This window comes from Triticum urartu, chromosome 2 (assembly GCF_003073215.2).
Source record: "Triticum urartu cultivar G1812 chromosome 2, Tu2.1, whole genome shotgun sequence".
Lineage (NCBI taxonomy): Eukaryota > Viridiplantae > Streptophyta > Magnoliopsida > Poales > Poaceae > Triticum > Triticum urartu.
In genome coordinates, this window is record NC_053023.1 from 378,937,999 (window position 1) to 379,004,410 (window position 66,412).

At 45.0% G+C, this 66,412-nt stretch overlaps 2 protein-coding genes across 2 annotated transcripts; both read left to right on the forward strand.

Moving 5' to 3' along the window:
- The first annotated feature begins 41,773 nt into the window (after positions 1–41,773).
- Positions 41,774–44,186, forward strand: LOC125537396. The gene is made up of 5 exons (XM_048700702.1): positions 41,774–42,557; positions 42,657–42,809; positions 43,451–43,601; positions 43,799–43,861; positions 43,949–44,186. The coding sequence occupies exons 2-5, from the start codon at positions 42,730–42,732 to the stop codon at positions 44,135–44,137; spliced, it is 483 nt and encodes a 160-aa protein (XP_048556659.1). The 5' UTR covers positions 41,774–42,557; positions 42,657–42,729; the 3' UTR covers positions 44,138–44,186.
- Positions 43,951–47,788, forward strand: LOC125537395. Its single transcript, XM_048700701.1, has 6 exons — positions 43,951–44,047; positions 44,193–44,285; positions 44,893–45,009; positions 45,390–45,482; positions 46,927–47,007; positions 47,438–47,788. Exons 3-6 carry the CDS (start codon positions 44,907–44,909, stop codon positions 47,671–47,673), a joined length of 513 nt encoding a protein of 170 aa, XP_048556658.1. The 5' UTR covers positions 43,951–44,047; positions 44,193–44,285; positions 44,893–44,906; the 3' UTR covers positions 47,674–47,788.
- Positions 47,789–66,412: the final 18,624 nt, after the last annotated feature.

Below are 66,412 nucleotides of genomic sequence, written 5' to 3' on the forward strand. Positions count from 1 at the left end.
TTGGTGATGACGATGGCGATGATTTCCCCCTCCCGGAGGGAAGTTTCCCCGGCAGAACAGCTCTGCCGGAGCCCTAGATTGGTTCCGCCAAGGTTCCGCCTCGTGGCGGCGGAGTTTCGTCCGAGAAGATGGCTTGGTATTTTTTTCCCATCGAAAGACTTCATATAGCAGAAGATGGCCACCGGAGGGTCACCAGGGGGCCCACAAGGTAGGGGGCGCGCCCAGGGGGTAGGGCGCGCCCCCACCCTCGTGGGCAGGGTGTGGCCCCCCTGGTGAAATTCTTCCGTTGAGTATTTTTTATATATTCTGAAAACGTCTTCTGTGAAGTTTCAGGACTTTTGGAGCTGTGCAGAATAGGTCTCTAATATTTGCTCCTTTTCCAGCCCAGAATCACAGTTGCCGGCATTCTCCCTCTTTATGTAAACCTTGTAAAATAAGAGAGAATAGGCATAAGTATTGTGACATAATGTGTAATAACATCCCATAATGCAATAAATATCGATATAAAAGCATGATGCAAAATGGACGTATCAAATCCCCCAAGCTTAGGCCTCGCTTTTCCTCAAGCGAAAGCCGAAATCGAAAAATATGTCCACATGTTTAGAGATAGAGGTGTCGATAAAAATAAAATACGGACATGAGGGCATCATGATCATTCTTAGAACAGCAACTTATATAATTCTTGTCATATGATCTCTTATGCTAGAGTAATAATTCAATCACAATTTCAAGTATGAATCGTAAACTTCATTGAAAACTAACAAACTATAATCTCGGTCATTGGAGCAATTGCAATTTATCATAACATAGGAAAGAGTTAATATATAAGAGCTTTTCAGCAAGTCCACATACTCAACTATCATATAATCTTTCACCATTGCTGACACTCACGCAATACTTATGGGTATGGAGTTTTAATCGGACACAGAGAAAGATAGGGGCTTATAGTTTTTCCTCCCAACGTTTTACCTCAAGGGTAAAGTCAACAATAATAGTTCATGAAAAATCACATCCAATTAGCCATATATACCAGGAACTCTCCAACACACCGTGCTTGCCAAAAGATAAAATGTAAAAAAGGAAGGGTGAAGATCACCATGACTCTTATGCAAGGTAGCAAATAAAAGTAAAAGATAGGCCCTTCACAAAGGGAAGCAGAGGTTGTCATGCGCTTTTATGGTTGGATGCACAAAATCTTAATGCGAAAGAACGTCACTTTATATTGCTACTTGTGATATGGACCTTTATTATGCAGTCTATCACTTTTATTTCTTCCATATCACACGATCGTATAAAGCTTATTTTCTCCCACACTAATAAGTCATACATATTTAGAGGGCAATTTTTATTTCTTGCACCAATGACAACTTACTTGGAGGATCTTACTCAATCCATAGGTAGGTATGGTGGACTCTTATGGCAAAACTGGTTTAAGGGTATTTGGAAGCACAAGTAGTATCTCTACTTGGTGCAGTGAAGTTGGCTAGCATGAGGGGGAAAGGCAAGCTCAACATGTTGGAGGATCCAAGAAAATATAATTTATCTCAGATGTAAGAAAACATAACCCATTACATTGTCTTCCTTGTCCAACGTCAACTCTTTAGCATGTCATATTTTAATGAGTGCTCACAATCATAAAAGATGTCCAAGATAGTATATTTATATGTGAAGACCTCTCTTTCTTTATTACTTCCTATTAATTGCAACGATGACCAAAACTATGTTTGTCAACTCTCAACAACTTTTATTCATCATACTTTTTCTATGTGAGCTCATTACTCTCCATAAGATCCACATGATCTCTTTGTTTCTTTTTATTCTTTCTCTTTTCTTTTATTCACTTAGGATCATGGCAAAATAATCAAGCCCTTGACTCAACACTAATATTTATTATATAGCTCACGGACTCGATTACATAGAAGGATAATAAAGCCAAACTCACAAATAGATCATACTAAGAACTTTTATTCTACTAGATCAAGATATTACCAAAAGGATCGAACTAAGAAAAACAGTAAAGATAAAAGTGATGGTGATACGATATTGGGGCACTCCCCCAAGCTTGGCAGTTTCCAAGGGGAGTGCCCATACCCATGTGATTATGTCTCTCTTTTCGGGGATGGTGATGTGATGTTCTTGGCGATGATGCCCCTCAAGATACGATTCTCCTCCTCAAGCTTGTTGACTTGTTGCTTGAGGTCCATTATTTCCTTTCGGAGTTTTCCTGTAACAGCCAAAGCTCCCTGCACCCAAGGGTGCTGCATAGCTGCGGGAGAACCAGTGACACTCTTTTTCATATTTTCATAAGAAAGAAATCTAACATTGGAAGGGATAGCCGAGTTTGGAATAGCCGAGCTCTGCAGTTCTCCCATTGTGAATCCAGCTTGGAGGTGTGAAGTGACTTCTTGATCCTCTTCCTTGGCATCCATCCTCTTCAAATCAGCCTCCATCTCTTCCTCCATTGCTGGCCTGAAGGGGTCAACATGGTTGTTTGTCGTCGATCTCGGTGCCGGATGAGACACCCGACTCTCCCCGATTGACTCTTGCGAAGACATCCTGCTCTAATCTGCAGCAACAACAGCTCGAAACACAAACATGGGATAATTGCATGATACGGGAGTCAAAACCCCCGGTAGATTATATAATGAATTTTTACCGACCAAAATACATGTCGTGTACGAAAACGGAGTCCGGAGAGCACACGAGGTGCCCACGAGGTAGGGGGCGGGCCCTCCACCCTCGTGGTCTTCCCGGACTGCTTCTTATTTTTCTATTTTTCTAAATATTCCAAAACGGAGAAATATTGCCTTAAAAACTGTTTTGTAGTCGGTTTACTTAGCGTACCACATACCTATTCCTTTTCGGAATCTAAAACGTTCTGGAAAGTGTCCCTTATGTACTCCTCCGGGGTTATGGTTTCAATAACATTGGTTTCAACATTTATGGGATTACCTGAGATATAATGTTTGATTCTTTGACCGTTCACCACCTTCGGATTTGTGCCTTCGAAGTTGTTGATTTTTATGGCACCGGAACGATAGACCTCCTCGATAATGTAAGGACCTTCCCATTTAGAGAGAAGTTTTCCTGCAAAAATCTTAAACGAAAGTTGTATAGCAATACATAATCACCTACATTAAACTCATGCTTGTGTATCCTTTTATCATGCCATCTTTTAACTTTTTCTTTAAACAACTTGGCATTTTCGTAGGCTTGGGTTCTCCATTCATCGAGTGAGCTAATATCAAATAACCTCTTCTCACCGGCAAGTTTAAAATCATAGTTGAGTTCTATAATAGCCCAATATGCCTTGTGTTCTAACTCGAGAGGTAAGTGACATGCTTTTCCATAAACCATTTTATACGGGGACATACCCATAGGATTTTTATATGTAGTTCTATAGGCCCATAATGCATCATCAAGTTTCTTGGACCAATTCTTTCTAGATCTATTAACAGTCTTTTGCAAAATTAATTTGAGTTCTCTATTACTCAATTGTACTTACCACTAGACTGTGGGTGATAAGGAGATGCAATTCTATGATTAACATCATATTTAGCAAGCATTTTACGGAAAGCACCATAAATAAAATGTGAACCACCATCGGTCATTAAATATCTAGGGACTCCAAACCTTGGAAAAATAACTTCTTTAAGCATTTTAATAGAAGTGTTATGATCAGCACTACTAGTTGGAATAGCTTCTACCCACTTAGTAACTTAATCATCAGCAACTAAAATATGTGTATATCCATTAGAGGAGGGAAAGGGTCCCATATAGTCAAAGCCCCAAACATCAAATGGTTCAATAACGAGTGAATAGTTCATAGGCTTTTCTTGACGTCTACTAATATTACCAATTCTTTGACATTCATCACAAGATAAGACAAACTTACAGGCATCCTTGAAGAGAGTAGGCCAATAAAAACCAAATTGCAATACCTTATGTGCAGTCCTATCTCCAGCATGCTGTCCTCCATAAGCTTCGGAGTGACACTTGCGTAGGATCTGTTCTTGTTCATGCTCAGGTACACAACATCTAATAATACCATCTACTCCTTCTTTATAAAGATGTGGGTCATCCCAAAAGTAATGCCTCAAATCATAGAAGAACTTTTTCTTTTGTTGGTATGTGAAACTAGGTGGTATAAACTTAGCAACAATGTAATTAGCATAATCAGCATACAATGGAGCAGTATGAGAAGCATTTATAACATTTAATTGCTCATCAGGAAAGCTATTATCAATAGGTAGTGGGTCATCAAGCACATTTTCTAACCTGGACAAGTTGTCTGCAACGGGGTTCTCAGCTCCCTTTCTATCAACAATATGTAAGTCAAATTCTTGTAGCAATAGAACCCATCTAATAAGTCTAGGTTTAGCATCTTTCTTTTCCATAAGATATTTAATAGCAGCATGATCAGTGTGAATAGTTACTTTAGAATCAACAATATAAGGTCTGAACTTATCACAAGCAAATACAATTGCTAAGAATTCCTTTTTAGTAGTAGCATAATTTCTCTGAGCGTTGTCTAGAGTTTTACTAGCATATTGAATAACATTTAGTTTCTTATCAACTCTTTGCCCTAGAATAGCACCTACAGCATAATCACTAGCATCACACATAATTTCAAAGGGTAAATTACAATCAGGTGGCTGGACAATAGGTGCAGAGATCAATGCTTTCTTAAGTATTTCAAATGCTTCTACACAATCATCATCAAAGACAAATGGTGTATCTTTTTGTAATAAATTAGTAAGAGGGCAAGAAATTTTGGAGAAGTCCTTAATGAACCTCCTATAAAAACCGGCGTGACCAAGGAAACTTCTTATACCTTTGATGTCCTTGGGACATGGCATCTTTTCAATAGCATCAACCTCGGCTTTATCAACTTCAATACCTCTTTCAGAAACTTTATGCCCCAAGACAATACCTTCATTAACCATAAAGTGGAACTTTTCCCAATTCAAGACAAGATTAGTTTCTTCACATCTCTGCAAAACTCGATCAAGGTTGCTTAAGCAATCATCAAAAGAAGATCCATAGACAGAGAAATCGTCCATGAAAACCTCACAAATCTTTTCACAAAAGTCAGAGAATATAGCCATCATGCATCTTTGAAAGGTAGCAAGTGCATTACATAAACCAAAAGGCATACGTCTATAAGCAAAAGTACCAAAAGGGCAATTGAAAGTAGTCTTTGATTGATCCTTAGCTGACACGGGTATTTGAGAGAAACTAGAATAACCATCTAGAAAGCAAAAATGTGTATGTTTAGATAATCTTTCTAGCATTTGATCGATAAAAGGTAAGGGGTAATGATCCTTTTTAGTAGCCTTATTTAATTTGCGGAAATCAATTACCATCCTATAACCTGTAATAATTCTTTGAGGAATCAATTCATCTTTATCATTAGGAACGACAGTAATACCTCCCTTCTTAGGGACACAATGGACAGGACTTACCCACTGACTATCTGCAACGGGATAGATTATACCTGCCTCAAGGAGCTTTAGTATTTCCTTTCTTACCACTTCTTTCATTTTAGGATTCAGCCGTCGTTGATGATCACGAACTAGTTTAGCATCTTCTTCCAAGTTAATTTTATGTTGACATAGAGTGGGACTAATGCCCTTAAGATCATCAAGAGTATACCCAATAGCAGCACGGTGCTTCTTCAGAGTTTTCAATAATCTCTCTTCTTCATGTTCTGAAAGGTTAGCACTAATAATAACAGGATATATCTTTTTCTCATCAAGATAAGCATATTTAAGAGTATCAGGTAACGGTTTAAGCTCAAACATGGGATCTCCCTTGGGTGGAGGAGGATCTCCTAGGATTTAAACAAGCAAATTGTGTTTCAGAATAGGTTCCTGTTTAAAGAATACTTCATCTATTTCCCTTCTTTCATTCATAAACATATCATTTTCATGGTCTAGCAAATATTGTTCTAAGGGATCACTAGGAGGTACGGCAATAGAAGCACGACCAATAATTTCATCCTTACTAGGTAATTCTTCTTCATGGTGTTGTCTACTAAATTTAGAGAAATTAAATTCATGAGTCATATCATCTAAACCGATAGTAACAACATCCCTTTGCAATCTATGGTAGCATTAACAGTATTTAAGAAGGGTCTACCAAAAATAATGGGACAAAAGCTATCTTGTGGGGAACCAAGAACAAGAAAATCAGCAGGATATTTAGTTTTCCCACACAAGACTTCAACATCTCTAACAATTCCCATTGGTGAAATAGTATCTCTATTAGCAAGTTTAATTGTGACATCAATATATTCTAACTCAACAGGTGCAATATCATGCATGATTTCTTTATAAAGGCTAATAGGTATTGAACTAGCACTAGCACCCATATCACATAAGCCATTATAACAATGATCTCCTATTTTAACAGAAATAACAGGCATTCCTACCATAGGTCTAGGTTTATCTTTAGCACAAGGTTTAGCAATTCTAGCAGTTTCATCATAGAAATAAATAACATGCCCATCAATATTATCAGCCAAGAGATCTTTAACAATAGCAGTATTAGGTTCAACTTTAATTTGCTCATGAGGTGTATAAGTTTTAATATTGCTTTTACGAACCACGGTTGAAGCTTTAGCATGATCCTTTATCCTAACAGGAAAAGGTGGTTTCTCAACATAAGCAGTAGGAACAATAGGATCATTATAAGTGATAGTCTTTTCTTCAACTTTAATAGGTGCAACTACTTTTACTTCTATGGGAGGATGATATTTAAACCACTTCTCCTCGGGGAGATCAACATGAGTAGCAAAAGATTCACAGAAAGAAGCTACTATCTCAGAGTCAAGTCCATATTTAGTGTTAAATTTACGGAAAATATCAGTATCCATAAAAGATTTAACACAATCAAACCTAGGTGTCATACCTGACTCCTTACCTTTGTCGAGGTCCCAATCTTCAGATTTGCGTTTAATTCTTTCCAATAAATCCCATTTGAATTCAATAGTCTTCATCATAAAAGAGCCAGCACAAGAAGTATCAAGCATGGTGCGATTGTTGTCAGAAAGCCGAGCATACATTTTTTGAATAATCATTTCTCTTGAGAGCTCATGATTGGGGCATGAATATAACATTGATTTAAGCCTCCCCCAGGCTTGAACGATGCTTTCTCCTTCGCGAGGCCAAAAATTATATATATAATTGTGATCACGATGAACAAGATGCATAGGATAAAACTTCTGATGAAATTCCAATTTCAATCGTTTGTAATTCCAAGACCCCATATCATCACATAGCCTATACCATGTCGATGCATCTCCCCTCAAAGATAAAGGGAAGACCTTCTTCTAAACAACATCTCCGGGTACACCTGCAAGCATAAATAATCCACAAACTTCATCCACATATATCAGATGCTCATCAGGATGTTTTGTTCCATCTCCTAAAAAAGGATTAGCTAGCAGTTTTTCTATCATACCCGAAGGAATTTCAAAGCAGACATTTTCATTTTCATATTCATTTTCAGTAGGTTGAGTAGGTTGAGGAGCAACTCTTTGCTCTGCTGGTCGGGGTGAAGATACCCCAAACAAGCCCCTCAGAGGATTACTTTCCATAATAACAAGTGACAGTAAATTTCAGCATACTATATAAACTTTTCCTTACCAAATTCCACCTACCAAAGGCGCTTCACTCCCCGACAACGGTGCCAGAAAAGAGTCTTGATGACCCACAACTATAGGGGATCTATCGTAGTCCTTTCGATAAGTAAGAGTGTCGAACCCAATGAGGAGCAGAAGGAAATGATAAGCGGTTTCCAGCAAGGTATTCTCTGCAAGTACTGAAATAAGTGGTAACATATAGTTTTGTGATAGGATAATTTGTAACGAGTAACGAGTAACAAAATTAAATAAAGTGCAGCAAGGTGGCCCAATCATTTTTGTAGCAAAGGACAAGCCTGGAGAAACTCTTATATAGAGAAAAGCGCTCCCGAGGACACATGGGAATATCGTCAAGCTAGTTTTCATCACGCGCATATGATTCGCGTTCGGTACTTTGATAATTTGGTATGTGGGTGGACCAGTGCTTGGGTGCTGCCCTTACTTGGACAAACATCCCACTTATGATTAACCTCTATTGCAAGCGTCCGCAACTACAACAAAAGTATTAAGGTAAACCTAAACATAGCGTGAAACATATGGATCCAAATTAGCCCCTTACGAAGCAACACATAAGCTAGGGTTTAAGCTTCTGTCACTGTAGCAACCCATCATCTACCTATTACTTCCCAATGCCTTCCTCTAGGCCCAAATAATGGTGAAGTGTCATGTAGTCGACATTCACATAACACCACTAGAGGAGAGACAACATACATATCATCAAAATATCGAACGAATACCAAATTCACATGACTACTAATAGCAACACTTCTCCCATGTCCTCAGGAACAAACGTAACTACTCACAAAGCATAAACATGTTCATAATCAGAGGGATATTAATATGCATATAGGATCTGAACATATTATCTTCCACCAATTAAACCAACTAGCATCAACTACAAGGAGTAATTAACACTACTAGCAACCTACTAGCACCAATCCCGGACTTGAAGACAAGAATTGGATACAAGAGATGAACTAGGGTTTTGAGAGGAGATGGTGTTGATGAAGATGTTGATGGAGAATGCCCTCTCCCGATGAGAGGAGCGTTGTTGATGACGATGGCGATGATTTCCCCCTCCCAGAGGGATGTTTCCCCGGCAGAACAGCTCTGCCGGAGCCCTAGATTGGTTCCGCCAAGGTTCCGCCTCGTGGTGGCGGAGTTTCGTCCGAGAAGATGGCTTGGTATTTTTCCCCCATCGAAAGACTTCATATAGCAGAAGATGACCACCAGAGGGCCACCACGGGGCCCACGAGGTAGGGGGGCGTGCCCAGGGGGTAGGGCGCGCCCCCCACCCTCGTGGGCAGGGTGTGGCCCCCCTGGTGAACTTCTTCCACTGAGTATTTTTTATATATTCTAAAAACGTCTTCCGTGAAGTTTCAGGACTTTTGGAGCTGTGCAGAATAGGTCTCTAATATTTGCTCCTTTTCCAGCCCAGAATCCTAGTTGCCGGCATTCTCCCTCTTTATGTAAACCTTGTATAATAAGAGAGAATAGGCATAAGTATTGTGACATAATGTGTAATAACAGCCCATAATGCAATAAATATCGATATAAAAGCATGATACAAAATGGACGTATCATGCAACTCCCCATCCAGGCGAGGATGGTGGGCTGCGCGTCTGCATCGACATCCCAGGGCTCAACATGGACGCATCTCAGGAGCGCTTATGGCCTTCACGCGTTGGGCAGTGTGAGGGTCCACCTCACAGCTATGTTCGCATGCCGTTTGGCCTGCCGAGCGTGGCAGCCGCCCTCCAGTGCAACCTTGGAGCATCCTGGCAACTCAGGAGGCCAGGCATCACGCGGTCCTGGCGGAGATGGAGACAGTCCTTAAGGAACCACCTGAGCCCCCAGAGCCTCCCGAGGCTCAGGGTCTTGGCATCTCATGAGGAGCGACTTCTTCAGCGCGTGCCTTCAGCTACCCCAACACTCCTTTGACAACAAAACCAGGTGACATTTTCCAAGCTTATTCAGCTGGGAGCGCCCCTCGAGCTGCATTATTCCCAGGTCGCATGGGCCTGTCCCTGTGGCATGTATCCTTCCACATTTTTATCTTACCCTACTAGGGGCGCCCCTCGGTCTGCATCATCCCCAGGCTGCTCGGGTCCATCCCAGTGGCGTGTATCATTCTCGCATCCATCTAAGCTAGCTGGTTCCCATGCATGAGTTATTTATAGTCATCACCTGCTTGATTGTCTCCCACCATGGGAGCCGCGCGCCGATCGTTTTTCTTTAGGATCCTTCGCATGAGAAGACTAGGCACGGCACCTGAGCTCGGGTTCGTCCCTGCAGCATCGATAAACCCAATGGTTGAGCTCTGTCTGGCGGGCCGGCCCCGTTCACATCACCTCCTGGGGTCATTGGTGCTTGGCCTTGTCATGCGATAGCCTCAGGAGATCCGCTCGGCGTAGGTTGCCTAACCATCTCGCAAGACCACCACAGTCATCAAGAGCCAAGACCAGGCGCAACCCGCCTTGAGGTAGGGCCTCGTGAGTCCCGCGCTGGCTCACGAGTGCCCAGACACACCTCGTCCAGCCCTGCCATGCAAGCCACGTGTCAGGGCGGGGCTGTACACGCCCCGGGTGCTCCACTCAAAGGGATCCCTCACCCACGCACTAGTGGAAGCACCATGCTCCGCACTGGCAGTCGATACTGCCGAGGAGCGGCTATGCCCGTGCAAGTGCGGAAGCGCTATGCTCCGCACTGGTGATAAACAACTGAGGGCGGCCTCATGGCCGTATCAACCTCAGGGAGCCTCCGGGCTCAATGTCATGCCTCATCGCAACACCTCCCGTCGGGAGAGTCACGCGAGGGGGCTGGGCGTCGCGCGCCCTCCCAAGCAGAGCCAAGGTATGAAGGTCATTTGGACATCAAGGGGGACTCCTGAGCATCGCGACTCAGGTGCCTAACTGGCCACGTAGCCCCTCACTCCTTGGTCCGTCCTGGTGATCCGGGCGTTCCAATGGTGGCTGAGGTATGCGCGGGGTCGGGCCCTGCTGACGTTGAACACTAGGCCTACTCCTGCATTTCCTTTCTGTGACCTGTTTGCGCATCAAGGGGGACTCCTGAGCATCGCGACTCAGGAGCCTAACTGGCCACGTAGCCTCTCAATCATTGGTCCGTCCTGGTGATCCGGACGGTCCAATGGTGGCTGAGGTATGCGCGGGGTCTGGCCCTACCGATGCAGAACACCAAAGCAAACGAAAAGGAAATCTCGGAATTTCAAACAAGTATTACAAGACATATTGTTTCCGAATACCAAATGCAAGTTTAAATGCCTCCACGAGGCATAGTTCATGTTGCAGAAGCAAAGCAGGAAAAGGAGCCGCCAGCAAGCCATCTCCTCATTCCTGGACGTCGCCGTCACTCGCAAGCCATCTCCTCCAAGCCCTTCTCGTGGAGTGCCTGCAGCGCCACGCGGGACCTCTCCTCAAGGGACTTGAAGGCCACGCGGTCCTCAGCCAAGCCCTTAGCCTTGACTTCCAGCACGGCCTTCTCCGCCATCATCTTCTGCTCTAGCTTCTCCAGCCGGCTACGCTCCGCGGCCTGTGCCTTCGCCAGCTGCTCCAGCTCGGCATCGCGACCCCAGACAGCGTCCTCCCAGGCCTTCATCTTCTCCTCCTCCACCTTGCGGTCTCGAGCTTCAGTCACACGCTCGTTGTGCATGGTCTCCAGCTCGCCCTCCAGCGACCGACAGCGATCCTGGGCGGCCCCTACGTCCTTCAGCGCCACCTCACGAGCAGCCGCGGCATGGGCGACGGCCTGCTTGTCCTTCTCGGAGGCCGCTGTCGGTGTCAAAATCGGCGGATCTCGGGTAGGGGGTCCCGAACTGTGCGTCTAAGGCCGATGGTAACAGGAGGTAGGGGACACGATGTTTACCTAGGTTCGGGCCCTCTTGATGGAGGTAAAACCCTATGTCCTGCTCGATTGTTCTTGATGATATGAGTATTACAAGAGTAGATCTACCACGAGATCAGAGAGGCTAAACCCTAGAAGCTAGCCTATGGTATGATTGTATGTTTTCCTACGGACTAAAACCCTCCGGTTTATATAGACACCGGAAGGGGCTAGGGTTACACAAGGTCGGTTACAAAGGAGGAGATATACATATCCGTATTGCCTAGCTTGCCTTCCACGCCAAGTAAAGTCCCATCCGGACACGAGACAAAGTCTTCAATCTTGTATCTTCATAGTCCAACAGTCCGGCCAAAGGATATAGTCCGGCTGTCCGGAGACCCCCTAATCCAGGACTCCCTCAGTAGCCCCCGAACCAGGCTTCAATGACGTCGAGTCCGGCGCACAATATTGTCCTCGGCATTATAAGGCGGGTTCTTCAAATTTTGCATGTCCATTAAGTAGTGTCTGGCCCCATAAGTGTTGGACTTCTTGGCTTCCGTGCTCAATAAGGGCTATCTTCCACGCATCGAACGAATACGAGGAGCCAGGGCATTTTTACATTTGCCCCCCTAGCTAGATAAATAAATTGTCTATTAAAGGGATGGTGATTCTTAGATCCAATCCATACCATCCTCCCACAACGAGAATCCATCGGAGCGCGCTTCGGAAAAATCCACTCCAATATGGCCGACCACCGCAACTCCTCCTCCCGCCCCCGTAGCCCTAAGCCCGATGATTGGGAGAGGTGTTCCGTCCCACACAATCGATTAGTAGAGCTGCAGACTCAGGGATTTCTCCCTCCAGCGTATATGGTCCCCGTCCGAGCCAGGCTCGCCACCTATAATGGCGGGGAACAAGCAGAGAGCTTCCCCAGCCCCTCTAAGGGGGAGCGGGTGTGCCTTATTCCTTACTTACTAAGGGGACTCGGATTTCCAATTCATCTCTTCCTCCGCGGGCTCCTGGAGTTTTACGGCCTCCAACTGCATAATTTCACCCCTGCTTCCATATTACATATCACCGGCTACGTTGCCCTTTGCGAGCTATTCCTGGGCTGCGAGGCTCATTTTGAGCTGTGGAAAAGGTTATTTTGGCATGTGCCCCGCACACAGAAGGGGTCACTTTATCAAGTGGGCGGAGCCGAAATATGGCGCATCGCCGAAACCGGATACCTGTCTGGTACTCCGAAGAATACGTCCAAGGACTGGCCTTCGGAGTGGTTTTATATGGAGGACGTCCCCCTTCCAGTCCCTGTTCGGCGGGGTCTTCCTAAGTTCGACAATGTTCCTCTGAAGAAACGCCGAAGCTGGCGCCCACGGAGCCCCCAGGAGGAAGACAACGGAGAAGTCCTTTACCTGATGAACCGGATTAAAGCGCTGGCTCAATCAGGATTGACAATAATCAAGGTTATGTCAATATGCATAATGCGGGGAGTGCAGCCACTTCAATATCGAGGGCACCCCTTGTGGTGTTTTAACGGGGAAGATGATGCCACCCGTTGTGGGCATAAGGGACCGGACTCTGCTGCCGCTTTAGCAAAAATTCTGTCCGAGTTGTTCAAGGGAGAGGAAGAGGAGTTCATCCGTATCCGGCCACGAGATGGATTCTCTATGTACAACCCTCCAAGCTGGGTGAGTGATACCTCTTTACTCCCATTCTTCCCGCATTCTTCGTCGTAGGTACTCACCTTGCCACTGTACGGCAAGAACTGCGAAAAGCTGTAAGGGAGGTCAACAGCCCGTCTCCACAACCAGAGGATCCTGGCCAGGCCCTCGGTCCCGGACTCAAAGAGGGCCCGGACATATTCGTGGAGCTGGTAGACAGGCAATTCTATTAATTGAGCTGCGATGACGCCATGGTGGCCATAACGGCCGACTATCCCGGACTGCTCCCTGCGTCGCACGTAAGAAAAACCAAAATCCAAACTCCAAAACTAGGATCCCCTTTTAGACACTTCACCTACCGTACACGTATGGTGTTTTACAGGGAAGGCATTCGGGACGCCATGCCAAACCCACAGCAACTCACCAACAAGAGGCACCGAAGCCGGGTAGGCCAAAAAGGAAGGCGGTCAGGACGGAGACGCCGACGCAGAGGTATGACACAAAACCCCGCTCCGTGGTTGTCGTCTTTCTCAAAATGTAATGACATCCATGCTTCTTCAATAGAAAAAGCGCTCGCCGGAGTATATCCGGAGAGGCTGTCGATCACGCCTCCACCAGTCGGGCTCCAGGGCCGGACATAGAGGCGGAAGCCAACATGGGGCGGACGTTGGATGCTCCTCCTGCAGAGGATGCGGATAGACTATCCGCTACAAATTCAGAAGTGGAGAGCGCCATGAATCATAGGCATCGCCGAGCCGTACTCCATGACGCTTGCTTCTCTCCAGAGGCATTTGATGCCTTCAATTCTGGAGACGCATACCTCTGTGCTGCTCAAAATGGTCTAGCCAGAGCCACGGATCAGTATGTAAGGGATGTACGGGTAAACAAATCTGACGATTACATATGCATCAGTAGCCCCTGAGACTTGAAACAGTTGACGCAACTGATTTAAGGATCATTATTTGTGCAGGTTCTTACGGAGAAGAATTCCCAACTGTCTCAAGAGTTGGACAAGTGCAAGGCCCGGCTCGAAGCCACTGTTGCCGCGTTGAAGGAGTCCAAAAAGGGTCCCCCTGGTAACTCTTTTGTCTATTGCAAAAAATATCGGTACCAGGTAGTATGCGGCATGTATGCACACCTAACAATAGATGTTGCAGGTGGCCCCGGAGTGAATCTGGAGGCCGTGGAGGTGGATACGGCACGTGATGATCGACAGTGAAATGCTGGCGAGCGCGTGCTGACGTGAGTCAGGCAGGAGAAAAATGATCTCCAAGATGCCAATATCCGCCTGGGCGTGGAACTGAAGGATGTCCAGGCCCAGCTTGCAGACTCCGTGAAAGAGAATAAATGGCTTTAGCGCGGCATTTTTAGTAAGTGCTTGAATGAAATCTTTAAAGGAGTTCCGCGAAGAAGCATGCTAACAGCGTTATGTCTGCAGGTATGCTGACGGGTCGTCCCGCGGAGGAGATGCCCGGTTCGTTGGGTGATCTTCTACCAGAGCTCTCGCAACTGCACGAACAAGTTCGGCAGGTGATGCAGAGTATTGCCCAAGCCTTGTGGCCCTCCGTGTCCCCGCCAGGAGGCATGGGGGAGCTTATAGAGAAGCTCAAGGGAGCACGGCGGTGCTTCCGATTATGGAAGATATCAGCCTGCCGACAAGGTGCAAGGGAAGCCTGGGCTATGGTGAAGACACGCTATACCAAGGCTGACCCAAACCATATGGCCGAGGTCGGACCTGTGGGGCCCGATGGGAAAGAGATCCCTGTCAGTTTAGTGTATGATCAAGTAGAATTAGCCGCAAAGTATTCCCAACAGGATTGTAGGCTAGACAGCCTGTTGGATGGTATAGAAGAAGAATTTCATCAGTCTTAGTGACTGTGTACTTCAAGTGACATATGTAATGTCCCTAGCCGGATTGTAAATCATTTGTCATGGCGGACCTTTTCGCTTCAACCTTCGGACCCGATAGTCCGGAGTGTATCCGAATACCCACTCAGTTATATAAAAACCGGGGTATGCATGGAAACCAGGCATAGGGGTCATAAGTGCTTGAACAGACAAGTACCCAACTAGCTATGTTATATTACATGGATAGTAAGAAACATCTTCCAGGGAGAATAGTTCCGTTAAGGGTTCCTTTCCCTGGTTACGCATGCCCTAATGTGCATGTCCAAACTGCGAGACGCATGTTAAAAACGTCTGGGGCGTGTAGTAATTTAAATGAAAGTCATCTTTTATTCGCCGATCGAATATTCCCTTAAGAACGCTAGCTTTCGGCTTCACCCAGTCTGAGGTACACATCCGGCTGACCCGGCAGTAACAATTGCAGAGGTGCTCCCCTTATGCCCTAGCTGAATTAACGGGAATGTAGGGTATAAATACAAGAGCCAGGCAACCCAGATTGGCCAAAACTTAAGTCATATCGATGCATATAATGGCGAAAAAAGGTACATGCGGAAGAATAACACATGTGCGGGGCATAAAGCCCGGAAAGGTAATTATATTAAGCTTCTGTATAGGAAGCCCCCGGGTATACTAAGCGCGGTTAGCGTGTCAAGATTGTGTGACCAAGACACAAGTGTAGCCCTTTAGGGCCTTGAAGAGAAAAGAGAGAAAGAAAGAGAGAAAAAAATATGTGCAAAAAATTCACGGAGGTAAGGGGATGAACATAGAGTCCGGCGCTAGGCGTAGAATCTTTGGAGTCTGGATGTGTTCCATGGGTTTGGCTTGAGTCGATTATTCGATGCATCCCGCAGACGGTACGCTCCACCGGTCAGAACCTGGTCGATAATGAAGGGACCTTCCCATTTGGGCTTGAGCTTGTTCTTTTTCTTCTCTGGCAGGCGGAGAACTAGTTCGCCAATGTTATAGGTTTTGGCCCGCACTTCTCTGCATTGATACCTTCGAGCCTGTTGCTAATAGAATGCGGAACGGGCTTTTGCCACGTCGCGCTCCTCCTCCAGGGCATCCAAACCGTCCTGCCGATCGAGCTCGGCCTCTCTTTCTTCGTACATGCGCACTCGAGGTGAGTCATGAATTATGTCACAAGGCAGCACCGCCTCGGCGCCGTACACCATAAAAACGGTGTGTATCCGGTAGTGCGATTCGGCGTGGTCTGCAGCCCCCAAAGTACGGAGTCGAGCTCCTCTACCCAATGAGTGTCTGATTCCTTTAAAGATCGGACTAATCTGGGTTTAATGCCGCTCATGATAAGACCATTCGCTCGTTCGACTTGACCGTTAGTTTGCGGATGATAGATGAAAGCATAATCGAGCTTGATGCCCATGTTGCTGCACCAAAGTTTCACCTTGTCGGCTGTAAAGTTCGTGCCGTTGTCAGTGATGATGCTGTGGGGGACGCCATAACGGTGTACAACCCCGGATATGAAGTCTATCACCGGTCCGGATTCAGCCGTTTTGACAAGTTTGGCTTCTATCCATTTGGTGAATTTATCCACCATGACCAGTAAGTATTTTCTCTTATGGGTTCCCCTTTGAGGGGTCCAACCATATCGAGCCCCCAGACAACAAAGGGCCAAGTAATGGGGATTGTGTGGAGGGCGGCAGGTGGCATGTGGCTTTGGTTTGCAAAAAGCTGGCAACCGACATAATGTTGTACCAGATGCTGTCCATCTGCCCGGGCCATCGGCCAATAAAAACATGTACGGAAGGCCTTGCTTACAAGGGCCCGGGCTGCAGCGTGGTGGCCACCGAGTCCGGCATGGATTTCTACCAAAAGCTTCCGCCCTTCCTCTTCGGAGATGCACCTTTGAAGGACTCTGGTTGTGCTTTTATTGTAAAGCTCTCCCTCGTGGACCTTGTAGGCTTTAGATCGCCGCACTATGTAGCGGGCCTCATTTTGGTCCTCGGGTAATTCATGTCTGGTTAGGTAGGCCAGGAATGGTTCTGTCCACGGGGCGATGACGGCCATTATCACGTGGGCTGAAGGTGTTATTTCAGTGGCAGAGCCTCTGATTGTGTCAGAGTGTTCGGCATCTGGGGTTGCGGCCGGGTCCAGACTATTTTTGCTGGTGTCCCCATCCCATACTACGGATGGTTTGAACAATCTTTCCAAGAAGATGTTCGGTGGGACAGGGTCATGTTTAGCGCCGACATGGGCTAGGATGTCCGCCGCCTAGTTGTTTTCCCGAGCCACACGGTGGAATTCAAGCCCCTCGAACCGAGCTGACATTTTGAGGACGGTGTTGCGATATGCCGCCATTTTCAGATCCTTGGCATCGAAGTCTCCATTTATTTGGGATATTGCGAGGTTCGAGTCCCCACGCACCTCTAGGCGTTGGATGCCCATGGAGACTGCCATCCGGAGGCCGTGTAATAGGGCCTCGTATTCGGCTGCGTTACTGGAGTCTGTATATAGTATTTGGAGCACGTATTGCACCATGTCTCCGGCGGGGGACGTCAAGACGACGCCAGCCCCCAGACCAGCCAGCATTTTAGAGCCATCTAAGTGCATGATCCAATTGGAGTATGTGCCGTACTCTTGAGGGAGTTCGGCTTCTGTCCATTCGGCTACGAAATCGGCCAGTACTTGCGACTTAATGGCCTCGTCGTGGCTTATATGTTATGTCGAACGGGAGGAGCTCGATGCCCATTTGGCAATCCGGCCCGTGGCATCGTGGTTGTTTATTATGTCATTGAGTGGTACTTCGGAGGCCACCGTAATCGAACACTCTTGAAAGTAGTGTCGTAATTTCCGGGATGCCATAAATACCGCATATGCTATCTTCTGGTAATGTGGGTACCATGATTTGCATGGAGTGAGGATGGTGGATACATAATATACTGGCTTTTGAAGTGGGAATTTATGTCTGTCCATCTCTCGTTCGACGACGAGCACTGCGCTAACAACTTGGTGAGTTGCCGCTATATATAATAGCATTGGTTCGCCAATAGTTTGTGCGGCCAGGATTGGGTTGGTGGCCAGGATGGCGTTTATTTCTTCCAGTCCGGCCGTGGCTGCGTCCGTCCACTCGAAGTGCTCGGTGCGCCGAAGAAGGCGGTAAAGGGGAAGTGCCTTTTCTCCTAATCAAGAGATAAAGCGGCTTAAAGCCGCCAAGCATCCAGTCAATTTCTGGATTTGCTTGAGGTCAACTGGGATAGCCAGCTGCGACAGAGCTTGGATTTTAGCCGGATTTGCTTCAATTCCTCTACTGGAGACGATGAAGCCTAGGAGCTTTTCGGGGGGAACACCGAAAACGCATTTTTTCGGATTGAGCTTAATGTCGTATGTTCGGAGATTGGTGAACGTGAGCCTCAAGTCGTCTATTAAAGAGTCGAGGTGTCTGGTTTTAATGACCACATCGTCTACATATGCCTCCACAGTCTTACCAATCTGCTTTTTGAGACATGTCTGGATCATGCGCTGATATGTTGCACCGGCGTTTTTGAGCCCGAAGGGCATTGTGTTAAAACAGAAGGGGCCGTATGGCGTTATAAATGCCGTTGCGGCCTAATCAGACTCCGCCATCTTAATCTGGTGGAAACCGGAGTATGCGTCGAGGAAGCACAATGATTCGTGTCCTGCGGTAGCGTCGATGATTTGATCGATGCGAGGGAGTGGGAAGGGATCCTTTGGGCAAGCCTTATTAAGGTCTTTGAAGTCGACACATAGGCGCCAGGATTTGTCCTTCTTTGGTACCATCACCAGGTTTGCTAGCCAATCCGGATGTTTTATTTCTTTGATGAATCCGGCTTCCAGTAGCTTGGCCAGCTCCTCTCCCATGGCTTGTCGCTTAGGTTCAGAGAAACGCCGAAGAGTTTGCTTGACCGGCTTGAATCCTTTTAGAATATTAAGGCTATGCTCGGCCAATCTGTGTGGGATGCCTGGCATGTCTGAAGGATGCCAGGCGAATATGTCCCAATTCTCGCGTAGAAACTCCCGTAGTGCGGCGTCTACAGCGGGGTCTAACTGTGCCCCAATGGATGCTGTTTTTGTAGGGTCCGTTGGATGGACTTGGAATTTAACTATTTCGTCCGCTGGTTTGAAGGAGGTGGACTTGGATCTTTTGTCTAGTATCAAGTCATCCCTGTCCACCGTGGAGCGCAGCGTGGTTAACTCCTCCGCCACAAGGGCTTCGGATAATGCCTCGAGGGCTAGTGCAGCTGTTTTGTTCTCGGTGCAGAGTGCTATGTCCGGATCACTAGCTAGAGTGATAATTCCCTTGGGTCCGAGCATTTTGAGCTTCATGCACCCGTAATGGGGTATGGCTTGAAAAATCATGAATGCCTCCCGCCCTAGAAGGGCGTGGTATTCTCTACTGAACGGGGCCACTTGGAATGTTATTTCTTCGGACCTGTAATTCTCCGGAGTGCCGAATACCACATCAAGTGTGATTTTCCCAGCGCAACGTGCCTCCCAACTAGGGATGATTCCTCAGAAGGTCGTACTGCTTTGCTCAATACGGTTGCTGTGTATTTCCATTTTCTGGAGAGTTCCCTCATAAATGAGGTTTAATCCGCTGCCGCCATCCATGAGCACCTTAGTGAGCCGAAAGCCGTCCACAATTGGACCGAGGACCAAAGCGGCTGGTGCTCGGGCTGTTCGGAATTTAGGTTCGTCACTTGCATTGAAGGTAATGGACGTGTCGCTCCATGGATTTATTGCTGCCACGTGGCAGACTCGGCAAGGCTGCGGAGTGCTCGTTTACGCCTATTATATGAGGCGAAGGTCTCGAAGACCGTTAATACTGTGTTGTCATCTGTGGGAAGGTGCTCTGAGGTATTTTGGGTGAGAAGGTCCTCACCGCTTTTGGCCACCTACCGGAGTACCCAACATGCTCTAAGGCTGTGTGTTGATATGGTATCCGCTGTACTATGGATTTTGCAGGGCCCGTTGAGCCATCCCTCCAATACGGTTCCACGCCCTGTGGTGGGCTTATGCTTCTTTGTAATTGAGTCGCGCGACTTATGAGAGTGCACCCTTTTAGTTCGGACTGGGGGTTTTGTCAGAGCCGGATTATCCCAAAATTGTGTTTGGGTTTTCCAGGCACTTTCCATCGCACAGTATTTTCGTACTATGGCCGTCAAGTCAGCGAAGTGTGCTACGTCACGGCGACTTATGGCGTTGAGGACTCCCTTATCCGTGCAATTGTTGCAAAAGAACGAAATTGCATCTTCCTCGCGATAGTCCTTGACCTTGTTCATTACAAGGAGGAATCTGGCCCAATAGTGATGTACTGTCTCTTGGGGCGCTTGCCTAATGTGGGAAAGATCGTTTATGTCTGGGTGGGTGGGTGGAATTAAGTCCAGACCCTGATCCAATCTGTGATCCCAGGGCAGGGGAGTTTTCGATCTTGGAAGTTCGGGTTCCGGGATGTTGCCCTATGGGTTCGGTATGCGGCCTGATTCTGGATTCAGGGTTAGGGTAGTGTCCTCCCGTGAGCGAGTATCCTGTTCGGAGAGCTCGGAAATCCGGACATAGTTCGTCCTCAGGATAGAGGGAGAATCACTGCATTGCTCCTCCACCACCGCTATCTGATGGGTGACCGGCGGAGAGTTAATCTCCATTTGGTTGGGTTTAAGCCCGATCCGATCGTAGTCCGTCGTGACTCCTAGAGAGGCAATGCGATCCAAGAGCTCGTTCAAAGAGGAGAGCTCCATTGGATCCATCTGCTCGGCAAATTTTGAGCCGATGTGGAGGCTATTTTCGATGACCCGAGAGGTTATCGTCGGCGCAGCGGCCGAGCAGGCGGTCATGACGAAGCCGCCTAGTCGGAGAGTTTGGCCTACAGCCAGGGCTCCCCCAGAGGTGATGTTGTCCTTGATAACGAGGAGAGCCATCTTCCTTATGATGACGACACAGTGGAACTCTCAATGAAAGCACCAATGTCGGTGTCAAAATCGGCGGATCTCGGGTAGGGGGTCCCGAACTGTGCGTCTAAGGCCGATGGTAACAGGAGGCAGGGGACACGATGTTTACCTAGGTTCGGGCCCTCTTGATGGAGGTAAAACCCTATGTCCTGCTCGATTGTTCTTGATGATATGAGTATTACAAGAGTAGATCTACCAAGAGATCAGAGAGGCTAAACCCTAGAAGCTAGCCTATGGTATGATTGTATGTTTTCCTACGGACTAAAACCCTCCGGTTTATATAGACACCAGAAGGGGCTAGGGTTACACAAGGTCGGTTACAAAGGAGGAGATATACATATCCGTATTGCCTAGCTTGCCTTCCACGCCAAGTAAAGTCCCATCCGGACACGAGACGAAGTCTTCAATCTTGTATCTTCATAGTCCAACAGTCCGGCCAAAGGATATAGTCCGGCTGTCCGGAGACCCCCTAATCCAGGACTCCCTCAGCCGCCGCAACCTAGCTCAATGCCGCCCGGACGGACGCATCGGAGTGAAGCCAGCTAGAAATCAGCTCCAGGCGCCCGGCCGCCAGGTGACGGTTGGTGCCTTGAAGATCCTCTCGCGGCAGGGTCAGCGCAGAGAGAGCGCGCTCCAGGATGTCAGGGGAGGCGAAAGGCCGGGACAGCAGTGCGGCAGAAGGAGGAGGATACAACACCGTCACCATAGCCTGAGAGGCTAGGAGCTCCTGAACTTGGGGGACCCCAGCAACCGAGCCGGATGCCGGCACATCCGAAGCCAGCGGGGCTACGGGGGCTGCCTCCTCCGGAGGATGCTCCCCCAAGTCTCGCGAGGACGATCGGGTCGGGGAAGCGCGAGCGCTCTCACTGCCCTTCCTAGCGGAGGAGGGTGCGGCCGCTGCAGGCGATTTGGTCCCGAGCAGTATCGCCGCGTCCTCCTTCCTCTTCTTCTCCGCGGGCGTCGGCCTAGTTGCGCAACGGAGAAGAGTCAAGAATCAGCAGCAGAAGCAAGAACAAGGCATGACAAGAATACTTACTGGTCCACCGCGGCATAGTCTCTCCGCTTCCTAAGCTGGAAACCTTAGAGCCTCACAGCCTGAGGCGCGGGAGCGTGGGCTCCAGGCATAGAAGAAGGGGTCGCAGGTAGGACGGAAGCAGCTCCAGGCAGCATCAAAACAGGGGCGCCATCTCGGGAGATCAGCGCCGACCTTCCCCTCGTCGGTACCTCGGCCGGTGACCTCCTTCGGTGACTGACCTTGGACCCCGTGGAGCCCCCTGCTGCGCGCAGCTTCCTCCTTTCCACGGGGACATCAGCCTCGTCATCTTCATCAGGCAGAGTGCGGAGGATGTCGGCCTTGCGCAAAGGGGAGGTCTCCCCCGCCCCTTCGCGGGTCGCCTCCAAGTCGCGCTCATCCTCCTCCTCTTCTTCCTCCTCTTCCTCCGCCCAAGACTCGTCGGAAGACACGTCCACCGGGGTCGTCAACACCGGGACATTCGAAGGCGCAAGCGGCACAAGCCCACGCCCATCGAAAACGGGCAGAACGGCGGCAACCTTCGCCCCATCCGGACGGCGATATAAGGGAACGAAGATGTCCGATGGGTACCCCTGCTCGTCCCCGACCAAGGAGCAAAGGGTCGTGCCCAGCTCCGCGTGAGACAAGGCCTCCGGGCCTAGGCGGAGGCCGTCGCCCCCATCCCCGAGCCTCCACAAGGGGCGTGGGCGCGACTGGAGGGGAGCCACGTGTCACTTCATGAATTCTTGGACGATCATGGCACCCGTCAGCTTCATCGCCCTTGAATCACCTGGCTTTAGGTCGGCGGTCATCCTCTCCAACACCTGCGCCGCTCGGGAGTCGGTGTGCTTCGCGCGAAGACACCCTTGGGACACAGGCATCTTCGTCGGCAGCACCAGCCGGGGGTGGGCGCGCTTGGCGTCCATCAAGACCCACTTTCCCCTGAAGCCCTTGGCCTTCTTCCCAACCTTCCAGATGGCGTTGGTCTTGTTGGCCGCGACAAAGCCAATGCACCCAAAGCAGTGGCCCTCCTTGATCCGAAGGAAGAAGAAGTGGCGCGGCAGTGCCACAGACGGCATCACTCCAACATACGCCTCATAGTAGAAGGCGAAGATCGACAGGAGGAGGACGGAGTTGGGGTGAAGATGGAGAGCGTGGATCTTGTAATGGCTAAGGACGGAGTAGAAGAAGTCAGAGAAAGGGGGAACCAGCCCGACGACGATGCTGCTCATAAAGAAGGGGTAGAAGGTTCTGCCTGAGGCCTCCGCCTCGGCAGAGCCATCCCGGAGCGCAGTCTTCCTCTTCTCGTTACCCTCGGCCGTCATCAGGAGCACGGCGGCAAGGTTCCTCTCTGAAACGCTCGGTGCATCGAGCGCCGGCTCGTACCAAGATGACAAGGGAGTAGCCCGAGCTTTCTTGGGCGCCATTGACGGCTGGCTTGAAGGAGGATCCGGGCGGATCTGGAGTCTCTGGAAGCAAGGAGCGAGAAAGGGGATCTGGAGCAAGGCGATGGAAAGCAATGAAGGCAAATGCAGCCCGCACCAGCCTTTTGTCAGTTGGGAAGCTGCCGAGGCAGCATGGGGAAGCGGAGATGCCCATGTACCATCGATCGCCACACGCCAACCAAGGCCGCAGGCTGTTGGGGCCCGCGGCTCTCCGCACTTGCCCCTTGGCTTCGCCTTGAAGCCAAGTCCGAGCGTGCTTTGGGCCCGGGGGCTACTATCTGCGTCCTGGGAACGGGGGTCCCCAGACTTGCCTGCATGCGGCCCACAGCGTGGCTCCACCAGCGGCCCCGTACGGCCCATCTTCATCAACAAACACTCAAGACCCTCGCGAGGGGCCAAGCCTCGTGAGGCGGATGACACTAGACCTCCTCGGGGCGGCCTCACTAGGCTGGCTCGCGGGGGGCAGAGAGATCAAGGAAGGGGGCACCTCGCGAGGTCCCTGTGACGCAAGCCATGATGACCAAGGCTGGGCGGGCGCCAGCGCGGGCAGTGTCCTCGTTTCCTCTTTGGTGCTAAAGGGGCAAGCGCAGGCGAGGAGTCCCGAGGCATCAGGCAAAGGTTTCCATATCGATGCAACAAGACCAAGACCAGCAGGACGACAGGACAGAGGTCACTGTAGAGCCCAGGACGGCGTCACCACCAGAGCCTTTGGTAGGCTAAGACCACCTTTTGTCAGGATAACTTATACTAGATGTCCCCCTTCAAATTGGCCGTTGTGGGATCCCTTCCCGCCTAATATTTGGGAAGAGGACCTGGGCCTCTATAAATAGGGCTAGCCAAACCAGTAGCTGGGAGAGACCATTCAGATCATCCTCAACCACACCAGCTCTCCGAGCTCGAGGACGCCTCTCCTTAGGAGGTTGTTCATCCCTTGTACTTTTTCATCCTCAGCCTACGAGGCAATCCACTACACCACACTGGAGTAGGGTATTACACCACATCGGTGGCCCGAACCAGTATAAACTCTATGTCCTTTGTTCTGCGAGTTCGACGTGCTGATCTTTAAGATTGTGGTGAGAGCGTGAGCTAGGGGGAGGAGAGATCTTCGTGCGCACCCTAGAGTTTGAACCTCAAGGGTTTTGCCGGAACCCGAAATCCGATAGACCAGTCCTATCCCCCCCCCCGAGGTGTATGCTCTAACTTGGAAGGTTATGCGTTGCTGATATCATGCTATGGTGTCTTGCATTGCTATGTCATTTCCTTAGTTTAGACATGCTTTGTGTGAATGCCACCTGTTTAGTGTCTCATTACCATATATGTGAATTATGCAATGGCATCTTGTTGCAAGACATTATATATGTGAATTATGCAATGCTATCTTGTTGCAAGGCATTATATATGTGAATTATGCAATGCCATGCTGTTTAGCCAATCATCATATATGTGAATTATATCATGTAATCCTTTTTTTGTACTACATGTTCCATTTGTCAACAATGTTTGTATATTCAACTACTCTTCCGATGCATCAGCCATTTCAAGCGGTGATGGAAATATCTGGAGTGAAAACATGGTATTCAGAGCAGACAATGCTACCTGCTGAAGCAGACATCTTGCTGGTTACAGATAGCTCCTTAGAGGAGGATTCAGAGATAGATGACCAGTCATATTTCCCCCCTGAGGTCTATGCTCAAACTCGGCAGGGTTATATTACTCATCTCATGCATGTTGTCTTGCATTGCTTAGTTTTGACATCATATATGTGATTGCCATTTGCTTACTTGCTTAGTATATAAATCATATATCATGCCATCATGTTTACATAGACAACATCTATCTGAATTATGGCATGCCAACCCATTTAATAAAGACATCATATAGTTATATCATCTCATCCTGTTTAGTGTTTACAGTCATCATATTTTGAATTATGTCATTATATCCGTGAATTATATCATACTATCATGTTTCCATAGGCGGCATGTATGTGAATTATGGCATGCCAACCTATTTAATAAACACATTATATAGTTATATCATGTCATCTTGTTTACATACTCATCATATTTTGAACAATGTCTTTCCATCCTTTTTAGTTAGCCATCATATATGTGAAATTGTGTCGTGCTATCCTATTTAGTTAGCCATCATATATGTGAAATTGTGTCATGCTATCCTGTTTGGTTAGACAACACAAATGTGAATTATTTCATTCCCTCTTTTATGCGACACTATCCGTTGCACCTGTCTATCATACAGTGTCTGTACATTCAATTACTTTTCTTGTTTATGAGCCATTTGAATTGGGGAGGGTGATGGCAGTATCTAAGGGACTAACAACACGGTCTTCAGAAAAGATAGTCCTACCAGTCGATGCAGATAGAACCATGGTTATATTTGCCCAAGAACCAGCTCCACCACACATAACCCAGACTCTTGCAGATTCTACCCCTACCTAGTTGGACATGGAACCAGCTACACCCCTTCTAACCTCAACCCCAGCAGATAGTGACCCAGTTCCAGTTGACACATCACTGTCTCCACCACAGAGCACCCAAACACGAGCAGTTAGTAAGGGAACAGCAGTGCCCAAGCATGAGGACCACCACTCCGAACCCCAACTCAATGCTTAAAGCAGAAGAAGAATTGTTCTCAGGTCAGCTTCTGTAGCTATGGTTCATACTCCTTTGCTCGTGCATCAATGTATTTACTCATACCAACTATTTTCAAAATTTAAGGATGGAATTGAAACTCCAATGGCGCAACAGGTCTGTTTTAAACCTGTTTCTTTAACTGGTTTTCTATTGTAACTTGCTCTATGTTGATTGCAGTCTCAATTGAATAAACAGTTATGTTCTCATGTCATGCACATTACAAGTGTTGTTACTGATCTATAGTTTCCCACACTTATATTCTGTCTATTCTGATTTGTCTTAAAGAGATATTATTTGAACTGTGTCTCTATCTTGATTTGGCAACATAAACTAGAATGATAAAGACCATACAATGACCACGGTACATAGATATATGTTTGTTTCATGTTGTTGTCCTGTCCACTTTACTACTAAACTGATTTACCAAAATGAGTTTCATATACAACATGGTAAACCTGTGATGTGTCTGCTTGTTTCTCTTTTAGAATGTGGACAAAATATTGGAGAAGAGTACCCCGTTATGCAATGGTAAAGGAAGTAATGCAAATAAGGTTCAAGTAGTGAGATATCCCTGTTGGTCTCCAAGAAAGTTGATAAAAACTATATTGAAGACATTGAGACAACCCCAAAGTCCTGTCTTGATGTAGTGTTTGAGTTACAGGCCACTATTGCTCGCACCAGCTCTTCGAACTCGCTGCCTGAATCAGTTTGACTTCTTGAGTCTCAACTTCAAGTTGAAAGACATCAATCAGATGTTCTGCGATAGGACACAGAAGGACTGAGGAAGTCCCTGCAGAATTCAGATGCATACTTTCTGGTGCAATAGCAAGCGCTGGAGGATTTAAGCGCCAAACAAGAGAAAGTTAATAAGCTTGCTAAGCATCTTGCCAGCATTATGGGTACCCAGGATATTGTTTCTTGAGCTCTTATGAAGTGGTTTCAGTTCTGGACTTGTTTCGCTGCGACGTTTATTTGCACTAGTCGCCAACTTTGACAACCAGTGTATGTGATATGCTGCTTTGTTCCTTATATTTGCACTGGTGGCGAACTTTGATGCCCAGTGGATGTAATATGTGTAATAGCTGTGATAGCCTAGTGTAAGTTGCTTGCTTATTTATTTCCTTGTTGCCTTGTTTATTTGTTTGCTTGTAGTCAGTGCAGTTCTTTTTCCGTGGTTTGCTAGTGGCTGCAATAACCTATTTCCTAAACCAGGCCACAATAACCATGGGCTACATATTTACTGAAGTGACCATGGGCCTCCTACAGGCCATAGAAACAATGGGCCTTCTACGGGTCATAGAAACAATGGGTCTTCTACGGGCCATAGAAAAAATGGGCCTTCTACAGGTTGTAGCATCTATGGGCCTTCTATGGTCCGTATGATCGATTGGCCAAACATGGGCCAATAACAAACCGCATTATGGGCCGTAAACGGGCTAGAGTTGGAATCATCCGTTCATGGGCCGACCATAATGGGTTGTTGTTAATCGGTCGTATTTGATGACGCTATAAAAATGGCCCAGCGGATTAACCGGCCACAAACGGGTCGGCTGTAACCACGGGTTGTATTTGGCCCACAAGCAGAAAAGGCCAATAACGGGCCGTAAGTAACCGAATGCTGGAAATGAGCCCAATAATAAATGGGCCCTGAGAAGGCTGAAAGATAACACGGGTTGGAAACGGCCCAATGGAATAATGGTCCGTTAATGGGTATAAAGCGGTACATTGTTAATTACGGGTCAGTTTCACCACGGGCCGTTAATGGGCCAAGAGTTACAAAGGGCCTCATATGGACCGAAAGACGTCATGGGCCATACATGGGACGGAAGTTATAACAGGCTGGAATCATATTGGACGAGCCAAATGACGCTACTGGCTTAATTTGGATAGGCCGTTGATAACCCACAAGTATAGGGGATCAATTGTAGCCTCTTTCAATAAGTAAGATTGTGGAACCCAACGAGGATCTAAAGGTAGAACAAATATTCCCTCAAGTTCTATCCACCACCGATACAACTCTACGCACGCTTAACGTTTGCTTTACCTAGAACAAGTATGAAACTAGAAGTACTTTGTAGGTGTTGCTGGATAGGTTTGCAAGATAATAAAGAGCGCGTAAATAAAAATTAGGGGTTGTTTAGATGAAGACACAACTAAGTTAGTTTTAGTAGAGAGCTTGTTGTCACACAAGAAAGTTATTTGTCCCTAGGCAATCGATAACTAGACCGGTAATCATTATTGCAATTTTTGAGGGAGAGGCATAAGCTAACACACTTTCTCTTCTTGGATCATATGCACTTATGATTGGAACTCTAGCAAGCATCCGCAACTACTAAAGATCATTAAGGTAAAACCCAACCATAGCATTAAAGTATCAAGTCCTCTTTATTCCCATACGCAAACAACCTACTTACTTGGGTCTGTGCTTCTGTCACTCACTCCACCCACCATAAGCAAATCATGAACATATCGCAAACCCTACAGCGGGGATCCCTCATGCTTGCGCGACACAGAGAGCACCATAGGACAACACCAATAATAAAACATGCAACTCAAACCAATCACGATCATCAATTAACCCATAGGACAAAACGGATCTACTCAAACATCATAGGATAGCCATACATCATTGGGAAATAATATATAGCGTTGAGCACCATGTTTAAGTAGAGATTATAGCGGGTAAAAGAGGGGTTACACCGCTGCATAGAGGGGGGAAGAGTTGGTGATGAAATCGGTGAAGTTGTTGGTGTAAATCGTTGTCGCGATGATGGCCCCGGCGGCATTCCGGCGCCACCGGGAGAGAGGGGGAGAGAGCCCACCTTATTCTTCTTCCTTGACCTTCTCCCTAGATGGGAGAAGGGTTTTCCCTCTGGTCCTTGGTCTCCATGGCATGGGAGGGGTGAGAGCCCCTCCGAGATTGGATCTGTCTCTCTATGTTTCTGCATTCCAGATTCTGCCCTTTCACCATTTCTTAAATTCCTGGAGATCCGTAACTCCGACTGGGCTAAAATTTGGACACGGTTTTTATCCGGATATTAGCTTTCTTGCAGAGAAAGAAGGGCACAACCACCTTACGGGGTGGCCACGAGGTTCCAGGGCGCGCCTGACCCCCTGGGGCACACCCCCTGCCTCGTGGCCCCCTCAGGCATCGTCTCGCGTTGATTCTTCTTCCCCAAAATCACATATATTCCAAAAAAATCTCCGTAAGATTTTATCCCATTTGGACTCCATTTGATATAGATTTTCTACGAAACAAAAAACATGCAACAAATAGGAAATGGCACTGGGCACTGGATGAATATGTTAGTCCCAAAAATAGTATAAAAAGTTGCCAAAAGTATATGAAAGTTGTATAATATTGGCATGGAACATCAAAAACTATAGACACGATGGAGACGTATCAGCCATAACGGGTCGTGAGTTAGCGGGCCGTAAATGGGCTATATACGAACATGCCGTTAACAGGCTTTCCATGGGCCAGCCCGCTACCTTTTTACCAAGTCAAACGGGCCGACCTTTTCACCGTAATGGGCCTCTGTTGGACCCTGCAACATGTCGACATATCATAGGCGCCTCCTGTCCAATGAGTGGATGACATCTGTCCCAATGGTGAGCCGACACGTGGTTTCTCTGGCCATTGAGAATTTTACACGTGGAAAATCCCCATTGGTCCGGGCTGTTAACGGGTTATCGGATCCAAAACCGGACCCGATAGCTTAACGGCGACCTGTTACGGTGGATGCCACGTGTCGGTTACCCTTGACGAAAGCACTTCCATGACGCGCCATTTATCGTCATGGAAGTGGACACTTCCATGATGATAATTTCAGTAATGTCATGGAACACTTCTACGACGGCACAAATATGGCTATCTTGATTCTGTCATAAAATCGTCATGGATGTACATGCATGACAGAAAACGTGACCTACTATGACAAACATGTATCATCACAGAAGCGTATTTTTTGTAGTGTAACTTGTCAACCACTTCGTCACCTAGAGATGGAGGGTGGATTAGCTCTCTAGAGACAGCTTTTTCGAGGGCGCGAGGTTTCCTTACCGGAACAGGCGGAATAGGGAGCTCCATGTGCATTTCCCCCTCGATGTTTTCTTCGCCTCGTTCTCCAGCAAGCTTTTCTGGCGACTCATCTATTGGTTCATCCTCAACTTCTTCGTCCACATCGGCTGGCATGAAATCAAGTTCACAGGTGCCTCCGGCCATTCTTGCTTCCACCAACCTGTTGGCGATATGTGCCAGCTCTTCATCGGTGGTATTGCAGGTAAGGTCCGTCTCCTCCTTGATGGCTTTCTCCACCAGGGTGTCAAACCATCTCCTCATCGCGCCTTTGGGCGGTTCTTGCCAAGAACCCTCGATGTCGTGGGCATTGCAGTCAGGGATCATTGCAATAATGGCATCCTTGGCAGAATTGTTGCACGAAGGCACTACGTTCGCCGACAGGTTGAACTTACTGGTGGCATGAAAGAGCTGGTGGCAGAGGACTCTGTGTTGCATTACTGTCAAGTTGGCGCCAAGCCCAGCACTAACCCCCATGATATTAGCTCCATTCTTGTAATCCCAGGCTGGCCTTCCCTTGTCCTGAAGGGGGGCGATGCGGTGGCGGAGGAAATCTGCTCCTACCGTCTCGATGGTGAGGCCGGCGGCCCTGAGGCAAAGGATGCGTGTTGTGGCGATTGAGAGCTTCTTGTCATTTACGTCAAGGGAGCTGCTACTTGTGAGTCGCGTTGGGATTTCCCCGAAGAGAATAGGATGATGTGATATAGTAGAGATAAGTATTTCCCTCGATTAAGAACCAAGGTTATCAATCCAGTAGGAGAACCAAGAAACACCTCATTGGCAGTACCTACGCACAAAATAACAAATACTTGCACCCAACACGAACAAGGGGTTGTCAATCCCTCGGCGGTTAATTGCAAGGATCAAATCTCGTAGTGATGGATAGATAGATAAAACACAAAATAAAATAAAGTAAAGAAAATTGCACAAAGGTATTTTTGAGATTTTAATATATGATCATAAGTAGACCCCGGGGACATAGTTTTCACTAGAGGCTTCTCTCTTCAAAATAGTGTATGATTGGTAGATAAATTACTGCTCGACAATTGATAGAAAAGCAAATAATCATGACGATATCCAAGGCAATGATCATGTATATAGGAATCACTTCCGAGACAATTAGACCGACTCCTGCCTGCATCTACTACTATTACTCCACACATCAACCACTATCCAGCATGCATCTAGAGTATTCAATTCATAAAGAACAGAGTAATGCTTTAAAAAACATGACATGATGTAGACAAAGTAAACTCACGCATGAATAAACCCCATCTTTTTATCCTTAATGGTAACAATACAAATACATATCTTCTTCCTTTCTATCACTAGGATATAGATTACTGCAAGATCGAACCCATTACAAAGCTTCTCTCCCATTGCAAGAAAAATCAATCTAGTTGGCCAAACCAAAGCAATAAATCGGAGAGAAATACGAAGCTATAATAATCATGCACAAAAGAGTTCAGAGAAGACTCAAATAATATTCATGGATAATCTGATCATAAATTCACAATTCTTCGGATCCCAACAAACACACTGCAAAAAGTGATTACCTCGAATAGAACTCCAACAACATCAAGGAGAACATTGTATTGAAGATGAAAGAGAGAAGAAGCCATCTAGTTATTAGCTATGGACCCGTAGGTCTGTGGTAACTACTCACACATCATCGGAAGGGTAGCAAGGTTGAAATAGAGCCCCTCCGTGGTCGGTTCCCCATCCGACAGAGTACCGAAAAAGGCCTCCAGATGGGATGTCGCGAGAAAAGAAGCTTTTTGCGGCAGTAAAAGTATTTCGGGTGGCTCTTTGTTGGTTTCCCGATTTTAGAGAATTTATAGAGGCGGAATTAGGTCAAAGGGACGCTCGTGGAACCCAGAAGCCACCAGGGTGCACCTACCCCCCCTGAGCGTGCCCTGGTGCCTCGTGGCCCCCTCCTTCATCTTCTGGCCCTCTCCCGAAGCTTCCAGGGTCCCTCATGTCCAGAAAAAAATCTCCAAAAAATTTCGTGGAATTTGAACTTGTACTAATATTTTGGAAAACCAAGAATAGGCAAAAAAACAACCACTCGTACATCGAGGTGCTATAAAACTATTTTTAACCCCTTTCCGCGACGGCATTTTGAACCGTCGCCACGTGAGTGACTGCGATAGGGGGAGGGTCCTTCCCACATGACCCAGAAACCGTCGGGGATAGGCCATCCTGGTACACACGCTCGGCAAAATGAGGGCTTGTGCGACGGACGAGCGATCAAATACGGTTATACGTATAGTTGTGCTAAAAAATACAATTATACAGGCAAATCGTTTCCAGTCATAAGTACATCCCACACAGTTAGTCCCAGCTAAATGTTTCCATTTGTATGTACATTCCACACAGTCAATCCAAGGAATATGTTTCCATTAGTATATACATCCCACACAGTTAATCCAAGAAGTACGTATCTGTTCGTATATACATCCCACACAGTCACTCCAAGGAAAACGTTTCCGTTCACAAGTACAGCACACACAATTTTCCCCATTAAATTGTTTGTGATAGCATTGTCATTGCATACGATATTAACAATTTTATCGTTTGCGTTATTGAATGCATCACACACGATGCATAGAAGAAACTTTGTGCCAAAGGCTGTCCATCACACACACTTTTATGTGGTAAACATTTGCACAAGGTGGCATAACGCAAACAGTTTTCAAGAGGATGTCGTGTGTGATTGTTCATTGATCCAACACGGTTTATTCCTAAAAACTGTGTGTGTTGCCTGAGGTCATCGCCCACGGTGTTTTCACAACAACCGTTTGCAATAAAAAAATCCAATTAGCAGGCTAATTGGCCATTAGTAGGCTAATTTCCCTATTATTAATAATCCATTTATTAATCTAACTGAAATTTCATATTAAGCACACAATATATTTCATTTTCATATTAAGGAAGCTGGATTTCATAATTGAAATACGCCAGAGTACAACATCATATAGCTTCGGCACACAGCTACCCCATTACACAACTGCACCAACACCAAGTTTCACATGCAACATCTATAACCTTTGAAAATTAGCATCATAGACGGTACATAGACAGATGGATCTCATCTGGAAAACTGCTGAAGCGAAAGGCGAATATTGAGCCTTCATTGATGTTGAAGGTCGTCTTTGCAACTTTAGGCCAGTGCCTGTCCATCATTCGTCCTCTTCGGGAACACTTCAATATTGAACCGTGGGTGTTGTATGAATACCTTGCTCGCCTCCTAACCATACAGGTGGTTTGAGAGGTAATCATCACTGAACTACTTTGGAAAGGCCTGAAAACAAGGATATGCATAAATATCTTCTCTAGATTTAAAATTGCACAAGGGAATTAAAAAGACAAGGCATAACAGTTAGTACCATCCCATAGTGAACTGATGTCTTCTTCATTGTGCAGACAAATATCTTGTTTTTTGTGGCTAATTTCTTTATTGTAACAATCTTTCTCGGTTTCTTGACTTGACTAATATTCATGGACAACTCATTTTCACATATGCAAAAAGGGTCAAACAGTGGGTCAAAACCTCTGACAGCAGGACCTACATGTGCAAAACCAAATTGTTAAAAACCTAATATTTAAAAACAAGAAGTGGAAAGGTGTGTTATTAACTGCAACATGCCTAATATTTAAAAACAAGAAAACATAGTCATTCAAACTTGTATTGTGCAGGTCTAAGTACACTAGTTATTGGCCCTGTTTGGATCCAAGGTTAGAGTTAGTTTGAGCTAGTTTGGGCTCAAATAGCCCTAAAGTATCCAAACATGAGGGCTAGTTTGAGCTAGTTGTGTCAAACCCACCCAAAGCAACTATCCCACCCAAGAGGTGCTGATTGGGGCTAGTTCTCCTAGTGCATTTATTGTCAATCTAACACTGTCATCCAGACACCTCTTTGGCTAGAGTTAGTTCAGGGTTAGTCATTGTTTAGTATCATTGTTATTTAGGAAACATAGGATAGTGTAGGATTTATTCTACCTTGACTTGTACTCCAAGATGACCATGTACTGCTATATATATGCCCACGAGGCTCAAGCAATACAATCAACTATTCCACCAATATCTCTATCTCCCCCCTTTTAACTGTCATGAGCTAGAAACTAACTCTAACCTCTAGCTAATTTAGAGTATCCAAACAATGCCATTGTTAAATCAAATGGAAAGGCATGTTCAATACTCCCTCCGATCCATTTTACTCTACATATAAGAAAATTGTCTGAAGTCAAACTTCATAAAGTTTGACCTTATTTATACGAAAAAATATCAACATCTACCATGCTATACAATATGAAAATTTAAGTCATGACACATGTACTGATATTTATTTCATATTGTGAATGTTGGTATTTTGTTCTATAAAGTTGGTCAAACTTTACGAGGCTTGACTTTATACAAATCTTATATGCGAACTATATAGATTCGGAGGGAGTACACATGCATAACCACAACCAAATATAGCCATTCATAGAGCTATTGTTAAATTTGGTATTGATACTGCACAGTTCATACTAGCACATATAGAACATCACACTGTTAATAGCTGAAATAAACAAGGCATACTATGAACAACCAAAGATGGCAACTGAAACCGGACATATGCTAACTACGAACAACCATAAACCGTAGAAATAAACAAGGCGTAATGCAAACAACCAAATATAGCAATATATACTGGATATGTTCTCACTACAAAAGGGGTTCGAGAAAAAAATCATGGGTTTCCTGACTTGTCACAGATTGGCTCCTTCTCGTGGTCACCGTCGATGAGGTCTAACTTTCCATCTGAGTATCCCAAGCCAGCGTCGCAGAACGTGTCCTTCAGAAATGACAAAAGTGGCTCCATGGCGATGAAGGATGGCAAATTGTTCATAACGAGCCGCAAGAGATCAGCGGCAGGGCCATTGATGAGATCGACGGTTGTCAAACCCGAAGTGTTGGGGTTGGCAACTTTAACATGTGACATAACCTGCGTCAAGCCGTCGGTGTCGACGACCTCAATGTCGTAGCCGGCATCCGTGACATGCCAGAATACTCTAGCCCACTGATTGAAATGCTCGGCGGCCAGGTCCACTCATCATCGTCGGCTTCCTCGGCGACCACCTCGTCGACATCGGGCTAAGAGGTCGCGGTAAGTTCTTTTAGGCCATTTGCTCCTCCAGGCTGTGACGCTCTGGAGTGGGAGAGGGGTGGGGACGGGGATCTCTGGGAAAGGGGGCATTTCGCAGGCATCATCTAAGAAACTCAGGGCGGTGAGGCTATGTATATCGGTGGGTAAACTGCACGGGAAGACCGGCAGAGGTTGACGATGGAGGCGGGACGGCGGCGGCGGCCTAGCTAGGTTTGGAGCAAGGGAAGGGTGTGTATGTGTGTGAGCGGGGGATTTGGTGTGTGTGTGTGTGGAGGGGTCCAAGGTGGTGTTTGAGAAAATGTCACGGGTACTGAAAATTTTACTAGGCGGGAGTAAAATGGCGGGGCTACCAAAAATTTGGATCAAGGGATTGAAGCAGAGCAGAGCAGGAGTAATGAACATCACACATGGTTAAATACAATAATCATGTGCTATCAAACAGAAAAATGCTCCAGCCGAGTAGATATTTTTGAGATTGTGGGGGATGGAGGCGGGAGTAAAATGTCGGGGCTACTGAAAATTTGGATCTACAGATTGAAGTAGAGCGGGAGTAACATACATCGCACACGGTCCAGACATACTAATTGTGTGCTATCAAACAAAAAAACCATCTACGCGGATAGATATTTTGGAGATTGAAAGGGAGTAGATGTTTTCGAGAGGGGGAGGGAAGCCTCGTGGAGGCCAATCTACTGTGATCATGTGGGTGACAGGGGCAGGGTCGCGGCACATGGGTAGTCCTAGGGAACTGTGTCCGTTTCGTATCCGATCACAGACGGTTGCTGCGTCCGACTCCTATGATGTTTAGAAATTGGGCCAAAAAACACGAGAAAGGGTCAGAACATGAACACACTTGCATGTGGACCAAATATATCTTTACCTGATATACCTGATATTAAAGGACGGAAACTTTCATAGTTCTCCATACATCATCCTTTTATATCTGTTGATCTTAAGTTAACTGTAAAGATTGATGGCTAAGATTTAAAGTATAGATTTGATAAAAATTACCCATCAATGCCACCCATAAGTAGGAGAAAAAAAGTTACTTGCCCACCAATTCCTTGACTACAACAATGCAGCAACATGGTGTTTTTTTAATTATCACCACGTATACATATGTGTCCTTGTCGTGCACGTATAGGCATTTGTCCATATTCGTATCTTAGCTGTTACCGAGTAGGATTAGCATTGGCTAGCTAGCTAATATATATATATATGTAGGTACCCTAGCCAGCTGTAACTGAAACAAGAGGAACGTCAGATTCCTGTGGCTATCAATCCATCCTTGTGTTGTGTGTGTGTGTCTTTCCAGCCAAAAAAATTGGCTGTTGTGCATCGATCAAGTTGGTTAGCTAGGTTCTCTGCATACACATCTGCCCGATATACCGGGCAAGCTTTGTACGTACTACATAGTCAATTAGGAGAGATCGAGCCGGCTTGCGGTAGGAACCAAGCAGCCAGTGTCCCTTCACTTTGTCGTCGTTCATTGCCCGTTGTCAGAAATTTCTCGGTGACACAGTCTAGCTAACATGGTGGCTACCGGCTGACTAGCACCCTGGAGCTCCGTCCTGTCGATTGCAAGAACGGGCTGCTCCTAGCCAAGGATCCAACAACCCAGCCAACTCAATCCACGACCGACACAATCCATGAGCATGGGCGCTACAAAGTCCAAGTAGGTCTCGGTAATATGCCTGAACCTTACAATTCGATGATGGGGATGAAGTGGGTAACTGTGTTGAACTTTAGACCGGTGTATGGCGTGCGCGATACGACGCCTTCGATTTTTCGCGTCTCACTGCACGAAGCGTTCCAACCCAATGCAGCGCAGGTGTCAGGAAGTTGTATCATTCATGCACCTCGTGCATCCGCAATATCCGTGGCACATCTGGATGGAGAGATAGTTGTAACTGAGATAATCCTGCACCATCGTGATCAGCGCGGCTCTCATGTAAAAATGCTCTCCTTTGCTTGCATCCCATGTCTTGGCCGGCGTTGTCCATAAGTTCTGTAGCTCCTCTTTCAGTAACCTGAGATACAGATTTATATCATTTCCCAGTTGTCTCGGCCCTTGAATAAGCATAGCCACGTGTTTGTATTTTTCCTTCATGCACAACCAGGGGGGAGGTTGTACATCCATACAAACACGGGCCATGTGCTATGATTGGTGTTCTGGTTGCCAAATGGATTCATGCCATCACTACTATTGCCAAGCACGATATTCTTTGGATCATTTGCAGAAAATCAAATTCAGCATTTAAAGCTCTCCACTGGCTAGCATCTGCGAGATGTCTTAGCTTCGGCTCATCTCCGTCATCTGGCTTCATCCTCTCCGCATACTAGCGCATAAGCTTTATTCCCTTAAGATCTACGAAATACCGCTGTAGACGCGGAGTGATCGGAAAGTACCATACAACTTTCTATGGAACATTCTTTCCGGCCTTTTTATATCGTGAAGCATTGCACTTTGGACAGATGGTTTTTTCTACGTGCTCGTTCCGATATATGATGTAGTCATTGATGCATGTGTGATATCTAATGTGTGGCAGATCAAGAGGGCACACGATTTTCTTTGCCTCCTCGACACTAGTAGGACACAGGCTTCCCGCGGGAAGAACCTTCTTTAGATACTTCAGAAGCTCATCTAGGCTTGTATCTGTCCATTTGTTTTTTGCCTTCATCTTTAGAAGTTCTAGTGTGAAACTCAAGCGGGTCACCTTGCGATTGCAACCATCATACAAAAAAGTCATCGAGTCTACCTCTAGTTGCGCTAGTTTGGCCTCCTCTCTGGAAGCAGCTCTGTCGCTAGTCGTCTTCTTGCGAAGCAGGTCTCGAACATGCGGGTCCCGCATGGCTAAACTTGGTAGTGACGAAGACGGCGGCATGTCCGCTTCTTCTCCGCCTTGAACTGCCTCTTCGCCATCGACATTTCCGAGGTCGTCTTCCTCTTCGGGCACATAATCGGTCATCTCTTCGTCCGGTGGCCCCATGTCGTTATTTCCAGCCCCGTCGACATCCTCCTCCTCCTCCTCATCATCATCATCATCGTCATCTTCACTTATCCACCGAGTATGGCCATGCATGAAACCATGCATGAGCAGGTGCGCCTTGAATGTGTCACCCTTAAAGGGGTCGAGCCTGACTATTCCTTTTCATTTTCGACACGGACATAAAACATCCTTCAGTGTTTTTTCATATATGTCGTCCACAGCGGATTGCCAGTATCTTTCCACCATCCTTCCATTGACCTTCATGATCACCTGCGCATGGAGCAAATATTATAACCATGTATATATGCATGCATGGATCAAATTCATATGAAAATTCGGCATGACCTTCCCTAAACATAGGACATATTGAGTTTGCCTGAAATTCGCCGAAACAGAATTGAATCGACATTTCGGCAAAACATATGCAACTCATGTCACTCACATGCCACACACAATTCGGCATATTCATATCGCACATAGTTTCGGTCCTAATCACAAACACACATATTTCCATTCTTGCACAACTCTTTTTTTGCTCACCTATTTGTTGAGAGGGATATCGAGCACCTTCTTATAATTAGCTAGTAGCTCTAGATAGTGAGGTACCTACATAAATATAGCTCCAACTAGCTAGGGAGAGAGAGAGCTATGAGAGGGAGGAGGGAGGGCATTAATGGAGGGGGTGGTGGAGGGGCAAAAAAGAGAAGGGTAGAAGGGGCAAAAGAAAGGAAGAGGAAGGAGGGAGGGCATCAATGGAGGGGCTGGTGGAGGGGAAAAGAAGAGAAGGGGAGGAGGGAAAAAAGAAAGGAAGAGAAAGGAGGGAGGGCATTAATGGAGGGGGGTAGGAGGGGCAAAGAAGAGGGGAAGCATTGAAGAACAAGCAAGTGCAAGAGGGAGGGGGAGAAAGAAAGGGGGAGGAAGAAGAGGGGGGAAAGGTGGCAGATATTTTGGCTGGCGACCATAGCAGTAGCGCGGGACACCAAAGCGCGCTACTGCTATGTGTGCCAGCCAAAATATCTACTGGTAAGTAAAACTAGCTATAGCGCTTGTCCAATACCCACGCTACTGGTAAAAGATTACACATAGAAGAAGTAGCAGTAGCACGTCTAGGTGGACAGGCGCTACTGCTATTTTATTAATAGTAGCGCTGGTTAGAGTACCAACGCTGCTACTATTTTTTGGCCGGGGGGGTGTGGTGTGGCTAACTTACCAGTAGCATGCCCGAAGTAAACCCACGCTACTGCTAAGTTGTACCTGTAGCGCACTTTATAACAGACGCTACTAGTACTTGTCAGTAGCATGGGGTTCTAAACACGTGCTACTGGTAAACTTCTATGTATAAGCCTTTTCCTAATAGTGCAAGGAAGAGGCGCCTGGTCGCCGCTCCTCCTAGCATAGCCTGCTATGCCACACGGAGGCCTCACACCAACGACAACACGGCAAAATGGCGCCAGGTTCATTCGCCACTATGGCAATTCCCTCAGGTCTGGCTCTGGGCAACTAGCGCCGTCCCGCGATGAGTGGAGGAGGCTATGGAGCTCAACCAGTGTCATGGTGTCTCCCCTGCTCAGGAACACTTTCGTGCCAGCGGCGGTGATTCTTCTTTTTTCTGTATTATAGTTGAGTCCATAATTTATCAATTCAACCCTCACATTAACAATCAAACCATCAGGTTCTGTGTGCAACATCTCTTGGAGTACAATGCAGACGCCTGCATTGTGTTCATCGAAGTGCTTCTGTAGGCACAAGACTGAGTACTTTCGTGTTATTCAGTTTCATAAGCATACAATAGTTTGTCGTCCGTAATTGTACAGTAGTTGCTGATTAGTTGTAAAAAGCATACAATTGTGTGATATAATGAGAGAGAGCATCACTTCTACGAGAGGGCCCAGCAATCGAGGGAGCAAATGACTGCACATGTTAAACAAAGCACTTCGTGTGATTTCATTTGAGCCTTTAGGTTTTGATCCATGGAACTGAATGTATATATAATATATATTTGTTAATGTGCAAACATACATTGTCTGGTTTTTCTCATGAAAAAAATAAAGTTGTATCATTCCCCAATATGGATGTGAGCTTATTCTTTTTAACATGGATGCAATATTAATCTTGATGTCAATTTGTAATTTTGTGATTCAATAGATTTTTGCATGCACGGGAGGTTAATCCATATATGTGAACTATTTATTGGACATCTATCTATTTAAACTTAGAGATATCATATTGAGATGATCTAGAACTCTTTCACAAAAAAGAAGAAGAGATGATCTAGATCTGCCCTTACTAACCGTATAGATCAATATTAGTTTGCTTCTTTGATTTTTGTGTCCTCTTTTTTACCTAAAAGATGCGTATTTTCCTTATTAAGTATAATAATTAATAACTACTATTAGTTGGGTTTTGTAACACCATACATGATGGATGAGGTTTTTCCTTATAGCAAGAGTGTATATAAGAAGAAGAAAAGTTTTATAACTATAAAAAAAGTAGACAATACATTCCGATATAGAGTTAAACATGCATGTTACCGTTGCAATGCACGGGCTCTTTTGCTAATGTATGAAAAGGGTGGTTTGGTGTTCAAATATCAAATGCACAACTTTGATGTGGCACCTGTCGCACAAAGCGCACGTTATTATTGCTAGCCCCCCTCTCCCCCCCCCCCCCCCCCCCCCCCCCCCCCCCCCGCACAAACACACACACTTCGTGTTGCTGGGAGGGGAATACTAGCTATGAATGCATGCCCCCAAATAGGTAGGTCTGACATCTCACCGTACCGTAACACAAAACTGAAAGGAGTACATCATGGTCAACCACCCCACTCCCTCTGCTTCTGATGAAATGTGGACTATGTGCGGGCCCACAGATGTGTTCCTGTGGCATTCGATGGGTGAGACCACATACAAACCACACTTGTGGGTGGTCCGATGTGTGTGTGTGTGAAAACGATGTGGTTTGATATTTAAATAACCAAATCACAAATTTGATGTGGCACATGTGCATAGCAAATTAACCGGGCATCCCCGGTCCGACGGAGATTCATCTAGTATGAAGTAGTACTGCCCCCCCTACACACACACACACACATGTTTAGTCGGGCGGAGGGGGCATCTCACCAAGGCGTATTGTAAGACTAACCAAGACGAATCATCACCTTGGTCGTATAACCTCTCTTGTTTGTTGGGTCAAAGTCATGCATTGACGTTCCACACGCGGCCCACAAAATAGGCTAGCTTGTCGTCGATAATCACACAAGGGAGTGCCTGAAGACAATCACTGTGTGCATGTGACACAAACATATGTATAAAGTGTTACGTGGTGTTTAAATATACTCAATGCATAACTTTAATATGGCAGCATGCTTTTGAAACCGAAAAGTCCCCACACAGAGCGAGGATTCACGACGCGTAGTATTCTGTTACTGTTACTAGGTAACAGAAATTCTGTTACCCCTCGCCGCACGACGCGCAGACCACAGTAGAAACTTCCCGACCAGCCCCCAACCTACCCACCTCCTTCCACCGAAGGCAGCCGTGGCGGACGAGCGAGTGATGGCGGTAGACGGAGCGAGGGAGCCCGCGGCGCCGTGACTGGCCGCCGATGGATCCACCTCCTTCCAATCTCTGATTCCCCACACCCGTCGACATACTTCTCCTCGTTTTCTCCCGACCAAGAGCGCTGGCGACCTTGCTCTTCTTCCTCCTCCAGACCAAATGTGTCACCGATCCCGCTCCTCTTCCTCCTCCTGGCACGCGCGCCGCCATCCCCGCATCTCCTTCCTCCTCCTGGCACGTGCGCTACCATCCCCGCACCTCCTTCCTCCTCCTGGCACCTGTGCTTCCTTCCTCCTCCTAGCACCCGTGCCGCCGCCCCCGCACCTCCTTCCTCCTCCTAGCACGCGCGCCGCCGCCGCACCTCCTTACTCCTCCTGCCATGCGCGCCGCTGCCCCGACCTTCCCTGCCGCACTCTCCTCCCAGGCTCCTACCGCCGCCCCGACCACATCTCCACCAGCTCCGGCCACCGCCGCGCCCCCATCTCCCCCAGCTCCCACACCGTGCATCTCGTCCTAGTGGGGCTCCATAACCACAGTACCGGACCACCCCAGGCCATTCAACGCCACCAACCCGGTCCGTTCATTGCAGCAACACTCAGGATCTGGCTACCACCATGTCGTTCCCACGGTGACGTTCGATGGAGCACCTCGTCTCTCTCCTGCTGCAGGGAGGCCCAGCTACTGCACTGTGGAGGTAAGATTCTTTCCTCTAGATTTCTTCTGGCGTCCAAAAATGTTATTTGATTTTTTCATGAAAAAATGAGGCACCTAATATGTCTCTTTGTTCTGCAAGTGAGCTGTAAAAAATAAAATTGTGGCAAATTAGATAAAGATTAAACATCCCCCGGAGCACATCGTCGGTGTCCATGAGCGGGGCTCCCGTGGATGGCTGGATCCCGTCGTCGGCGTCGATAGCGTCCACGAGCGCGAGCACCCCACATCCGGCGTGAGCAGCTCCTGAAACTATTTCCTTAACATTGCTACAATTCCGCACTTATGGTTGAGTCCTACTAGTACTGATGAAATATAGAATTGAGTGGAAAATTTAGTTGATTCCTGAGACCCTGACTAGATTTCCTACAGATACGGTTTAGGGTTTAGGATGTTGTAAAACAATTGTATACTTCTAGTTGCTGCTTCCTGCCACCAATGAATTGTGCAAGTTCAAAGAGTCCCGCATGACAAAATAAAAAAGTATTGTATGGCAAGTTCAGAATTTGGGTATTGTGAAAAGTGTGATTTCTGGATAGTATTTTGTACGATTCATTTGTTCATCTTCAGAACTTAGAAATATTAAGTCTACTTTTTTCTATGATGAAGGTACAAATAGCTCCACTAGAATTGGTAACTGGTGGAGATCATTCATGTTGATTACTTTTGACAAGAATAATAGTCCGCTAGAGAATTTGCTGAAGATTAGATAGGAGTGAAAAAACTAAAGGTTTGGAAGTGATGGTAAAAACTGATACGTCAAATTTAACATTCTCTTATTTCTGTTCTATTATTTTCTTTTAGTTTTGGTGTGTGAATTTGTGGATATATGAGCAGGCCCTAATATTTATTTCTTCAATTCTCTTCCGCCGTCAGGTCGCGGCCTCTTCCTTCTGTAGGTCACCGCCTCCTGCTTCTGCAGGCCGTGCCCCATCCCCCGATTCCCGCAGCAGACAGGCCGTTCACCGCCGGCACCACAGTCCGTTCACTGCCGACAACCGAGGCCGTTCAACGGTGCAATGACGAGGTCTGGCCTTCCCCCTTCCTCTTTACATGTATCTTTGTATTCTGTTTCAGTTCATCTACTTGTCGATCATAAGTTCGATTTCATCTGTGTTTCCATGTTATTCCTGTATAGTACGACGGGTATTTGTATTCATTTCAGTTCATCTACTTGCCGGTTGTAAGTCCAATTACATATGTTTTTCCATGTTCTTCATACAGTATGAGAAGATTTGTAGATGCACAACAGAGTTTGCAGACTGCCATGTTAAACAATGTCAACAGGTTGGAGAGACTCCCTCTTTTGTGCATAGAGGAACCTCTTTTGTCAATTAATTTAAGGTGCTTTGCTATTACAATTTTGGTGCACATGCAACAAGCAGCAAGGGAAAAAGAAGAGCAAGATTGACATCAGTAGTAAAAAATAATAGAACATCAGTTCTAAAATTCCCCGCGCATCAGTACACCTATGTATTGCTTCTGCGATTTTCAAATATGGTTACAGTTGTTGCTTCGATTTTGCTGTTGATGTACATAGTTTGTGATGAGAAGATTTTGTAATTCATTTTGCCGATGGAATGAATTACTAAAAGTTCAAATTTGCTAATTTCTGCAGTTCTGGTTCTCTAGATTGGTCTTGGTACAGGATACATCTTAAGCTTGGTCTTGGTACAGGATACATCTTAAGCTGGAGTTCGTCGCTAAGCAGGTTTGATTATGCAAAGTTCAAGTTTTTTTTGTGTGATGCAGTATAGCTCAACTACATTTTGTTACCTCTTTACTTTTAAATTGCTGACTGGATGTTGAACTAATTCTCTGCCTTCTCCATCACTTACGTGGTGTCCTATTTGCTTGAGCTATTGTACTCATGTATATTTCAAAAATACTAAGAAATGTGGCTATCAATTATCTTATATACAAAAGTTTTGGGACTTGATCTATTGTACTCATGTATATGTCTAAATAGGACCAAATTTTGCTTGTTTTCTGCTTGTATGTATGTGGTTGAACTATTTAGCTATTGAGCGAAGTTTAAACTTTCTATGTGTGAAGGTTCAATCAAATTCATTTTCGTAGCTATGAGGTTGAGCCAATTTTCTCGGCTACTGAAACCGATCACTTGATAGGGAACTCAAAAGAAATAGCATATATGAGCATACATGAAGTTCAAAAGTTCTGGTTCAGGGAAGTAGACATCCTGCAATTTTTGGGAATTAGTAGTTCGCCTTTGCTTAGTGTAGCAAGTTCTCTGGTTGGAAAAGTTAATTCACTTTGCAAAAACTCTGGAGGTCAACAATTTCTTTTGTTTGTTGTAGATGGAGATGTGTGTATGTATACATGTGTTATGGAGATAGGAGAACTTATCTGGTGGTGCGTGCGTGCTGCTGCATCCTCTTCCGGCTGCTCTAATGCACACCTTCAGTACAACTTCTGTATGCCCTCATGTTCACGGATCTTGTAGTACTTTTTTCCATAAAAATCTTGTAGTACTATGTAAAGCAAGCGTGGCCAACACATAGTTTAGGTGTCGCGGTAGTACTCACTATTGATGGTGGCCTTCTTTTGTGCCGCTACTACTTTGCCACCTAGAGTGGTACTGCTACTACTTATCATGTTGATAAAACCTCGCGAACAGTACATCTATTTGATTAACGATTCTGTAGGGAGAAAAAGTTCACCAATGTACAATCTCTAATCTCAATATACCAAAACTTTTTGTTTAGTAGTTGGTACTGCTCAAGTTTATTTCTTGATGTACACATGATGTCCAAATTCTTCTTTCAATTCGGTTCAATTTATAAATTTCATTCAGTTCACCGAGGTGGAGATTGGGGCACGGTGGAGTGTGACCGTGTGTGTGCAGACGGCCCACCGCAACGTCACCGGCCGGATCTCGCTCTTCAGTGTATGTTTTGTATGCTTTTTAGTTCACCTACTTAACAATTGCAAGTCCAATTTCCTCCTTATTTCCATGTTATTCCTCTAGAACAACAGGTGTTATGCCTCTATGTATCAAAAGAAACCTATGTTCTTTTCTATTCTTGCAAATGAAGCTGCACTTCTGTTCTGTTTGAACTTACTTGGCATAAAAATTAGTATTTGCTCTACTGTAAAACAACATAAAATAAAATGTCTTGGTGCATGATCGAAGGTGCATCTGGAAGCATCCCCATGTCAATTGCAAAGGTTTCCAGGATGTGGCATCCGTACTAGTAGTCCAACCCGGCCGCCCCAGGCCGTTCACCGTCGCAGCTCCCAGGCCGATTGTGTCGACCCTTGTGCCACTACCTGTGGAGCTCCATCATTGTACTGCCCATACCTTTCTTGGCCGCCACACCGGGTCGTTCAGCGACACAACCTGAAGCAATTCGACGCTGCGGCATGGGAGGCACACACTTCGCCCGTTCATCCCAGGAGAGCAGTACATCACCTTGTGCAAGCAGACCGTTGTCAATGTACACTGATTCTCTAAGCTCCCTTGCCACTGCTCGAGTATGTCCAGCGCCGTCCCCAGTCCAGCCCCGTGGCATCCGGACGGTCAAGTTCATGCCGAGCAGCAGTCCACGTCCGTGAGCTTCTATTTCCACTATAGTGATTGGGTTGCCGTTTTCCTCACCCTTCCCGATGCACGACAACCCAGCCCACATGTTGCTGACGTCCGCCACCCCAAAATAGTTTTGGCTCTTCCTCAAGCTGCCATTTAACCTTTTGGTGTTTTTTTGTTGGTGATTGATTTTAGCAATTTGTAGCTATCTTGCATATGGAACCTGAAAGTCTAAGACTATTGTAGATTCAGTTCTTGTAGCACAAATGTCCCAGAGTTCAGTGACATCTCTAATTGATGTACTGTGGTCTTGCATCTCCAATGTATGTTGCTCAGCTTCCTCCCGATCCGCTTGATCTCGTCCTGCTCCGAAGCATGCTTCAGTTCAACAAAAAGCTCCAGAAAAGTTCAGAGTTCTGCATACTTTGCATCTATGGTTGGCTCTTTTTTATTCGTCTGTTTGGGTTAAGGCAGGGAGAGGGAGCAGAAGGTCATCACGAAAAAATGTCTCTCCTAGATCCGAGCTGGCGACCTGCGCCTCTACTAATTAGGATGATGTGCACCTTTCCATGGTCTAATGTATTCCTTCTTGTTAGTTCTCCAATTAAGTTTTCCCAAACTTCAGGATAAGCAGTTTTCTCATTTATTTTTCTTTTGTGTTTTGCATTCATTCTATGACAGAGGGTGATTGGATATTTTTGTGTGAGCCTGGAGGAATTCTAAAACATATATGTTCTGGTTATTATTTGATGCCCTCTACATCTTTTATGCTATTTACATGGGTATTGAAACTATTCGCGTTCAGGTACAGCAAGAAGTTCATGTATTGATGCCCCTGGAGTCCATGTAGCTCTGCTGCCATGCTACCCTTATCGGCCTCGGCTATGTACGTCAGTCCAATACCGTCGTCCCAGGCTGTTCACTGTCGTAGCGACCAGGCCGTTCATAGAAAAATGTTGATTATATTGATACCTAAAACTAGTCTTTGCTCACTTTTGAATTGAAAAAGAAAAAGGAGCCTCTCTAATAATAAGTTCATACAAAAACAGAAAGAAAAATAAACAAAAAAACATGAAACACAAAAAACCCATGAAATTTGCAGGGAAAACATAATAAGTTCTAAGAAAATAAATATAGAAGTTCATATTTCGAAACGGATGAAGTATTTGGGAACTTCTGTTTAGCTTTGTTTGTGTACTTCTAATGTTACTGTGCATGAACTTGTCGTTATTTTTACATGTTTTACATGATTATGGTCATTCCGACCTTGACAAATTTCATTTCATCTTATATGGTTTTTTCCGTCCATCTTACAGGTCTAAGGAGCTCCCTTCTGTTCAGTGGATTCAACAAAAAAAGTCCCTGCTGCCACTGCATCCTCAGTTCAAGGGATTCCTTAGGGGCCTTCTACACCATCTTGCTAATGATGCCATCGCCGGATGCCACAGCCATGCTCGTCGTTCTTGTACTGCCATTCACATACTGCTCCCTGTTTTACTCCATTGAGATCCATAGAGATAAGTTATATTCAGTTCGCCACTTTTACAATTGATGGTCCTATGTTGACCGAAACAATAGTTCAAGCTCCTAAAAAAGCAATTATGTGTATGCTACATCACTTTGAGGAACTACAGTAAACAAAATAAGGAGAGCTTGGTACTACTTGATTTTTTATAGTACTACTTGAAGCCTTTCTGTTGTATACATTGTCTCCTATTTATTGTAACCTCGTTAGAATGTTGGATGCATGTGGTCCTTCTCTTGTGCGTATTCAGTTTCAAAATAAACGTTGAATTGAATGGAAAAAATCATGCCATCTACACTGGAAGTTCAAGAAAAGAGGAGAGCTCATTTACAGGTAAAAAATTCATGTACATCTACAGGGGAAGTTCAACTAAAAATAGAGTTCATTTACAGGTAATAAAAAATTGATGTACATACAATTGGTGGTCCGTTCTACAAAGGAAAATTGGTTTTCTACAAAGGAAAATTGGTTTAATTAAAAATATTGATCAGTAAAAGTTAAAAACGGTGGTCCATTCGAAATAAAAGAAATGACAGAAATTCAAATTGTAAAAGTTCAAGCAGAAGGAAACCCCTTGCAATTCAAATGGTAAAAGTACAAGTCATAAAATAAGAGAAGTCCAGAACATCGTTGTAAAAAAATGTTTAGTTCAAAAAAAGAATAAAAATACATTTTCTTTTAAAAAAATATCATTCAGTTCGATGATATAAACCATGTAAACACAGGGCCGACGATACAATAACATTCAGTTCAACGATATAAACCATGCAAGTTCAGGGCTAGGATACAATAAACCATTGAAAATTTACGAGAAAAATATTACCCAAAAAACAGAGCAAAGTCTAGTTATTGAAAACACGCTTAGTACAAACCCATGCAAGCATCAGTACAAGTACCTTTTTTGGAACCATTTAAAATTATTCTACAAAAAATATCTCAGTACAAATATACACATATATCAGTACGACTACTCTGTTTTTCAGACGAGAAAATAGCAGGATCCGTCATGTTGTATTCAAGATTACTCTTAAACAGCTGCAAAGTAGAGAAAACGTCCAACATGACTAAGTTTTGCATTTTCGATGGCTATCCAACGGTATATTATTTGCCCCATTTCGACAAATTTTTTAAAAAGATCACGTTCAAAACCAATTTTAACCGTATTTGAATTCGTATTTAAACCGTAAGGAATTAGAAAAAACTTTACATACGCAAAAGTTGCACATTTTCCATAGCTTTCCAACGCCGTATCATTTGCGTCAATCCGACAAACCGTTTGCAAAAAACAGTGAAAACATTTCGCCCATAATTTCATCGTTTTTCAAATTACTTTTAGATCAGATAGAATTTGAAAAAAATACTAGATATATGGAAGATGCGGATTTTCACAAGCTTTCCAACGCCATCCCATTTGCTCAATTCCGACAAACCGTTTGGAAGTTAAGTCCAAAATACGATTCGCGTTTTTGGTTTTGAAAAAAAGGGTTTTTTTTTCAAAACTACTCTTAAATCATAATTTTTTAGCAAAAACAAATTATAAGATTGTAATGTGGATGTCAAGAGCTTTCCAACGATATATTACACGCCCCGTTTTTAAAAAATGCAAAAAAATTTGAACTAAAGAAGACGATTTTTAACAGCAACAGAAAGCATGAGTTCAACTGCTCGAATTTCATCAGTTCAACCGCTTGAATTTCATCAGTTCAAGTAGGGTAACAGAATAATATTCTGTTACGCGTAATAGAATAGCCCAGATGTGTGTGTGTGTGTCTATATATAGGGTCACGCTATTCGTCACCCTGGTTGAGAAATAGTTATTCTTCACCCCTCTCTATTTTGACATCAATGCACCGTATTTTTATGTTTCGTAAATTTTGTCTTATTTCATACATAAAAAAAGAACGTAAGAAAATATGTACTCGCCGTAAAAAATATTTTATGTTACGTAAAATTACGAATGTAAAAACATAGTGTAAAATATAGATAAAATGTGATTTTTCTGGTCTTATAACCTATATTTTTATTTTTTTAAAACCAAATTTTACATATTGAATCAATCTGCACATAACTATTTATATTCTAAATGTAATTTATTTAGAAAGCGACCGTAAGATTACCTGGGGTGAGGAATAACTTATTCTGCACCCTGGGTGATGAATAGCATCACTATACGCTATTCATCACCCAGGGTGCAGAATAAGTTATTCCTCACCCCACGTAATCTTACAATCACTTCATAATTAAATTACATTTGGAATTCAAATAGTTACATTCCTATTGATTCACTACGTAAAATTTGGTATAAGAAAATAAAAATATAGGTCATAAGATAAGAAAATTTGGTATATTTTACACTATATTTTTACGTTTGTAATTTTAAGTAACGTAAAATATTTTTTACGATGATTATATATTTTCTTATGGTCTCATTTTACGTCGGAAAAAAGACAAAACTTACGAAACGTAAAATTACAGTGAATTGGTGGTAAAATAGAGGGGGTGAAGAATAAATATTCCTCACCCAGGGTGACGAATAGCGCAACCCTATATATTCTGTTACTAGTAACAGAATAATATATATATATATATAAACACTATTCTGATCAAAGGATCAGAATAATATTCTGATCACAACCTGAACTGCCTGAGTAACGCGCCTGAACTTCGCTCTGTACGAACCCGACCTTCGGGCTATCTTCACAACCGTGGCTTCCCCCGCGAATTATTCTGGTTAGTCGTGTTCTATATGATGTTAGTGTAATCTAGAAACGTTTTTAGCAACTAAATACCCGTTCTAAATAGAAATCTCGCTCATTGGGTCGTGATGAAATTGCGTTTTTTACAATTTTACTGCCTGACTTGTTCGACCTGAACTTCTCTCAATGCTAGGTTGAACTTCCGCCAACATTTCCTAAATGGGGCTTGCGATATACCTTTGGAAAGCTATGGACACCAGTATCATGACCCAAGTTAATTTTTTGGCAAAATGTAAACGGTTTAAGAGCAGTTTTGAAACCATTTTTCTTCATACAAAAAACGTGAATTGTATTTTCGATCGCATTTCTAAACCATTTATCGGAATGAGACAAATAATATGGTGTTGGAAAGTTGCTGTAAAACTGCTCCTTCCACATGTTGAAAGTTTTCTCTAATTCCTTATGGTTAAATATTAATTTGGAAAATCATAAAATTTTACAAACCGAACAGCCGAGTTCGTATTTTCAATGTCATTTCTAAACGGCTAATCCAATTGAGGCAAATGATATGGCGTTGAAAAGCTTATGAAAATGCGCTACTTTTTCATGTTGAAAGGTTTTTTCTAATTTTGAATGGTTTAAAAGTAATTTAGAAAATGGTAGAAGTTCCACTGAGTTCGTATTTTCGACCTAATATTTTAACCATAAGTCCGAATGCAGCAAATGATACGGCATCGGAAAGCATGAACAAATGCGAAACTTTTTTGTATATATTTTTTCTCCTAATTCTTTGTGGTTTTAAGTCAATTTTGAAAATGGCTAAAAAATGTATTTTCGCCGTAATTTCAATAGACTTTATCGGAATGGGGCAAATAATATACCATTGAAAAGCTATGAAAGATTTGAAACTTTTTCATGTTCATGGTTTTCTTTGATTCCTAGTCGTTTTAAGTAATTTCAAAAACCGCGAGATCATTCGTTCTGCCTTTATCGCGAAACAGATTCTTCGAAAATGCACCGCGTGAAGAACTTGAACTTCTGGCATGTCTACTTGAACTTCACTCTGTTTTTCACGTGCTTTTTTTGCTCGCAGATCTCCATTCACTACTTGTAGCTCTTCATCCACTCACCGAAATTGAGCAAGTGATATACCGATGGAAAGCTGCTGTAAACACGCAACTTTCCCGTGTTGATCATATTTCCATACTTGCGATGATTTTAAGAGTTTTTCATGTGAAATTCATTCAGTGTAGTAGTTGAACTTCCTGTTGATTTCACGTTGAACTTCTTTGACGTATTTTCGTTTGTAATTTTCTCATCCATTTGTCACTGTTACACAAATGATATTTCAAATAAATATCAAAGTGCTCCACTTTTTCAAATTGAACTTCTTGGTTTTATTCTCTATTAACGAGAGAACCTGAGTTTTATTATATACATTGAACTACTCCTTTTTTAAAAATTGAACTTCTTAGTTTCAATCTTTAGTATTGGGGAAAATATGAGCTTTTTATAAACATCAAACAACTTCATTTTTTAATTATGACTTCTCGTATTTTGTTCGTAATTCTTCACCCGCTCATCAGAGATGCACATAGTTTTGTGTGTGTTTTTGCACAAGTAAATAGACGGCGAACCTCCTTTACAAGAATATTTGAACTTCTTGGGCCCACCTCATGAACTTCTAGCTAAAGTCTTTTTATTATTTTTTTCTTATATGAAACACGCTTCATGTAGTAGTTGAACCGCTGGTTGCTTTCACTTTGAATGTTTATTTGCTCTTGTTTCAAATTTTAGTGGATCCTTACCATATTCAGCGCCCAGAGGTGCAAGGTGGCGGTGTGGTGTAGCCGAGATGGGAGCCACAATGGTTGGCGCACGGGCCGGTGGCCGAGGTATGATAATACCGCTCGGAAAAGCTTTGTTGGGGAACGTAGTAATTTCAAAATTTTCCTACGCACACGCAAGATCATGGTGATGCATAGCAACGCGGGGAGAGTGTGATCTACGTACCTTGTAGATCAACAACGGAAGCGTTTGGTTGATGTAGTCGTACGTCTCCATGGCCCGACCGATCAAGCACCGAAACTACGGCACCTCCGAGTTCTAACACACGTTCAGCTCGATGACGATCCCTGGACTCCGATCCAGCAAAGTGTCGGGGAAGAGTTCTGTCAACACGACGGCGTGGTGACGATCTTGATGTACTACCGTCGCAGGGCTTCGCCTAAGCACCGCTACAATATTATCGAGGACTATGGTGGAAGGGGGCACCGCACACGGCTAAGAATATGATCACCTGGATCAACTTGTGTGTTTCTGGGGTGCCCCTGCCTCCGTATATAAAGGACTAAAGGGGGGGGTGCGGCTGGCCTAGGAGAGGCGCGCCAGGAGAGTCCTACTCCCTCTGGGAGTAGGATCCCCCCCCCCAATCCTAGTTGGAATAGGATTCGCGGAGGGGGGAAAAGAGAGAGGGTGGCCGGCCCCTCTCCTTGTCCTATTCGGACCAAGGGAGGGGAGGGGCGCGCGGCCCACTTTGGGCTGCCCCTTCTCCTTTCCACTAAGGCCCACTATGGTCCATATAGCTCCCGGGGGGTTCCGGTGACCTCCCGGTACTCCGGTAAAATCCCGATTTCACCCGGAACACTTCCGATATCCAAACATAGGCTTCCAATATATCAATCTTTATGTCTCGACCATTTCGAGACTCCTCGTCATGTCCGTTATCACATCCGGGACTCCGAACAAACTTTGGTACATCAAAATGCATAAACTCATAATAAAACTATCATCGTAACCTTAAGCGTGCGGACCCTACGGGTTCGAGAACAATGTAGACATGACCGAGACACATCTCCGGTCAATAACCAATAGCGGAACCTGGATGCTCATATTGGCTCCTACATATTCTACGAAGGATCTTTATCGGTCAGACCGCATAACAACATACGTTGTTCCCTTTGTCATCGGTATGTTACTTGCCCGAGATTCGATCGTCGGTATCTCAATACGTAGTTCAATCTCGTTACCGGCAAGTCTCTTTACTCGTTCCGTAATACATCATCCCGCAACTAACTCATTAGTTGCAATGCTTGCAAGGCTTAAGTGATGTGCATTACCGAGAGGGCCCAGAGATACCTCTCCGACAATCGGAGTGACAAATCCTAATCTCGAAATACGCCAACCCAACATTGCCTTTGGAGACACCTGTAGAGCACCTTTATAATCACCCAGTTTACGTTGTGACGTTTGGTAGCACACAAAGTGTTCCTCCGGCAAACGGGAGTTGCATAATCTCATAGTCATAGGAACATGTATAAGTCATGAAGAAAGCAATAGCAACATACTAAACGATCGGGTGCTAAGCTAATGGAATGGGTCATGTCAATCAGATATCATTCACTTAATGATGTGATCCCGTTAATCAAATAACAACTCATTTGTTCATGGTTAGGAAACATAACCATCTTTGATTAACGAGCTAGTCAAGTAGAGGCATACTAGTGACACTTTGTTTGTCTATGTATTCACACATGTATTATGTTTTCGGTTAATACAATTCTAGCATGAATAATAAACATTTATCATGATATAAGGAAATAAATAATAACTTTATTATTGCCTCTAGGTCATATTTCCTTCAGTCTCCCACTTGCACTAGAGTCAATAATCTAGATTACACAGTAATGATTCTAACACCCATGGAGCCTTGGTGCTGATCATGTTTTGCTCGTGGAAGAGGCTTAGTCAACGGGTCTGCAACATTCAGATCCGTATGTATCTTGCAAATCTCTATGTCTCCCACCTGGACTAGATCCCGGATGGAATTGAAGCGTCTCTTGATGTGCTTGGTTCTCTTGTGAAATCTGGATTCCTTTGCCAAGGCATTTGCACCAGTATTGTCACAAAAGATTTTCATTGGACCCGATGCACTAGGTATGACACCTAGATCGGATATGAACTCCTTCATCTAGACTCCTTCATTTGCTGCTTCCGAAGCAGCTATGTACTCCGCTTCACATGTAGATCCCACTACAACGCTTTGTTTAGAACTGCACCAACTGATAGCTCCACCGTTTAATGTAAACACGTATCCGGTTTGCGATCTAGAATCGTCCGGATCAGTGTCAAAGCTTGCATCAACGTAATCTTTTACGATGAGCTCTTTGTCACCTCCATATATGAGAAACATATCCTTAGTCCTTTTCAGGTATTTCAGGATGTTCTTGACCGCTGTCCAGTGATCCACTCCTGGATTACTTTGGTACCTCCCTGCTAGACTTATAGCAAGGCACACATCAGTTCTGGTACACAGCATTGCATACATGATAGAGCCTATGGTTGAAGCATAGGGAACATCTTTCATATTCTCTCTATCTTCTACAGTGGTCGGGCATTGAGTCTTACTCAACTTCACACCTTGTGACACAGGCAAGAACCTTTTCTTTGCTTGATCCATTTTGAACTTCTTCAAAACTTTGTCAAGGTATGTGCTTTGTGAAAGTCCAATTAAGCGTCTTGATCTATCTCTATAGATCTTAATGCCTAATATGTAAGCAGCTTCACCGAGGTCTTTCATTGAAAAACTCTTATTCAAGTATCCCTTTATGCTACCCAGAAATTCTATATCATTTCCAATTAGTAATATGTCATCTACATATAATATCAGAAATGCTATAGAGCTCCCACTCACTTTCTTGTAAATACAGGCTTCTCCAAAAGTCTGTATAAAACCAAATGCTTTGATCACACTATCAAAGCGTTTATTCCAACTCCGAGAGGCTTGCACCAGTCCATAAATGGTTCGCTGGAGCTTGCACACTTTGTTAGCTCCCTTTGGATCGACAAAACCTTATGGTTGCATCATATACAACTCTTCTTCCAGAATTCCATTCAGGAATGCAGTTTTGACATCCATCTGCCAAATTTCATAATCATAAAATGCGGCAATTGCTAACATGATTCGGACAGACTTAAGCATCGCTACGGGTGAGAAGGTCTCATCGTAGTTAATCCCTTAAACTTGCCAAAACCCTTTTGCGACAAGTCAAGCTTTGTAGACAGTAATATTACCGTCAGCGTCAGTCTTCTTCTTGAAGATCCATTTATTCTCAATTGCTTGCCGATCATCGGGCAAGTCAACCAAAGTCCATACTTTGTTCTCATACATGGATCCCATCTCAGATTTCATGGCTTCAAGCCACTTTGCGGAATCTGGGCTCACCATCGCTTCTTCATAGTTCGTAGGTTCATCATGATCTAGTAGCATAACTTCCAGAACAGGATTACCGTACCACTCTGGCGCGGATCTTACTCTGGTTGATCTACGAGGTTCAGTAGTATCTTGTTCTGAAGTTTCATGATCATCATCATTAGCTTCCTCACTAACTGGTGTAGGTGTCACAGAAGCAGTTTTCTGTGATGTACTACTTTCCAATAAGGGAGCAGGTACAATTACCTCGTCAAGTTCTACTTTCCTCCCACTCACTTCTTTCGAGAGAAACTCCTTCTCCAGAAAGTTTCCGAATTTAGCAACAAAAGTCTTGCCTTCGGATCTGTGATAGAAGGTATATCCAATAGTCTCCTTTGGATATCCTATGAAGACACATTTCTCCGATTTGGGTTCGAGCTTATCAGGTTGAAGCTTTTTCACATAAGCATCGCAGCCCCAAACTTTCAGAAACGACAACTTTGGTTTCTTGCCAAACCACAGTTCATAAGGCGTCGTCTCAACGGATTTTGATGGTGCCCTATTTAACGTGAATGTGGCCGTCTCTAGAGCGTATCCCCAAAATGATAGCGGTAAATCAGTAAGAGACATCATAGATCGCACCATATCTAGTAAAGTACGATTACGATATTCGGACACACCATTACACTGTGGTGTTCCGGGTGGCGTGAGTTGCGAAACTATTCCACAATTTTTCAAATGTACACCAAACTCGTAACTCAAATATTCTCCTCCACGATCAGATCGTAGAAACTTTATTTTCTTGTTATGATGATTTTCAACTTCACTCTGAAATTCTTTGAACTTTTCAAACGTTTCAGACTTATGTTTCATTAAGTAGATATACCCATATCTGCTTAAGTCATCTGTGAAGGTGAGAAAATAACGATATCCGCCACGAGCCTCAATATTCATCGGACCACATACATTTGTATGTATGATTTCCAACAAATCTGTTGCTCTCTCCATAGTACTGGAGAACGGTGTTTTGGTCATCTTGCCCATGAGGCACGGTTCGCAAGTACCAAGTGATTCATAATCAAGTGGTTTCAAAAGTCCATCAGTATGGAGTTTCTTCATGCGCTTTACACCGATATGACCTAAACGGCAGTGCCACAAATATGTTGCACTATCATTATCAACTCTGCATCTTTTGGCTTCAACATATGAATATGTGTGTTATTAATATCGAGATTCATCAAGAATAGACCACTCTTCAAGGGTGCATGACCATAAAAGATATTACTCATATGAATAGAACAACCATTATTCTCTGATTTAAATGAATAACCGTCTCGCATCAAACAAGATCCAGATATAATGTTCATGCTTAACACTGGCACCAAATAACAATTATTTAGGTCTAATATTAATCCCGAAGGTAGATGTAGAGGCAGCGTGCCGACTGCGATCACATCGACTTTGGAACCGTTTCCCACGCGCATCGTCACCTCGTCCTTTGCCAATCTTCGCTTAATCCGTAGTCCCTGTTTCGAGTTGCAAATATTAGCAACAGAACCAGTATCAAATACCCAGGTGCTACTGCTAGCATTAGTAAGGTACACATCAATAACATGTATATCACATATACCTTTGTTCACCTTGCCATCCTTCTTATCCGCCAAATACTTGGGGCAGTTCCGCTTCCAGTGCCCAGTCTGCTTGCAATAGAAGCACTCAGTTTCAGGCTTAGGTCCAGGTTTGGGTTTCTTCTCTTGAGTAGCAACTTGCTTGCCGTTCTTTTTGAAGTTCCGCTTCTTCTTCCCTTTGCCCTTTTTCTTGAAACTAGTGGTCTTGTTGACCATCAACACTTGATGCTCCTTTTTGATTTCTACCTCCGCAGCTTTCAGCATAGCGAAGAGCTCGGGAATAGTCTTATTCATCCCTTGCATATTATAGTTCATCACGAAGCTCTTGTAGCTTGGTGGCAGTGATTGGAGAATTCTGTCAATGACGCAATCATCTGGAAGATTAACTCCCAATTGAATCAAGTGATTATTATACCCAGACATTTTGAGTATATGCTCACTGACAGAACTGTTCTCCTCCATCTTGCAGCTATAGAACTTATTGGAGACTTCATATCTCTCAATCCGGGCATTTGCTTGAAATATTAACTTCAACTCCTGAAACATCTCATATGCTCCATGACGTTCAAAACGTCGTTGAAGTCCCGATTCTAAGCCGTAAAGCATGGCACACTGAACTATTGAGTAGTCATCAGCTTTGCTCTGCCAGACGTTCATAACATCCGGCGTTGCTCCAGCAGCAGGCCTGGCACCCAGCAGTGCTTCCAGGACGTAATTCTTCTGTGCAGCAATGAGGATAATCCTCAAGTTACGGACCCAGTCCGTGTAATTGCTACCATCATCTTTTAACTTTGCTTTCTCAAGGAACGCATTAAAATTCAACGGAACAACAGCACGAGCCATCTATCTACAAACAAGCATAAACAAGCAAGATACTTATCAGGTACTAAGTTTCATGATAAATTTAAGTTCAGTTAATTTACTTAAAGAACTCCCACTTAGATAGACATCCCTCTAATCCTCTAAGTGATACGTGATCCAAATCAACTAACCATGTCCAATCATCACGTGAGATGGAGTAGTTTTATTGGTGAACATCACTATGTTGATCATATCTACTACATGATTCACGCTCGACCTTTCGGTCTCCGTGTTCCGAGGCCATATCTGTATATGCTTGGCTCGTCAAGTATAACCGGAGTATTCCACGTGTGCAACTGTTTTGCATCCGTTGTATTTGAACGTAGAGCCTATCACACCCGATCATCACGTGGTGTCTCAGCACGAAGAACTTTCGCAACGGTGCATACTCAGGGAGAACACTTCTTGATATTTAGTGAGAGATCATCTTATAATGCTATCGTCAATCAAAGCAAGATAAGATGCATAAAAGATAAACATCACATGCAATCAATATAAGTGATATGATATGGCCATCATCATCTTATGCTTGTGATCTCCATCTCCGAAGCACCGTCGTGATCACCATCGTCACCGGCGCGACACCTTGATCTCCATCGTAGCATCGTTGTCGTCTCGCCAAGCTTGTGCTTCCACGACTATCGCTACCGTTTAGTGATAAAGTAAAGCATTACAACGCGATTGCATTGCATACAATAAAGCGACAACCATATGGCTCCTGCCAGTTGCCGATAACTCGGTTACAAAACATGATCATCTCATACAATAAAATTTAGCATCATGTCTTGACCATATCACATCACAACATGCCCTGCAAAAACAAGTTAGACGTCCTCTACTTTGTTGTTGCAAGTTTTACGTGGCTGCTACGGGCTTAAGCAAGAGCCAATCTTACCTACGCATCAAAACCACAACGATAGTTTGTCAAGTTGGTGCTGTTTTAACCTTCGCAAGGACCGGGCGTAGCCACACTCGATTCAACTAAAGTTGGAGAAACTGTCACCCGCAAGCCACCTATGTGCAAAGCACGTCGGGAGAACCGGTCTCGCGTAAGCGTACGCGTAATGTCGGTCCGGGCCGCTTCGTCCAACAATACCGCCGAACCAAAGTATGACATGCTGGTAATCAATATGACTTATATCGCCCACAACTCACTTGTGTTCTACTCGTGCATATAACATCAACATATAAAACCTAGGCTCGGATGCCACTGTTGGGGAACGTAGTAATTTCAAAATTTTCCTACGCACACGCAAGATCATGGTGATGCATAGCAACGAGGGGAGAGTGTGATCTACGTACCTTGTAGATCGACAACGGAAGCGTTTGGTTGATGTAGTCGTACGTCTCCACGGCCCGACCGATCAAGCACCGAAACTACGGCACCTCCGAGTTCTAGCACACGTTCAGCTCGATGACGATCCCCGGACTCTGATCCAGCAAAGTGTCGGGGAAGAGTTCTGTCAGCACGACGGCGTGGTGACGGTCTTGATGTACTACCGTCGCAGGGCTTCGCCTAAGCACCGCTACAATATTATCGAGGACTATGGTGGAAGGGGGCACCGCACACGGCTAAGAATATGATCACCTGGATCAACTTGTGTGTTTCTGGGGTGCCCCTGCCTCCGTATATAAAGGACTAAAGGGGGGGGTGCGGCCGACCTAGGAGAGGCGCGCCAGGAGAGTCCTACTCCCTCTGGGAGTAGGATCCCCCCCCAATCCTAGTTGGAATAGGATTCGCGGAGGGGGGAAAAGAGAGAGGGTGGCCGGCCCCCTCTCCTTGTCCTATTCGGACCAAGGGAGGGGAGGGGCGCGCGGCCCACTTTGGGCTGCCCCTTCTCCTTTCCACTAAGGCCCACTATGGCCCATATAGCTCCCGGGGGGTTCCGGTAACCTCCCGGTACTCCGGTAAAATCCCGATTTCACCCAGAACACTTCCGATATCCAAACATAGGCTTCCAATATATCAATCTTTATGTCTCGACCATTTCGAGACTCCTCGTCATGTCCGTTATCACATCCGGGACTCCGAACAAACTTCGGTACATCAAAATGCATAAACTCATAATAAAACTGTCATCGTAACCTTAAGCGTGCGGACCCTACGGGTTCGAGAACAATGTAGACATGACCGAGACACATCTCCGGTCAATAACCAATAGCGGAACCTGGATGCTCATATTGGCTCCTACATATTCTACGAAGATCTTTATCGGTCAGACCGCATAACAACATACGTTGTTCCCTTTGTCATCGGTATGTTACTTGCCCGAGATTCGATCGTCGGTATTCCAATACCTAGTTCAATCTCGTTATCGGCAAGTCTCTTTACTCGTTCTGTAATACATCATCCCGCAACTAACTCATTAGTTGCAATGCTTGCAAGGCTTAAGTGATGTGCATTACCGAGAGGGCCCAGAGATACCTCTCCGACAATCGGAGTGACAAATCCTAATCTCGAAATACGCCAACCCAACATTTGCCTTTGGAGACACCTGTAGAGCTCTTTATAATCACCCAGTTACGTTGTGACGTTTGGTAGCACACAAAGTGTTCCTCCGGCAAACGGGAGTTGCATAATCTCATAGTCATAGGAACATGTATAAGTCATGAAGAAAGCAATAGCAACATACTAAACGATCGGGTGCTAAGCTAATGGAATGGGTCATGTCAATCAGATCATTCACTTAATGATGTGATCCCGTTAATCAAATAACAACTCATTTGTTCATGGTTAGGAAACATAACCATCTTTGATTAACGAGCTAGTCAAGTAGAGGCATACTAGTGACACTTTGTTTGTCTATGTATTCACACATGTATTATGTTTCCGGGTAATACAATTCTAGCATGAATAATAAACATTTATCATGATATAAGGAAATAAATAATAACTTTATTATTGCCACTAGGGCATATTTCCTTCAAAACATGGCATGAACCCGCTTAGGCGGTGGTGCCGGCTCTTGGTCGGAAGCCACGTCCATCGTCTGATTGTCGTCGCTCAGCTCGGCAAGCTCGCCGGCGAGCCAGCATGTCCAGCTACTGGCCCAAACCGCTGCCAAGCACGAGTCTGACCGCACTGGCCCACCCGGACCGCCTCCCTCGCCCGCGTGTGCTTTTCGCCCGAAACTGTCAGTGCCGCCCGCGCCGCTTCCTGGTACAGGCGATTGCTCCGCATTTAAACAACGCAACTGTCATCCGTCCGTTTGTCGCCCATATTAAAGATACACGGTTGCCGAGGTGGCTACTCCAGCACCACTCGTCCGTCCCTCTGCCGCCCACCATTGCTATATAAACTATTGCGCCGGCCATAGCCGCAGTCATCTGCCTTCGTTCCCTTTCTCCTGTCCACACCACACCCACCATGGCTTCCTCGCGCTCCAGCGCTCTTCGGGACGGGAGGATGATGAATCAAAAGGAGATGTCAGCCATTGCTACCGACTGGCTATCCGGCAGGCAGCCGAAGGACGACGACGTCCCAATGGAGAACATGGTAGTCGACGATTCAGCGCCAACCCCCTCCTCCACACCATCCTTGCCGGTGCATTGCACCATGACCATCGGTGAGGGATGTGCCCAATACATGGACACGGTGAGGCAGAAGCGTCAGGAGCTGTTCCAGGAGGCACAGGCCGACGCCGCCTACAACCACCATGTCCTCCAAGAGCACTTGTAGGTGGAGGAGCAGATCTCCACGGAGCGGGCTGAGCAGGAGGCGCTACTCGAGTCATACCACTCCACTCGCGAGGGCAGCCTCACGCGCTGGTGGTACCGCATGCGGGCGGCGGAGGTTGCGGCCGCCTACAAAGAGGGCGATGAAGCGGGCGAGGCGTTGTTTGGCAAGACCGACGACGAGGTGGAGGACAATGCCGGCTCCGCCGAGGCCCCGCCCAGCCGGCACTGAGGCGGAGGATTTCACCGGCTTCGGCGAGGCCCCTCCTCGCCAACAACAAGGTAGAGGACATCGCCGGCTTTGCCGAGGCCCCGCCCTGCTGGCAACGAGGGGGAGGATTTCCCCTACTCCGCCTAGGCGCCGCCGCACCGGCAACGAGACAAAGGACATCGCCGGCTCCGTCGAGGCCCTGCCCCGCTACCAACGAGGCCGCGCCACACAGAAAATGGGGAAGAGGAACACGGTAGGTCGCCGCCGCTCGGTTCCACCAAGTAAGGCCACCGCTGGTACCCTCCAGTTGAAGCCAAGCATGGCGGGTTGAGCATTGACAACCAATTAGCTTCTTGGTGGCGACATGGAGTCGGAGAGGTGTGCTAGAGAATAAGCTTTTGTTCGGCTCAGCCGGACACGGGAAATGGGCTTCGGAGATCATATATTAGGTTAATTAATTATACCTCTAGCGCCCCCTTTTTTAGTTGAAGAATGTATGAAATGTAATGAAATCCAAAATGTTTATATGAAATCCGGTCGTGTATGAACAAATTTAGTTCGATTAGTTCGAATTCTTGTATCACTGCCATTGGATGAACATGCAACACAACATGTATTAGCATTATTCCCAGGACGCACGGTGATCACCTCGTTTGCAGCAGTTTCACATGTACAAAAAGTTTGATCATCTTTTTAGCATGCATGTACATTACAATCAAACTCACATGCCTCACAATTCATAGATAACATTCAAAACAATCGATGATTATGCATCTTAGTGATTCACATGTCAAAGCCAAAATTTACTTCACAACTAAATAATAAAGAAAAATCGATCGATGCTGCTGATAGTGAAGGGCGTCCCATTCGAAAATATCAAATGCATGTCTTCTTGCTAACATCAATGAGCAAAAATTGACAAGGTTACCCCATTCCAAAATATCAAATGCATGTCTTTTTGCGTACACCACTGAGGAAACTTCGACAAGGTTTTCCCATTCCAAAATAACAAATGCGTACAATTGTGGAATGGGCAGGGTTTGCAATTAGTTCGAACATTGAAATGGCACCTTGTGCTAAATAAACCAGCTATTCTTCTTGTGCAGTTCCACCAAAATCAACCAAATTCGCGTGTACCTTGTATGATTTCACCTTTATATGTTGCAACGCCTTGAACATATCGACACCTCCTTGTAGCTAATTTTGTGGCTGGAGGTGGAAATGAATGATTTGAGAATATTCAATGTATTGTGCACGATGAAGTATAATGGGCACAAAGCATCAGAATATTTTGTGCAACTCCCATTGAAATCAAGCTGAGCACCCCTGTTTGCATAAATACACAAAAAAGTGATTAGTACAACAAACTGTATTATGAATTTATAGTTTACACATGCACCTACATGGTCCAATGCAGGGCACACATTTAAATAAATGGAACTCACTAGAAAGAATCCTATAACAACATTGTACTTTCCCATCACAACAAAAAAGATGGAAATCTATGAGTCCTTTTGAGCTGAAGTTAGTTTGGTCTTGTGGGGAGTAATGTAACCATCCTTCAACTGCTCCTTCTAATGAGAAGATAAACTAGGCTTCTTCATCCTGGCATAATCAGAACTAGGCACTTCATGTACTCCATATTCTTCTTCAGAGGAGGATCCTGTTGTGCAAAGACAAGCGAACAACATCGATTACATTAACAAAGGGAGCAACTAATGAAATGTATAGTCACAAAGAGATGCATCTTCACTGTCCTCATAGGAAATGATATGATACCAAACAAAGCATCTAAACTTGAACTGTATTATTACTTAATTTTATCAGTGGCTATAACGGTGGCAAACCGGTGCGTCAATTTATTAGCAGCCTTGGATTAACATGCGAAGCAATACCACTTTCTCACGACAGTAGCTAAACAGTAGCACAACACCAATAGAGATGACAAAGCTCAATCATATGGATGAAATCCGAGGGTCGGTACCAACCTTTGTCAGGAGGCTTTTGTGTAGAGCATGCAGGTGAAGCACTTCTCTGGAACCATCCATTATTATCTACTGTGGTTGCCATGCTTACTATAAAATCCTCGATTGGTTTAATGTTTCCAACATCTTCTTGTGTAGTTCCACAAAAATATATGTTATCTTCAAACGAAGATCCCTGTTTGCTCAAGTATAGATAATTACATATTACATTAAGAGTGGCATCAAATCAGTGACAAAACAATTGCTCGTTCTAGCCATAGCAATAAATTAAGATGCAAAACTATATCATTACTTGTGTCATCACAGTTCCAGTGCTTCATTACAGCACCGGGAGTTGATTTCTGTTTTTCTTTCGCTTGTTCTTCCCCTTCATCTAACAGACAAGCTTTGCCTTCAATGCAAGATTTGGCATGTCAATTAGGGAGCACAAGTATAACACTAAACAACGACATTAATTTTCTGATGACAGGAGCATAATATAGGCCAACAGTTGTGAAATATCATTATCTTACCTCAATGGGATATTACGATGCACATACAGATTGGAAGTCTTGTCTTCATTTGTGCAGTTCACTAAAATCAAGCAACATTACCATATAATTAACACAACATATGAAAGCACACTGCACAATCATGTGAAAGAAGGCTAGTACTGACCTCTCATGACGCGGAATTCAAACAACTCACAAGCAGAAGATCTGAAACAAATTTGCCAACATGGTTAGGAATTCAGATCTCCTCTTGTGCAGTTCCGCTAAGATCAAGCAATCAAGCAACGTTGTCGGTGTGACATTTTGGTTGAACTACACAAAACACTTTAAAAAAAGTGTTTTGTGCAGTGCAACAAAAGGTCGCAATAGCAACGAGGTGAAGTAGATAACCCTGTTTACATAGAGGTGCAAAGGAAACAACTACTGGTCAATAACTGTGGATAACACATAAGCCTAGAAAAAGAAGCATCTAAATTATCTAAATGGGAAAGAATGCAAGACAGTAGCATTTCTCAAACAGTGGCATTGATTCATATTAACAGAGAGATTATATTAACAATAAAATTCCTTAAACATGTAATTTGCTTTTAACTATGGCACTGCTTCAATTTTCCAGCAGCATTATTAGATTAACAACATCTAAAGAGTTGTACGGGACAGTGGACGCACCAGCACCATGTGCATCTACTGATGTATAAAGAGGTGATGCACAGTCTATTGCAACAAAGAACAAACAACCAAGACTATTGCAGGATGCTGCTAACGCGACACTACGATCAGAGACCCTTCGACGCAACTGTGTGCGACGCATTAATTGCAAACTATGGTGTGAAATAACTATAGAAAAGATGCAAAACATTTGCGATGAACGATGCATCAAACACGGTCCAGATTTTAGTTCCGTCTACGATGCCGGGCATACGGTTCAGTTCAATTAACTGTTTTTGATGAGGCAGAACAAAAGAAACGGGCATGCAGATGAAGACATGTGTGATATGCGGCATACAGTTCACTCAGATAAACTGTTTGTGATGAGGCCGAATAATAGAAATGGGCAGCCAGATGAAGGTGTGTGCGATATACGACATACAGTTCACTCAGATGAACTGTTTGTGATGAGGCCGAATAATAGAAATGGGCAGCCAGATGAAGGTGTGTGCGATATACGACATACAGTTCACTCAGATGAACTGTTTGTGATGAGGCCGAATAATAGAAATGGGCAGCCAGATGAAGGTGTGTGCGATATACGACATACAGTTCACTCAGATGAACTGTTTGTGATGAGGCCGAATAATAGAAATGGGCAGCCAGATGAAGGTGTGTGCGATATACGACATACAGTTCACTCAGATGAACTGTTTGTGATGAGGCCGAATAATAGAAATGGGCAGCCAGATGAAGGTGTGTGCGATATACGACATACAGTTCACTCAGATGAACTGTTTGCGTTGAGCCAAGAGAACAGAAACGGTTCAAATTAACAAGATGTGTGTGATACGTGGCAAACAGGTCTATAATCGGAAACATGTGGGAAGACCGATAACAACACAGATGATTCCTGTTAACAAGCCGTGTGTGTTGTGATCAAACGATTGCTAGTGTACAATTGTCAGTGATTGATGAAATCATCACCGACGGGTTCCATTGTTTAGTCCGTGTGCGATGTGATTTGCTCTGTCTACAGAGCATCAAGATATATACTTAAAAAGACAGCATTGCAAAACCAAATTAAGCATACAATCACACAAGTGACTATCTGCATAACATTTCCACACACCAAAGGAAGCAATTACATGCATACTAAACTAGGAGAAACGAGGATCTAATCATCTACTTATTGTTGCAACAACGGTTGCCATTACTCTACTTCCGGCTAGATCCCTGGCCGTTTTGGGCAAGGAGGCACTTCCTCATGTCAATGATCCGCCTGTACATATCGTAGCTCGTGTACGCCTCCTTGGCCGCATACAGGATGTGAGATTTGTCGAGTTACTCCATCCAGGCCGAGTGCCAGGCACGCTTGTA

Excerpts from the sequence above, each read along its gene's own strand:
- LOC125537396 (XM_048700702.1), top strand. The coding sequence starts at position 42,730 with ATGAGCGGGGCTCCCGTGGATGGCTGGATCCCGTCGTCGGCGTCGATA. Across the intron at positions 43,602-43,798 it reads TTCAACGGTGCAATGACGAG|TATGAGAAGATTTGTAGATG; the intron begins GTCTGGCCTTCC and ends TTCTTCATACAG. Across the intron at positions 43,862-43,948 it reads ATGTTAAACAATGTCAACAG|GCAACAAGCAGCAAGGGAAA; the intron begins GTTGGAGAGACT and ends TTTGGTGCACAT.
- LOC125537395 (XM_048700701.1), top strand. The coding sequence starts at position 44,907 with ATGTATACATGTGTTATGGAGATAGGAGAACTTATCTGGTGGTGCGTG. Across the intron at positions 45,483-46,926 it reads GCCGGATCTCGCTCTTCAGT|GTACAGCAAGAAGTTCATGT; the intron begins GTATGTTTTGTA and ends ATTCGCGTTCAG. Across the intron at positions 47,008-47,437 it reads CCCTTATCGGCCTCGGCTAT|GTCTAAGGAGCTCCCTTCTG; the intron begins GTACGTCAGTCC and ends TCCATCTTACAG.